The sequence below is a fragment of the Elaeis guineensis genome, chromosome 7, assembly GCF_000442705.2.
Source record: "Elaeis guineensis isolate ETL-2024a chromosome 7, EG11, whole genome shotgun sequence".
In the NCBI taxonomy this organism is placed as follows: Eukaryota; Viridiplantae; Streptophyta; class Magnoliopsida; order Arecales; family Arecaceae; genus Elaeis; species Elaeis guineensis.
In genome coordinates, this window is record NC_025999.2 from 82,410,659 (window position 1) to 82,471,213 (window position 60,555).

At 36.1% G+C, this 60,555-nt stretch overlaps 3 protein-coding genes and 1 pseudogene across 9 annotated transcripts; all 4 read left to right on the forward strand.

Moving 5' to 3' along the window:
- Positions 1-992: 992 nt before the first annotated feature.
- On the forward strand, positions 993-13,770 carry LOC105048812 (polypyrimidine tract-binding protein homolog 1). 6 transcript variants are annotated; one of them, XM_019851780.3, is made up of 11 exons: positions 993-1,404; positions 6,353-6,562; positions 6,776-6,836; positions 7,435-7,497; positions 7,593-7,666; positions 7,805-7,900; positions 11,516-11,573; positions 11,649-11,753; positions 11,837-11,918; positions 12,828-12,997; positions 13,222-13,770. In XM_019851780.3, the coding sequence occupies exons 2-11, from the start codon at positions 6,549-6,551 to the stop codon at positions 13,597-13,599; spliced, it is 1,101 nt and encodes a 366-aa protein (XP_019707339.1). In that variant the 5' UTR covers positions 993-1,404; positions 6,353-6,548; the 3' UTR covers positions 13,600-13,770. The 6 variants fall into 6 exon arrangements, with proteins under 6 accessions (XP_019707339.1, XP_010926567.1, XP_010926568.1 ...); XM_010928265.4 differs by having other exon boundaries at positions 6,779-6,836; XM_010928266.4 differs by lacking the exon at positions 6,776-6,836 and having other exon boundaries at positions 12,828-12,950; positions 13,222-13,364.
- A 2,006-nt stretch (positions 13,771-15,776) lies between these two features.
- On the forward strand, positions 15,777-24,462 carry LOC105048811 (uncharacterized). Of its 2 annotated transcripts, none has more exons than XM_010928261.4 (4): positions 15,777-16,147; positions 16,332-16,883; positions 23,107-23,147; positions 23,227-24,462. In XM_010928261.4, the coding sequence occupies exon 4, from the start codon at positions 23,350-23,352 to the stop codon at positions 24,172-24,174; it is 825 nt and encodes a 274-aa protein (XP_010926563.1). In that variant the 5' UTR covers positions 15,777-16,147; positions 16,332-16,883; positions 23,107-23,147; positions 23,227-23,349; the 3' UTR covers positions 24,175-24,462. The 2 variants fall into 2 exon arrangements, with proteins under 2 accessions (XP_010926563.1, XP_073117369.1); XM_073261268.1 differs by lacking the exon at positions 15,777-16,147 and adding an exon at positions 20,097-20,195 and having other exon boundaries at positions 16,746-16,883.
- A 5,590-nt stretch (positions 24,463-30,052) lies between these two features.
- On the forward strand, positions 30,053-33,231 carry LOC105048810 (expansin-A1-like). The gene is made up of 4 exons (XM_073261269.1): positions 30,053-30,184; positions 30,269-30,399; positions 30,506-30,818; positions 32,452-33,231. The coding sequence occupies exons 2-4, from the start codon at positions 30,273-30,275 to the stop codon at positions 32,756-32,758; spliced, it is 747 nt and encodes a 248-aa protein (XP_073117370.1). The 5' UTR covers positions 30,053-30,184; positions 30,269-30,272; the 3' UTR covers positions 32,759-33,231.
- A 3,864-nt stretch (positions 33,232-37,095) lies between these two features.
- LOC109506080 (soluble inorganic pyrophosphatase-like) lies at positions 37,096-50,215 on the forward strand (annotated as a pseudogene).
- Positions 50,216-60,555: the final 10,340 nt, after the last annotated feature.

Consider the following 60,555-nt stretch of genomic DNA (forward strand, 5'->3'; position numbering starts at 1 on the left):
CTTAACTTACTGACCCACTTTATCATCAAATAATAATAATAAAAATAAATAAAAAATAAAGAGCAAAGAGGATCTATACTCAAGAAGAAGAATTATTCAATGAAGCACTAGATCTCAAACCTTTCATTGGACACCTCTTCGCCAGCATAACAAAAATGGAATGGGAAGAGTCATATAATGGCCACACGGTCTTCTCTCTTCCAACCAAAAAAAACTAACCCTTCTTCTAATCAAGCAAAGAAGGGTACTTTTAGAATATAGCGTCTAAAGTTATATCACATGTTCACTAGGGTTGAGATTACATTGGATACGGATTGGATATTTGTAGATTCATGTCCATATTTATTTTATTTGATAATATGTATATGGATATAGATATCCATAGATATTAATCAGATATAAAAATTTAAATCTATATTTATTTAAATAAATAGGATATAAATCGGATATTGAAAGTATGGACATAAATATGAATATAAGTCAGATAATTCAATTTTATGTATGGAATAAAAGATATAATAAAGTGGATGTTAAGTAAAATTAATACATTATATATTTTCTTAAAAAATTTTTGAATGATACGTAACTTATAATAAGATTATAAATAAAATTAGATATTCAGATCTGGATCGACAATATATCGGATAGTTGTCTATTTATATCCATATTCATTTTTTTTGACGAATATGAATATGGATAGTTAGATGCTTAAATTTTTATTCATATCTGAAAATGTTCGAATACAAAAATAAATTTGAATGAATATTATTCGGTCTACTTTATGGAATTAAATGGAAATATACGATAGAGGTATATTGCGACCGAATCCTAGATCTAATAACAAAAAAGAAAAAAAATTTTTTTTGGATGTAGACGTAAATCATGAAAAATTGTAAGGCTATTATTGTAATTTAATCTATTTATTTATTTATTTTATTGAGCACGTGAAATTATCGTGCCTAGCGGCGAGAAATATAATGATCCAACCCTTCCCTCTCCATGCCAGCTCGCAACGCTCGCTTCTCTCCTTCGCTCCCCTGTCCGAAACTTAGGGCACCAGAATCCTGTTCCAAACCCTAACGCTAACCCTAGCCTCCGCATCGCAGCCTCCGCCATTCCTCCGGCGTCTGGAGTGATTGTGGCGGTAGATAGCCTACCTGGCTTCGGTTCCTCGCCGTCGGGGATCAGAGAAACCCTTGTCCTAACCCTAGGTCGGCGATGTCTTCTTCTTCGGGGCAGCCGCAGTTCCGGTACACGCAGACGCCATCGAAGGTACTGCACCTCCGGAACATGCCATGGGAGTGCACGGATGAGGAGCTGATCGAGCTCTGCAAGCCGTTCGGAAAGATCATCAACACCAAGTGCAACGTCGGAGCCAACCGCAACCAGGCCTTTGTCGAGTTTGTAAGAATTGGAGCCCGAATTTCTTCGTATTCTTGGATTTCTTGTGTTTTTAGAATGAAATTCTATGATAATCTTTAGATTGTTTAAGCAAAAGCTCAATTTGAATTTGCCGTACATGTTTATATTTATGGCAGCTGATGGTTTAAGGTAGGCTTATTTGTTAGTTTCTTCTCTATCCATAATGAAATCTGTAATATGATATCCGGATGGGGAAAGGCTGGTTTTGGGACATGGTTTTGAGTGGTAGGGGTTCAGTGAAGTTGTTCGTCCTCATGCTTTAGAGAGATCATGTGATTGGATCTCAGATTAAATATGCAATAATTTCTGAAGTTGTGCTGGTGTTCTGACAAAAAGTCAAAAAATTGAGGGATTCATCGGATGCAACACTGTAGAATTAGACACTCAAGAAGGTTATATGATTACATAATATTTTTATTTGGTGAACGATGTCTGAGGAGGGTTAACTATTTCAAAAGATCCAAAATGGATTGAAAAGTACCTTTTTTTTTTTTTTGGTGACTTTGTGCTCTTGTAAAGTGTGAGATTCATCCATGGTTGCGTTAATTTTCCTATGGTATTTGATGAATTTAGCATGATTTCAGAGGACGAATTTGATGTTAAGCAGGTGAGAGGCAGTCCTTGCACTTGCGTGGGACAAATTATTTGTCAATAATTTTTGCAGTGTCCATTTCACTTTTGACTGTTTTGGATATTGATGGAGAATTTGTTAGTGGTCTTTAAAGATTTACCACGAAGGATGTGTGGATGGGAGCATCTTGTTATGTTGATGCATAATAAGTTTCATATGGTTTAGTGAAAAAATAATTACATTTGTTTTGTCTAAAATTATGATAAGGTACTTTTTGAGGTTATTGCTAGTTGAGTCAGACTGCTCCTCTTTGTGCTGCTGCGATAGAAGACAATTCTTGATGGAGCACTCAGATTAAGTTTTTGAAGATGAGCAATGCAATAAATATTATTTCAAACATTTTTTAGGGAAGAGCATACCATGAAGTGGATTATCCTTACATTGATTCTTTGGTTTCTGAAAAAGTTTGGGAAGGCATTGGGGATTTTGGCGTATTTTCTTTGATGATGGCTGTGAAAAAGCTATTACTGTGCTTAAATGAAGGTAAACCGGTGCTTTTTTTTAATTTTTAATATACTCTTTGTCATTGGGTTTGTTTTGTGGATGTTGATTCAAGAATATTCATGTGCATATTAAGGTGTTTGATTTGACAAATATGAAAAAGGACAGGAAAACAAGAACTATATTATCACATTTTGTATTTATACTATCATGCTTAAATTATTGGACCTTGAGTTATATTTTCTTATGGACCAATAAGAGGAAAAACTAACAATGGTCCATGAAGTATTAAGACTTATTTCTCTGATATGCGAAAAAAGAAAAAAATTATAGTGGTATTGATGTGTTAAACATTTTCTTATCTCCCTCTTGTTCCATGAAGGGGAAAAAGGGACAATGGGCTGCTATATATTAAACCCCATTTATCTCTCATGCATTAAAAAGGGAAAAGAATCACAATGGATCCACAGTGTCAAACACAATCCTTCTTCTCCCTGCCTCAGCCAATCTTGGTGATTATTGCTTTCCTTACATGTTACCAATTAAGATGGGAAATGTTAATAGCATTTCTATGCAATTTTCCTTGCAACTAAACATAATCCAAGGGTAGCGTTCTCATTTAACACCAATTGCATATTTTGTTCCATTAGTTAAGTAATTCTAGTTAAATATGCTATTTGGAAAAATGCTTATGCCGGTCAAGTGCACAAGAAAAGTTCATTCAGCCCATTAGTGCTGGCTTGGCAGCTTAGTAATCAACCATGCCTCATGCAGTACACCAATTCCTGCAAGTTATGTCAGTCCGGGTCACACTGTGTGGCAAGAGAACAAATTATGTGAATGAAATAGGCATTCCCACCATTGCTTATACTATTTTAATCACCAAAAATCTTTCTAATTTTTCTTCAAGAATTTCCTAAAATGTCCCCATCCCAATAGCCAATCCTTATATATTGCATTTTTGTTCCTTTTTTCTTGTCTTTTTATGAGTGGTGAAGATTCATTTTAATGAAGCATAAATGGTGGATTTGAAGTTGTTAACGTTAGAAAATGGGACTGTCAGTAGTTTGTATTTGAGAAATATGGTTTGATCTAATAAACTTGGGTTGACCTCCAGTCAGATGTTGACATGACATTTACAATAATAGGGGCATCGCTCTTATGGAATGCCCAAGTTAAAGATAGATTAATCTCCTATTATTGTGAGAATTTTGAATTTTTGAACATATCCTATTTGTCACATTTCATCACTGGATTGCAATTTCCCTTTTTTTTAATGAAATAAACATCATAAGAGTACATGTTAAGCCATGGCAAGCAATTGCAAATACTTACAATATAATGACCTCTCTGGTAAGCATTGCACGTTCTCCTATGTTAGAGCATGTTTGTGCAGTTTGTATGGTGTTGCTTTTGCTTTATAAAAAGGCAAGGAGAAGAGCTAGGCTGTGCTTTCTGGCTTCTCCCAAAGGTGCTTTTCTGACTTTTTCTTCCCATGGAAGCATTTTTCTGATGTGGTTACCAGACACTTTTTTTTTTTTTTTGAAGTGCTCTTTTACTTTAAAAGTCAGAGAACCACCTTTTTAAGCAATGCCATACATGCCTGACATTCTTTAGTAAAGTACTTTTATATGGATTTTAAAGTAGAAAACAGCACTTCTTGAAAGAAAGGTCATGTTTGGTGATGCTTGACAACAGTGCTTCTCACATGATGGGAAGTTAAAAAGCCTTTTCTAGGAGGCTAGAAAAACATTTTTTTTTTTTTTCATTTTTTGTGAGTAAGCAGAGAAAAAAACTTTTGGCTTATGCTTATGGGGATCACCTACTTTGGATTCATAAATATAGTGAGCTTGGTCAGGTTATTAAAGAAACCAATGGATCAAGTAATCTTAAATTTATGGACTAGTGAGGTTCCAATCCAAACCTAAAACATGATTTTTTGGGCCATCTGGATGTCCTCGATTTAAACTGAAATTGCAACAAGGTTGAACCAAGTCTACAAAAGGTAGATCCCGAGCAATGAAATTAAATAAGCTTAATTGTTTTTCTGCATTACATGTTACCAAACACAAGATAAGTGCAAAAGTGCTTCTTTTGGATGTACTTTTATAGAAGTGCTTCACATAAGGCCTGTTTGAAAATGCAAAAGCAATGTGAACATGCCAATCACAAGTCATTAACCACTCAATTCATTTTTCTACAAATTGCCAAAATCATGCCAGTCTGCTCTGATGTCGTGCCAGCCATTAGGTGTGCATGTGTAATATCATGCCAACCATGATATTTCTGTGATGGAAAAACTGAAAGTTAAACTTCCTATTTGCGTCGACTTCATGGCTGCATTGGCATACATAACACATACTTTCTCTAATATGCAACCAGGAGATTCAGCTCACTTTCTAATCCTTTCCTACTTTTGAGATTTCAGTAATAGTCTGTGTGTGGAATTTACTTATCTCATTCAATAGATGAGGGGACAAAAGCAATTTATGGAATGCAAATCCATTTGGGTGCTGGGATGTGATAGTCTCTTTCTGGTTGTCTAGATTATTGCCAATCTAGAAGATAGCAGAAGAAGCATAGACTTACAACTTACAACTAAATGGTGGTCTTTTGCATTCAATTTTAAATTTTCCTGTTATGAGGGAAGAAGAAAAAAGAAGAGTTCATGTAACCATGGGGAGTTAAATTTGTTAAGCTGATCTTTTTGATATTTTTTGTTTGTAGTTTTTCAATTTTCTTTGCATTTTGTATGTACATTCTTTTTTCCTAGTCTTCTTTTAAAACAAATTTTTACCTTTGGTTAACAAAGATTGACAACAACAATTCAATCAAGTTTATGGCTGTATATTTTCTTCTTTGTTTCCTGTCCCATTTCATAGTTTTCACTTTTTACTTTGTCCTTTTTTAAATGAAAATTCTGTTTCAAATCTTTAAGAAGAAGATGAATTATGATGAAAAAACTTGTTTGGATTTTTCACAATCTAAACAAATATGTTAGTTATTACTTTTTAAAAGCATTTAAGACTTCTTTGTTCACATGCAGTGCATGTCCCATGATCATTTTTACATAAAAATAAATAGATACTTGGGGACTGTGACGCTTATGGGTTGTATCCGAGCTGTACATTATCCAAGATATACAGTATGTGGGCACAGTTGTGGTATGGTATTGGCATTTTACTGGTGGATTTGTATCATTAATGTTGTTCTAGAAGTGCAGGTTGCCTGCAAACTTAGACTATGATAACTGCAAATGATTTACGAGTTTGATTGTATATTTTTTGAAACAATCTGGGGAGTGAATCTACCTGAAAAGGGTGATTATTCCTTTGATTTATTGACGAGGAATGAAATGCTGTCTAATACTAGATTAATTTCTTGGCAAGATTGGGCATGAAAAACTTATCAAATTATCCAGGCAAATCTAGGCAAACTAGAATTTAATTCCATAGTTTTTCTGGGTAGTGGACCTTGTGGTCCCCCTCCTGTTTGTAAATTCCCTAACTATCCTACCTGTATGGTGATTAAATGAGTCTACATTCATATGTTTATGAAGGTCTGGTTTTATGTGCCTGTCATTTCCTTCTAGGAGGTTTGATCGAACTTCTTCAGATAAACTGTTATATTTGATACAGGTTTTTGTGGCTTATCCAGATATCAGAGCCTTTCTTTTCATTTTTGGTACTAATCTCAAATATTAGGAAGCTCTTATGGTTTTGTGTTTCATATCTTCTGCAATTTGGACTGTTCATGCCCCTCATGTTTCTTAGCAATATATTTAAAAAACATGTAAAATTTATTCTCTGAACCATATGCCTGACTATTGTCTTGTGCAACTAATCTTCTTCCTTCCAGGCAGACCTTAATCAGGCCATTTCGATGGTTTCATATTATGCCTCTTCATCTGAGCCTGCAAAAGTTCGTGGCAAAACTGTTTATATCCAATACTCGAATAGGCAAGAAATTGTTAACAATAAGAGCTCTGGAGATGTTTCTGGAAATGTCTTGCTGGTTACTTTAGAGGGTGTTGAGCCTGGTGATGTCAGCATAGATGTTATTCATTTGGTGAGTCCAGTATTTGTAATTGTATCTTTATTTTGAAACTGTTTAGAGGCATTTCATGTTATTGACTTTCCTGTTTAAGTACTGAAATATTTTAGTTGATATTTAGTAAAGCAGAAGAAATTGAAGGGAACTTTGGCTGATGTTAAGATTGTAGATTAAAGCTGATATTTGCTTAATCCTTTGACTTCTAGTAACATACTCTGCATGGGTCAGCAGGTCCATGCTAGCACGGAGAAAATCTCGTTATCAACATCTGCATGCGGAGAGATGCCATGTTTGTTTTGCTATCTCTTTCTCATGACTGTTCTATTCTGATTTTTTTGGATCTTAATTTTGAACTAAAGGTGCTTTCTAGTTATTCTTGACCATCATGCTTAAGTTGTAGGAGACATTTAGTTGGTTTATGAAAGTTGTTTTTGGAGGTGAAACCATCTTTCTGATTTTTGATTCATCTGCTGGATTTCTTTCTGATTTATATGTTTTCTTTTTTTGTGGTAATTTTTAGAATTTGGTTAGGTATTAAGGATACCTTTTGATTCGTAATTTGATTTGATGACCTTTTCTGTTTTTAAGGCAGTTATTTGTCTTTGCCCTCTATATTTTATTCTCATTTAATTTGCTTTTTTGGAGGCAGTGGGTAAATATGGTCCATGCATCATTGTCATCTTTTTAAGTATATATTGCACAATTTATGATACCACTGGAGTTTTGATGAATGCCATGCTCTAACATACAGGTGCCATTCTGCACTTTATATGAGATCAGTTCATTGATTTCAATGAAATCTAATGTTTTCTCATATTTATGTTTTCTTTATGTTTTTTTTTTCTTTTAAATTTTTTGTGTATGAATCTCATCGGATTGTCTACCAGGTATTCTCTGCCTTTGGATTTGTTCACAAAATTGCCACCTTTGAAAAGGCTGCTGGTTTTCAGGTTATTAATCGTTTGGTAATCTTATTCAGATTTTTTTTTCTTTAATTGTATTTTATAATTGAAACTTATTGAGGTCTTCAATTTCTTTTTAATAGGCACTGATCCAGTTCAGTGATGCGGCAACTGCCTTAGCAGCAAGAGATGCTTTGGATGGAAGAAGCATCCCAAGGTTGCATCCTTTGCTTAGTATTATCTTCTGCTTGGAAGAAACAATTTATTATTAATATTATTGTCATTATTACTAATATTATTATTTATAATTAGTCCTATAATTTTCAAAATTACTGATTGTATTCATGGTTTGTAGATACTTACTTCCAGAGCATGTTACCTCTTGCCACTTGCGAATTTCATTTTCTGCACATACGGATCTTAATATCAAGTTCCAGTCGCACCGGAGCAGGTATGCACACAAACATGCAGCCATACTATAAATATCAGATAACTTCATTAATATTATTTGCTTGAATTGCTTTTTTGATTCCTCAGAAACCTTAATGTACTGTGTTATGAACCTCATTAGCTACTTTTGTCTATTCTCATATAGGATCTAGAGAAGTCAACCACCAAGATAACAGATGTGTTTTATTTTATTTGTAATCTCTCATCTCATGATTGCAATATTTATGCAGCTATTGAATGTACCAAGAACACTACGAAAGACTACCATATGTCATGTTTGCAGTTATGCATTGCAGAACATGATTAAGATCCTGTTATGTATCATTTCTAGAATTAAACTGAAAAGAAGAGTGGTTGTTCCGTTTCTGATATAAACTGAATATCTGTATATCTTGAATTAGTTGTAGCCATTCTGCTCTTGGCATTTTTTTCCCTGGAATTTATTTGTTATAATTGATTTATCATCTTTTGTCTACCTGGATTCATGCCAAATGGGTGATGTTTACTGCTGATCTATAAGTGGGTTATATGGTTTGAGGTTATTACTTAGACAACATTATGATTCATGTTAGTTGTATGTCATGGATGAAATCTTATGGCATCTGCATGATCTTGGTGTTTGTGCAACCATGGCTAATGGATAGTTTTCCTTTTGAATTCTTCTTTTTTCAAATTATGCAAAACACATTGTTTTAAGGTTGCATGTATCTCATTGATACGATGATGTTTTATACAGTAAATGAAAAAAAATAGTTATGGATTAGGTAATTTAAAATTGACTTTTTTTTTTAAAACTTCGTAATTAGCAAATTATTTGTTTAGTGCTGACCTGTACTATGTAGACTAGGTTGGTTATTGCTAAATGCTGCTGAAATATTTTGTTGAAATCTATATCATAGAATTAGTCCTAGTGGCATCTGTAGTTTGCAGCCTTCCACCATCAATTTGAATAGCCTATTTTTGAATGGAGATATTAATAATGATTATCATACCCAAGGTTTAAAGTTTTGGATCAAATTGATCATCTGATCTCAGAAACTTGTTTTGTCAGTTTTGGTCAATTTTAGCTGAAGCTAACTTGGTCCAGTTTCAGTGGTTTTCAGTGGCCATTATTAGCTGGAATCTTCTACCTAGGGTAATGTACCCATTTTTTATCTTCCCAAATCTCTAACCTATGCCTGCTTCTTAAGCACTTTTTTGTTTGAAGTGATTCTAAAATATCCATCTCCCTGCATCCAAACCTTCACCTTCTCCTGTATTGCTCCCAATTCTGGCAGTAAGATATTGGCTGAAATTGACCATAACTAGCAATATATGCTTTTTTAAAGTCATGTTTTGGTGTTTACTATCATTTAATTTTTTAAATTTCTTTAAGTATGTAAAGTGTCAATTAGGTTGTCAAATGAGCGAGTTGTTCGTGAGCTGGCTTGTGTTGGGCTCAGAATTCAGCTTGAGCTTGGCTTGCTCATTCAGTGAATGAGTCGAGCTCGACCTGGTATGTCATTAATAAAAGATAAATAATTAATGTGGAATTATAATCCAATGGTTAAGTAGCTAACTTGTTTAGCCATTTGTTGGATTAAAATTGAACAGTCAGAGTATATTATGGTGATTAGGGGAGTCCTAAAACCCTCTCTTGCGCACCTAGCCACCATCCCATTTGCCATTCTCATTGGTCACTACTGCACCCAGTCTATAGCTCCTATCACTACCAACCTACCATTGTGTCTTCTCCACGTCCACCCACTAGCCACCTGCTGGCCACCCGATCTCACTAGCCACAAACCTGATCCCCTATGCCAAAACCCCTTCCCGATCAACCAACACCATAACCCAAAGATCTATAGGGGCCTGTTGCCAATCTCGTGCTGCTAGTCCCTTTGCTGCTGCCTACTCCCTTGGTGGCTATACCATACACCCCCTCCTCCTCCGTGCCCCACTACATGCATCGCCTCCCTTTGTTAACACCCCTTCCAGCTCCCGTCTACAGTGGCAGAGTCACCACCTGCTGATCCTTTCCACCACTATGGCCATGATGACAACTTCCTCACTCCGACATTGGCGACCACGTCGGCCTCGTGGATGTCGACTCAACCCTAATCAGGTCTTTGATAACTTCTTGAGCATCCTCCACTTCCTTTGCCATCTCAGCTTCCCTCATGACTTCTAGGACCACAGGAGGTTGACAACAGCGAAAATGGTGAGATTGAGTTTAGTAAGGCTGTGAGGGTGGATCTCCAGCCATGATGAGGGTGAGGTGAGTTGATTATAGTTTCTAACAGCATGCCGAGCTCGAGGTGGCTTGATTATGTATATGAGCTGAGCTCGACCTGGGTTTTCCTAGCTCAGCTTGAGCTTGAGCTGACCCTGTATCAATTCAAGCCGAGCTCGAACAGGGTCTAGCTTACTCCTGAGCTCATTTACACCACTGTATATAATATACTCCTTTTTCCTTGATTGTCCTTCCTTTTCTTGAGTTAAAAGAAGGATGGGCAATAGACATAACATTTGACAGGCTGAGGGTTCTGCAAGGGTCTTTATCACAGTATTTTATAAAGACCAGTTTAAACAATTATATGCAAGACAATGACCATGATTTTCAACATTGAACTCATTTTACTTTAATAAATGAATAAAATATTCTATTATGGTACGCATTTAATAAAATAACAACTTGACTTCAGAATATGATAAAGAAATCCTGAAGTTCAGTATATTTGTGAGTATTGCTGATAAATGATAGAAAAGATCTGAATATACTAGGCATCAAATGTTTCAAATTTGCTAAATGCAATAAATTTTCAAACAACTGAATTTCAATAAGTAAATAATACGCATTCACAATATAAAATCCCATATGAATTTCAATAGCATGCAATACCAACTTCAGCCCAAAACCATGGAAACTGCATGGATAAAGAACCACCAAAACATTAGCATAAGATGCTTCAGAAGATTGTGTAACAACTTTTCTTAGCTTGTTCTATTTTTTCTTCTTTCCAGTCTGTTTTTAGAATAGAGAACTCAACAAGCCCAAGCAAACTTGGAGTAGAACTGCCAAAACCATCAAAACAGCCGAATAGAGAACTCCACAAGTCCAAGCAAAATCAAAGCCGAAATCAAGTTTTCAAACCTTGATTATGGCTATGGGGCATAATTTTTAAATTTGTGCATCTTTTAGATTTCCTACTGTTTTTAAACAATTTGCATTTGGCCATATATTTTTCTTTTAATAAGCTGTGGACATTGATTATGTTTTTGCCTATTACTCAACAATTTCAACATTTGACCATATATATATTTTTTATTATAAGATATGGCCATTGATTATGTTTTTTTATTACTCAACAATTTTTATTTCTATTTTGCTCATCATTGTTTATCTCATGTCTAGTTGCCATTGTGTGAGATGTTTTCTTCAAAGAAATTGCTTCTGTTCTATGGCTTTCAGTCCTTTTTTCAGTGAAGTTCATATTTTAACCCCTTTTTTTAAAAAAATTTTGGGTTGCATGTTTGGAGTCCTTATTAGCATCAGGATATGAGCTGTATATGTTTACCTTTGTTTTCATCTTTTTCTGTCAGGGAACTTCTAAGTTGATTTGACTCCATATTGCAGGGATTACACAAATCCTTACCTTCCCGTGAACCCTTCTGCTATTGAGGGTACATTACAGGTTGGCTTCTATCACGCAGAAGATCCATTAATATCTATTGTTTAATTTTGACATCCACTGAACATCTATCTTCAGCCTGTCGTAGGTCCCGATGGAAAGAAAAAGGAGCCAGAGAGTAATGTGCTTCTTGCTTCCATTGAGAATATGCAATATGCTGTGACAGTTGATGCTCTTCACACGGTAAGATATTTCATTCTCGTTATTCTGTTCTTCTTTTCATGTATCAAATTATCACTACAGTTAATTTGGCACTGTCATCTCAGGTTTTCTCAACATTTGGTACTGTTCAGAAAATTGCAATATTTGAGAAGAATGGTGGAATGCAGGCTTTAATTCAATATCCTGGTAGGAAGAGCATATTGCTGATCATTTTTTTTCCTATTTTTTATTTCTATCCTGTGTTTTTATGCTGCATTGTAGGTTGAAAGCTTTCACAGATAGAGTTTATGTTTTTCCATGTTATCTGATATCTGGATGAGTTTTTCTTTTAATGATTAATTTATTCTTTTAACATCATGGAAGTGTGGTTAAGGATCCTTCATCTGGGGTCCAGATACCTTGCAATGGTATGCTAAACAGTTTCATGCTTGTGTCATTGTTTTATCATTAGCACTGGATGATGTAGGTTATTGAAAATTCTTTTGTGAAAAAATAGCCTCCACCCACCTGGCCTGTTTGGTTGTGGCACCACTCAACTCCACTTGGTGGTGGGTGGGGGTGGTTCAGTTCCCAAAAGGGAAATTGGGAGATATAATACAATTCTATAAGTAAATAATATTAGGCCAAATCTCTTAAGATACAGAGGGACAATCCAACTTGTTTATGACTAGAATCCTGCTTGGTCTTATCTGGAGTTTGTAAAAAAATTTTCTTTCTGGGAAGCAAGTATAAATTTTAATTTGTGCCTTTGTGTGAACTTGTCGGACTGCATATGTGCTGATTTATCTTGATCATAACACATCACTTTTTGGCCTTAGTGTTCACTCCCCTTCTGTAATAATGAGTTTGTCCTAACTTTACTTTACAAATTGCATGTATAATTTTTTTTTTTCCTTAGGTTTCTGAACATCAAATGGGAATTATTTCCCTTAAGACTCTTGTTGACCGGAAAATGTGTTTAAGTATTGACAAACTTCCTTGGCATAAAACATGCGAAATAAAGGCATCTCTCACATTATATCTATACATAGTGGAGCGTTTTGTTTGTTAGTTTTTTAGGACAATATAAGAATCTGATGTGGCTGTTATCTTCAGAGCAAAAACAAAAATCGGCTCAGAGGAAATTGTTGCTGTTATTTATTGTCTTTTCAGATGTAACTACTGCAGCAGTTGCTAAAGCAGCATTAGAGGGACACTGCATCTATGATGGTGGCTATTGTAAGCTTCATCTGTCATACTCTCATCATACTGATCTCAATGTAAAGGTATAAATGTGAATTTGAGTTATATACTGAAGCAATAAAAAATATAAGGGCATATCTTATAAATAGCTTTCAAGAAACATCTTACACCGTATGTCAGGAAAAGGGAATTTGGTTCTCTCTGCTATTCTATATATTGTGATAGTACATTAACTAATGCTTCTTGATGCTGTTATATTTCCTTTTCCATATTGCCCCCTTTGATGTGCACATTTGCTTATCTTCAGGCACACAGTGACAAGAGCAGGGATTACACGATTCCTGACACTGCAATGGCAATGCCACAAGTGGCCACGCTGCCTGCTGCCACTGGCTGGCAACAAGCAAGTGGAATGTTTGTTGGCAGTGCTGGTACACAAGCACCAGTTCCAAATGGGCAGATGCTTGGTTGGGATCCGAGTAGACCAACCTATGCATCAGTTCCAGGTGCATATCCTGGGCAGACATTCATACCTTCGTCTGTTCCCCAGTACCCTACTTCAGGATCCCTCCCCGCTGCTCCACCTGATTTGCTTCCAGGTTCACGGCAGATAATCCACCATGGTATTCAACCAAGACCTGCTGGTGGTTCACGTTCTTTTGGTCAGCCTCCTGTGTATTACTAGTAAACTGTGCCTTCTTTGACATCTTTTTACTCAATTGCTGCAGCCTTTTCCCAGTATACCTTGAGTCGTTCTCCACCCATTTGTTGTGGGTGTTATGATGTAACTGTTATTTCAACCTTGATTTGAAATGACTTCCATCTATGCGTACTTAAATTAGTGTGCCTTTCATAAGCTTACATGTGCACCGGTTTGTTCCATTGTGGATTTTATTTGTCAGCATAATAATACATTATATTTTGTGCTGGAGGGAAGGTTTAGAAGCTCTGCAGAAGGGCATGCACAATCTGTATTAAAAAAATTGTTGCTGTACAAGCCAGCAATCAGGTATATGTGCAGTTAAGCATTTTGCAAAGTAAAGGCCGGTGTGGGATATGTTTCTTGATTTCACTAGGGGAATGTGAAAGTGCAGAATTTATGATTAAGTTATCAGGAACTGCACCAAATTAGTTTCCTGCCCTGCAGGCATATGGCTCTAGAGGAGGGAGGCATGGGGCAATGTATGATCCGTCGAATATGCAAAACCTTGTTGACGTGCACTTAACATTTCCCTTAGGTTTGTGGAAACAATATGGTTGCTATACAAGCAGCTGATACCTAAGAAATATGGTTACCCATCGCCGGCTGACCTTACTGCAAGTGGCACCTGGTGAAGGTAAGATCTAAGCTCAATGATTCTGAAGTAGAAGTATCCGTTGAAATCTACCGAAGATGAAGTGATAATTACTGTCCAAATTTATTTATTTGTTTTATCTATTTATTTATTTAGAGTTCAGGAAGGATCTAAGTTCTGCCCCCCTTAGTGTTTGAATACTGGGCAAATTTGCCAAACCTCTGAGATAATTGTGTTCTTTGGAATTGACACCTGCAGTTATCAGCATCGACCCTTGCCAGCAATTCGGTAGTGAGGGTAGTTCTCAGGATCAGCCTATCCTTTAGTGCAGCTTTTGAGATTACAACCTAGTCCTTCGTTGCCCTCGTGTAGAATATGGTCCTAGTGAGCCCCCTTCAATCCATATCCATAGCCTTTTCGTCCTCAGTATCTGTAGCAAACTGAACGTTATGAACATCGCTCCGTGCTCCATAACCAAAAAAAAAAAATAAAACATAAAAAAAAGAAAAAAAGAAAAAAAAAAAGGAAAACATCGCTCCATGCTCCCTGGAGAGAACATGTTAAAAATTGGTGTCAGTAAGTGTTTATTAGCTTGAGTCGGTTGTGTGCGGCTGAGAATAAAGAAACCTAATCGGTGCAGGGACCTTGTAGATGGGTAACAATGATTTATCGCCTCATCGCGAAGCCGTGAATCCCTTGTAGCGATCCCTTGAACTAAACCATCCCTACCATGTCATTGTTCTACAATGAGTCTTCACAGGTGGTTTGGAATCCTTTGCATGCGGATGCTGAGTTTCCATCCTTGGTCTCTTGTCCCCAACAGGTCGTGAGCTCTATAAAATCCCACCTTTCAGTTAAAGATGTATTTAGACTGCATTTAGCATTGTTTGCATTTTCAGTATCCAGATTCATAAAAATTAAAACCATCTTCAATTTTTTTGAAACTATAAAAATTAAAATTTATTTGGTAGATCACTTGGGTTGCATTTTGAGGTGGCAGCGGTAGAGATGATGGTAGGCTGGTGGTGATAGTGATCAGCAATTATGGCAGGCGATGGTCCGAGCATGGCAGCAGATGATGGGTGAGGGGTAATATGGTGTTGATGGTGGATGCGAACAGAGACATCATTGTTGGGCGTGGATAATTTTACTTTCCTGCAACTTTCAAAATACGTTCTTTAGATTTTACAGTTTCTAGAAATTCAAAAATTTAGAAAAGTAAAGATAGTAAATACTGTCTCTATTCAATTTTTATAATTTTTAAAATATTTAATATTGAAACCTAGAAGCAATGCCAGAGAGCACTTTAACTGGTTAAACTTTGCTCAACAAGCAATTTACCAAAAAAAGAAAACGGGAAAAGAAGAAGGCACCATCTGGCGAGCATCCCCATCAAAGCCAGTCTGCCACACCGGCTCCAGCACAAATCCATGAGCCGTAGCGGGGTTTCCATTGGTACCGAAAGCAAGTTCAAGGGTAATATCGGGAGAATATTTCTTCCTTTCCACTACGAAAGGTACCTTTTCATCCTCCTTTGACCCTCTGAAGCACCCAGCCCACCTCCCTCCCCTCCCCCTCTCTCCCTCCCCACCTCCCCTCCCCTCCCCTCCCTTCACGAATTAAAAAAATTAGGGTTTGTATTCCTTCCCAGTTTGGGCCCTCGATTTCTTGCTCTTCGTTTCCTTCGCCCTCCATTCGACTGCGGGGCTCCCTCGCTTCCTGGTTGCTTTTTTCTACGGACACCTCCGCAGTCTCTCTCTCTTTCCCCCTCTTTCTTTCCTTTCTTTCTATTTTTGGTGGTTTCTCTCTTCGCATGCAGATACCTCGATTCTGGGGACATCGGCGGCGTTCTTTTCTTAGGAAATGAGCAAAAAATCCCCGCTTTTCTTGACTGCAGTGTCGAATACTTGGGGCCTCTGGCGATGCCTTTGTAGTGAGGTATTTGGTTTCGGTTCGTGCACTACACTTGAAAAAAAAAAAAAAAAATTCAATCTTTTCGCCTTTAGTTTTGCATAATTATCACTATATTTTTGTGTTGCTAGGGTTTCGATGATATTTTTGCTTCCTTATCTTTGCTTTCTAATTTTAGTTGCTTATCTATCATTCTATTTTCTACTCTTAGGGTTGAAGATTTTGACATTTTGTCGCCCAATTTGCTGGAGAAATTAAGCTCCTATTTAATGTGGTGTTCAAATACTTACTGTTGACAGAGGCCATTTTGGGGCAAGAGGTGGGCTCTAAAGTGGGGCAACAGCACTCCTTTGGTGTCTGTAAGTCGTAGCTAAAACGGGGTCTCTTTGTTGCGTGGCCGCAAGGCCACACGGATCTAGTACGGTGAGTAGGGAGTGGTCTGTGGGCCGGAATGAGCCCTTCTGGCGGACAAACTCGAGCTTCTCGCCGCCCCTGTCTAGGAGATGGGACTATTGGTTTCACTCCGAAGGATTGTCATATGGGTCTCAAGGAGGTAGTGGAGCTGCTGTGTATTATGGGTCATCTCTCTCTTCAAACAGTAAAGGAAGCCGGAGCTGGGAGAGGGGTGAGACTCTTCCTGATCACCACTATTCTACTTCTGATGGTGCCATTTCATATTTAAGCAGCCCTTCTGATAGCTTTCAAAACCAGCAGTTGACACCCCCACATCTGCAAGGGGTCAATATTGAAGAATATATTAGAGGTATTGTGAAATTATGCCCTCATTACTGAGTAGCTATTTTTGGAGTACATTTTGCGAAAAGGTTTCCACTTTTACCAGAAATTGTTTTCATCTCTTTTTTTGTTTGTTTGTTTGTTTGTTTATATATTTTTCCTTGGGGTTTAACGAGGCCATAATGTTGTAAGCCTGCTTTACTATTGGGTGACATTTTATGCTAATGGGTGATTGCAGTCGGGTTCGAGTTTGAATTTTAATGTTTGTTTAGCAAACCAAATAGTGGAAACGATTATTTTCCCAGGCTTAAGTTTCAAGAAATGAGCATAGATTGACCCTCTTGATAGCCATAATCTTTTCATGTTTATATGATTGGAAACTGCATAACCATTAAGGTAGGTTTTCCTTCTTCCATAGTGTCCCTTTCTTGCCTGCATTCTGACGATCAGCAATTCAATTATCATTTCACATGGGATTGATGAAAGGATGGGACTTGTTTGCAGAAGGTCTCACTTCGATGGATCATTTTTTGATCCATAAGGCCTCATAATATGTAGATGTGGCTATAGGTCTGGGTTAAGGTTAACCAATCAACATAAATTGTTTAAACTATGAACTGGTGCTTATTTCTGTTTTTGATTTATTTGTAGTAGTGTTGTAAGAAACAACCATTGGTGTTTAAAATGCCTATCTTATGCTTCTAGCCATCCTTTATGAAGTGTTGAGTGATTAAACACCTTTTTGAAGTGAAATTTTACCCTTAGTTTTTCCTAAAGTTTTTTAAAATGTTTAGAAAGCATTTTTACATGAGTGATTTATTAAGAATAGGACTCTATATTAGTTAGAATCTTGAGTTACATGCTAGTAGCTTTCGTCATGCAAATCAACTTAAAGATGAGCTGCAAGGAATAAAAAGGAAAATTATGTTCATTAGGATCACTAATAAGATGAAAACAATGGATACAAGAGGAAAAACATCATGCCATAAAAGAAAGAGGGAATTGACTCTTTAACCTAGTCTTCTATAACCCATTTAAGCTGGATGTTGACCCATTTAATTCATCTCCTTTTGATTAATATGGGTTGGGTTGACGAAACAGGAGTTTCTGAAAAATGCTTCTACTGTTGAATTGGATGATTCAGTCATTTGAACTGGTTGAATGATTCTTATTCATTGGTTTAGATGGATTGTTTATTATTTGCTGGAAAAGGGTAAAAAGAAACTTTAGGTTAAAAGAAAAATGTTTCATCTTATAAGCCCAACCCTTTTTTCTGAATCCCATGCTATGACACTTGGAGGTCTCTTCAGCTTCAGCTGTCTGACTGTCTCCAACAATAAGGATTGAAGGTGGTTGGATGGTGCTTTCCTCTTTGACTTGGACAAAGTTATGGGGCTAGGGAGGTTGATGTAGTTGGCTGAAGGAGGTGGGGTTAAGCCATCAGGAGTGGAGATGGGTTGAGGTGACAGTTGTTGTGAGGGATTGAAGTGGTGGGCCAGTGAGTAGTGGAGGTAGGTGGTGGGTCTATAGAGGGGCTGAGATGCAGCCAAAGGGTGTTGAGGTGAGATGGCGGGTTGAAGGGTCATTGAGGTGGCAATTCCAAAGTGCGGAAGGGGCAACAGGGTGGATTGGAGATTAGGCATAGGATTTAGAGATTTATCATCAGATTATGGGAGGTCTCTAATAATTAAAAGAGGAAGAGATGCATATATAGTGAGGAAGCCTGGGTGATGTTGATTCATGGTTTGATCAATGATTGAGCCTCGAAACAGTTTGTTCCAGGTCTGTGGTTAAAATCACTGCTTTAACCATTTGGATTGCCCATTTAGCTATTTAAACACCATTTACTGTTTAAGATGGTTAAATGTCAATAGGTGGCCTCACCATCTTGACCATGTTGGCCGTTAGCATAAGTGTATATGGATGCGGGCTTCACAGAAGGATGTTATTTCTTGAAGGCTAACATTTGATTAGTTAGGATATTGTATCAAAGGAAGAGAGTCATCTAGCAATTGCAGGGATAACTGCCCATTCAATGGAAGTAGTTCACAAGGCATCTATTTCTTTCACATTGCTTGCAGTAATAAATTGAACATTGAAGGTCCAATATGTTATTAGAATCGTATGTGTAGATGCACCATCACATTTGATGGCTATTGGGATGACCCATTCGTTTGTTCCCATTTGCTTTGGAGATACATGCCAAAAAGGTTTGGTTAAAAATGCATGCCACTGTGAATCTGATGTCCAATGTATGATATGCATGGCTAGTGGAAGCACATTTTTCCCCTGGACATGGCCTCAAGAGAAAACCCAATTATGAGTCAATATACCAATTTTTGCATGTAACGGTATATTTGTTTAATGGTTGTGATGTGTCATATAAAAAAGGATATAGAGCCACATTTTTTGTAGCAATGTGGGTACCAATACTTGGCCCTCATAGTTGACTAAATGACACCCTGCATCTTTTGTTACAATGAAATCATTTGGAAGACTTAGGAACCCGTAAAAGATATTGATTAATCTGATTGCTAATATTAGTGGTAATTTAGGACTTTAAGCCCAAAATTGAGAAAAAGGATAGAAGGAAAGTAAAGTGAGGATTTCTGAGTCTTATTTTGTTCCCTAACTCTTATACGAAGTGGCCAATGGATAATAATTGTTCTAGAATTATGCGTTTAAGATATTAATTTAGCTCAAGAAGGGAACATTTGGTTGCATATAGGTGCATCATTTCACAATCAACATCGAACTTTCAAATTAAATAACTTTTATAACTCGTTAACTAAAACAACTTAAGACCATGATTCAATGAGAGTTAATAACATCAGCTTATCAATAAAATAACATGGTACTTGAGTCATTCTTATGACTATTTTATATTATTCATCAATATAAAAGGACATGTCTACCGAATATACAGACATGCCTAACATGTCTTCAACCCTTGGAATAAACTAGTACTTGGAGATCATATTGATGATTCTATTGTTTAGTATCAATTCTAATCTCTAGTTAAGATTTTCTTTGTCGCTTCATGATGGCCAGCTTGTATCTAGTTGAGGTGGTGTTGGCATGGGGAACTTATGTATGTCAGGCTACCTTGTTTATTAAAGAGTATTGAATTATATTGCATCGTATTGAACTGTGCCTGTTTAATACAATTTAGCTCGGCTTCATACCAGTCTAAAAGATTCAAAGAACTTGATTTTTTGTTTACATTAGTTTATTGTTTTAGGCTGCATTTGGAAGTGCAATAAGATGGAGTAAAAAAGTCAGTTATTGAGTTACAGCCAAACACTCATTGGAGCACCTGGGTTGACCACTTCTCAGAATGGTAAAATGGGTATTTTCAAAAAGTTGGTACACTACTTTTTGTCTTCTAAACCTATTTGCCACTTAACTTAGGAATAAACTACTCCACCATGTTGGGTGGAGTAATTTATTGTTGAGTCAAGACGAGTAGGAGTAAGTTAACCCATTTACACTGGGTTAACCTATTCTGCTTTCAAATGCATGATGGGAATTTTTTGTTGGCTATGAACAGCCTATGTCTCATTAGCTGGAGAATTAAAAAGAAGCAAACGTTATTTACATGAATATCATTTAAGTAAATGTTCCATTCACATAAAATATGACATGTGAACAAGCCACTTGAGTTCAATAGAATAGAATTTAAACTCCATCACAATAAAGTCAATGTTCCAGCTCAGAAACAGGTTCTAGATTTTTGGGGTTTGGCAAAATACTCAAAATAGTGTATGCTTCAATGCTTTTCTCAAATTCTTCAAAGCTCATAAACTTTATCATTCAAGCATTGTCAAGAACTGCAGATTCGATATGAAAAGACACATTTTTTCCACAAAAAAATATCACCTCATATGATTCACAATTAGCAAACGGTGTTTGAATACATACACACACCTTATTCTTTTCAATTCTTAGTCTCCTAGAAAAATGCTTATATAATTTTATGAACTATTAGTGTCTAGTTTTGTCAGGGATTATCGTTGACACATCATCGTAAAGGACTTGTACGCACCCAAACAAGCATTGCATGTTTTTATATATGTGCCAAATTTTATGAAAGTCACATGTGAGCCCACCTAATCATTAAGCATGTTATATCTATTGATCAACCAATCATATATTTGTCTTTGAGTGCTAATGAAAGATCTCTTCTAGCAATATCTTGGTAGGACTATAACATTGTGTGCTAACTTGTGTTACTTGGGCAACTTGATTTTCATGATTGTTAAGGTGCTGAATCTTAAAGACACTTTGGACATAACATGAAATGGCATAGAACCAAGCATCAGTTGTGCCAAGCGAGGTCTAAACCTAGCATCAAGTTGACACTTGTTGATTTGAGTCTAGCTTTTGCTCAATCTGGGGTCTGATATCCGAAATGCAAGCTTGGACAAAAACCAAATTTTGCAAGGAGCCAAACTAGATCTAATATAGCCATCATAACCAGATTAGGCCTGATCAATGCCTAGGTGGAGAGAAAGAGGGAGTGAAGGATGGGGATAGGGTGCTCATCTTCTAGCCTCTTGTGGGGGCTGGAGAAGCAGAGTAGCATAAAGATTGTATGGTCTTGGCCAATCTGATAAAGGTTTCGATAAAGGTAGAGAGTGGGGCCTAGGAATGGTGTTAGCCACTGGGTACCTACTGAGGTAAGGGACTGGAGAGAGAGAGAGAGAGAGAGAGAGAGAGAGAGGGGTGGGGTTGAGAGAGGGCATCTCAACACACTAGGTTCTTACCATTGTAGGGTCTGGAGAGAGTCAGATGTACATGGCCTTACTCTCATGTGCGGAGAGGCTATTTTTATATTTCGAGTCTGTAACATCTATGCCACAACGGAGCAACCTTACTATTGCCCCAAGGCTTATCCCTTGAGGATGGTAGAGAATAGAGTATGAAAACTTCTCCTCTGTATTGTGAGGATGAGGCTAACCAGGATTAGACAAGATGCTGGTTATTGTTGACGGAGCAGAAGCAATGCTAGGTGGAGAGAGGAAAGGAGGGTTGCTGAATAGCTCTAGGGTTGCCACTAGTCTATTCCTTTTTCTCTTTAGGGCTTATAGTTTTGAATTAAGTATGATATATTATATATTTCGAAGTTTTCAGACAAGCTTGAACTGTGACTTATCAAACATTGGCTTGACCCATGTTCTAGTTGGGTGTTGAAAATTGAAACTGGCCTAGCCCCGTCAGCTCTGGAAGGACTACCCAATCTAGCCAAATACCATTTGGTGTGGGTTGGGCCTGAAATGTGTTGGAAGAGTTCCGATCAGTCAGTGGAATTCTTGACATTTGGCACAATTTGTGGAGTGGTAGTCCATTGATTTACGTAGTAGATTTAATTTGGAAAAGCCCTGCCTTTTTTTTTTTTAATCTGTCATTGGATAAATGATACGGTATAATAAGATAAACCAGGTACTATATTCATTTTGTTCAAATTGTATTAATGATTGGGATGTCTTTCCACAATCAAGGCATTAAATGCTCATGAATATAAGCATTTTGTGTAAAAGAATTATGCCCAGGCCTGTGTCGTTGGAAGAGCATGTGCTATAGACTTTTTTCAGTATTGTAGACATAGAAGAGTCAATGACATTCTTTCTGGTCGGCTGGTCGATACCATAGGACCCTAGAACTGGTCCATGTCAAATTTCTTGGTTCTTGGCAATTCAAATTTGTTCCAAAATACTCTGTTGATAAATGAAGGTCGGAGCCCAGTTATGTATCCTCAAAGCATCTGTTTCCATTCAAAACAAATATATTTCTGGCCTGGGGAATAGAGAAGATTGATCAAGGAATGTCAAGAAGGACGGTAATGCCTGCAGATATGTATCTTTTCCTTAAAAAATGGAAAGTGACATAGTTATTGACTATTTGTGGAATGCAATTTGAGAACCTTTTAGATGGTTTGTGGTGACATTAGCTTTTAGTGTATATTTAATTGACCCATTATCCCTCTTTTACAATGATATCACCTTGTGGACACCTTTCATGAATATCTGTTGGTAAAAAGTTATTTGGTCCACATCCCAAGTTTCAACAAAAATATGTTGTGAGACTTTATGTTTATAATTTTAAAGTGTACGAATTATCCCATAACTTGCTATGTTTTCTGTACATCTGAACATGCAAATTTGAATATTCCTGCATTTTACAGTTATGATATAATAGACCTGTTTCTCTTTATGTTGTATTGACTGGAAGTTGTTTTGCTATTCTACCAGAACCAGCACTCGAACATCTGGCATTCTCACGGCTTGTAGTGGTACCTGACTGCACTCTAGATGTTAGGAAAATTTCACCACCAGATGCCTCAATGTGTGACATTTGCTTTGCTTGTGCAGGGAACTTCAGGACTGCCATATAGTGCTGGTTCTACTTCCTCTCGTTCAGATGGCAGTGAATATGAGTCTTCATCTAGAAGTCATGCTTCTGCGCACCGCAACTTCTCAAGCTGCCGTTCTTTCATGTCAAAGCCCATTCACCCTCTCTCTTTCCCAGACAATACACTTAGTTGTGAAGAAGGTCATGATTCAGCTTCTACCACACACTCCAACAACAGTCATCATTCTGATCTTAGGTCCATACGGGCACTTCCAGAGCTTCAGTCTTCTGGTTTCTTCGAAAATGTGTGCAACCCTCAAAAAGAATCAGTGCAATGGAGTAGTGCTGGCAGCTTGGACTTTGCTGATGTTTCTGAACCAATGGAACCTGATACTTTGGGTCCTTCATGCAACAATACATATGAAGGTGCCAAATGTGGACTCTGTGAGAAGTTACTGTCACAGAGGTCACCATGGGGTTCCTGCCGTATTGTTCGTAGTGGAGATATGCCAATAGCTGGTGTTCTGTCATGTTGGCATGTCTATCATGCTGAATGCCTAGAGCGTGCCACCCCTAAGATGCAGAAACATGATCCACCTTGTCCGCTATGTGAGAAGTCAGAGGAGAACGCTTCAGAGCAGTGGGTACTCTGCAGGTTAAAAAATGGACTCCCAAGGTTAATGTCCCTTGGGGAGGAAGGACCTTCTTCAAGAGCTTGGAGCTGTGTGAAGGCAGGAGATTGTGTAGAAGGGGCTCTACATGCACCAAAACGGGGTAGCATGATGTTATTGAGCCGTAGCCGCCTCAAACGGAATCTGTCATTGAAGGGAAATTTGGGCAATGAGCGGGCTGAAAACTCAAAGAAGGGTGTGTTCTGTACGCCACAGATGCTTCATGGACATGGATTTGGGGATCAAGGTGCAGTTGGGTGCTCGACAATGGCATCTGGTCCAGCATTAAAAAGGTGATGAGGCCTCTCCAGGCAAGAACTCAAATGTGATTTTACTAGAGTCCCAATGTAATGTTGGTTCTGGTTGTTTTCCTACTGGCAGCTGGTAGTTGATGAAATGGTGTTGTACGAGGTAAATTATTGTTGTCATGGTGGATGGTGTCAATTAGGGAATCCATGCTTGCTTCCACACTGAATTTGTTGCTAATGCTGTGAAACTTGCAATCCATTTCTTGAGACTGTTCCCACGAGTATGTGGTCTGCTTACAAGGATTTATACATGCATTTATGTCTTTTAATTTCAGAATATTGCTACTTGAGTGTTTTTATGTTTTTATTTGTTTTATTTTATTTTATTTTATATTTTTTTTCATTCCTTTAGTTGTCATTTGGTTGTTTATATTGAATATTGGATCAAAGCTTAATGCATTGCTAACATGAATTACCGAGATGATCTGGCCGCTATGCTTGCTTAACTTTCAGCAGTGGTGGTCTTTTATAGGGCACCTGTATGTTTTGTAATTCACTAGAAAGTGACTCCCGTTGTTGCCTTATTATTTAAGATGGCAACGGAGGCTAGGAGGGGTTTATGCAGGCTTCACAGCTGTTGCCTCTGTAATCAGGGCTCACATAATATGCTAGCTTTAAGAAATCGAAGCAATGCCATCTAAACCACCATCATATTAGCTTCACCTGGGTCCCTGTAGATCTATCTCGCTTCTGTGTTCTTCTCGAGTGACTGGGGCAACTGCATTTTCTGCATTCCACACATACCACATCTAAGACCTCAATATTTCTGCATTCAACTTTGAGCAACTGGGGCTATTCTGAATCCACAGTGATACCATACAATAAAACATGAATTCTAAGACTAGTTAATGTCAGGTGTAGATCGCTTGATGTTAAATTTCTACTCTCTTGTAAAGGGCTTCATGCATGCATACGTACATATATGTATGAAAAGGATAGCAAGGTTGTGTTTCAATGTCGAAAGGCGAGGTTTGCTTCAGCATTTTATGATCAGGCCATGTGATTTCCCATGTGAAGATGGGGCTCCACCTATCCAGACAAATCTATTTTCATGTGCCCTACCCGGTTACATTCCATCTGGAGCTGCCCCATAGCTCACAGGAAACAACACAGCACCATATATATGTCCATTACTTGGCTACCACTAGCAAAAAGTTTTCAAGGTATTTAGGTCTTTAAAATGCGATCTCATGCTACTGGAAGTTGGTCTCAGCTGCCTTATGCACTGCTTATTGTGGATCAATGCCTTAACCTCATTGTTGACACAAAAATAACACCATGCACATGACTGCGATGCTTTTGGAACCTGGCTGATTTCGATAGTTTGTTTTCATATGGACGTGGCCCCTGTTAAAATTTGTCGACAATGTAGTAATTGAGAGACTGTTTAGATGTCAACCAAAATCACTTTCAGTTGCCTAATTTTCTGTCATTGGACTGTGTTTCATTCCCTAAATAATATCTTATATACCTAGATATAATTAATTAGAAGGGGATATCCACTACTAACAGCTGCTTATCTTATGCCTTTATGGTGTGTTGATCTTAAATTGGCATTTCATGATCTGACATGCTAAGCTTCTATTATGTGGTTTGTCAGCTTAATTCTTGCATTTTCTGATGTTCTCATTGGGTATCAGTGACTGCTTTCCAGACTAACATGAAAATTGTCACATTTGACCATTATTAGTTTCAAAAGCAGTGTGTTGAGCAAAATGATAGTAATATCTTGTAAAGCATTTCATTTTTAGGTGATTGACAACAGACACGCCCTGTATTTCTTAGTTCTTTGAATGCTAGTAACTCTCCATTCTTTCGCTCATCATCTGTTGCACTTGTTGATCAATGCATGTGAGAAACAGAATAATATCGTGTGAATTCAGTCAATACCATGCACATGCAGCACCATATTCGATAGATGTGCGCAAGAAATTCTGAGCACATAGTTAATAAAATAACATGGGAGTCGAAGGTTAGGCCTCAGGTTTCATAAATTTTGACTAGAATTCCAATAAACTTTGGAGGAATGTTACAAATAAATCAACAATTTATTTGCATTTGATAGTTCATCAAACGGCAGCTCAGTTTTCAGTTTTGAAAAGGGGCAGGGAGGGAAGTAGCACATTTGGCCAAACTCTTCTTGCAGGTAGTTAACATGAGGAACCTAGGGTAGTAGGAGACACATTATTCCCTTTGTCTCCTCATCACATGGAACCAAAGGACATTTCTAGTGATACCTTGTGAAACTTTTGATGAGGCTGAATTCAAATGTAACCCAATTCAATTTCGGCTAACCAAATGGTTACTTAGAAGTTCAAATTCATAAGGTGGAATTTAGAAAGTTTATGCAAAGAAGGCCTGACAAATCTATTCAGAAGATGCACCTGTGTGTGTGGGTGTGTGTGTGTGTGTGGCGAATGCAGCACCAGTCACTGTCTAAAAACCAAACTTTTGTGAAAGATTGACCCCACTGTCGTCCCTTGAAGGAATCAAGTCTTGATTCTTCCTGTCGAGGTTGTGTGAAGAGACACCAATCAAAATTTAACCTAAACAACATTTATTAGTTTCGCTTAATGCTTCTTCACTAATCTAATCTCATATAATCCCATTACTTGTGAGAAATCATTCAAGTGCATCCTTTAAAACACCAAGCTTTAGTTGATTAAACTCCACTAATCATGCCACTAGAAGGCAGAATGCCTCTAGGTGAAGTCCTTTTCAAGCATGAAGCAAGATGCCTCATAGCACTGAAGGACAAAATTTTGCTGGGCTCCAGGGGGCTGTTGTGGTGTTTCTTAATTTAAAACAATGTTGCAGCAAGCTTACACATTCATATAGACCTTTGTTTTTCACATCTGGGTTTCTGACCTTTTCTTATTTCGCAGTTGTTGAATGGTATTTGACCTTCAATTGCCTCATGAGCATAATAAGATTCCTCAGCCACACCCACAGTGGACTTAACCATGCAAAGTCAGGCAATGATGACGGTCTTAAACGGATACAAATGTTATATAGGAACGTACATTTCTTTTGAAAAAAAACTTCCCGTATAATTGGAACAAAACCGTAGAGAAGCTCTAGTTGCTAAATTCTCCTATTGTGAGCTGCATGTCCTTAACCAGGATTTAGAACTTAACATGTCCTTAAGACTTGCGATGAATGATAATGAGCCACAATGTCCATGTAGATAGGCTAGAGAATGACAAATTGCAGCTTGTTTTGTTTAAGATAAAAAGGATACTCATGAATCTTCCTTTTTGACCAAATCCATTTAAAGAGGAATGATCAAACGAAAGGAAAAGTTTACATAATGCTTGAGGAGTTGAAATGGGACTAATCTAGGACTGGGCCCAGAGCACTGAGAGGACAGACACAAAAGCTATGCTTGGTTATAGCTGTCCACTAATGGGATATTATTTCTCAAATTGACCTTTCAGACAAGAAATAGGAATATAAAATCCTCACAACAGTAAAAGGAGATTGAGGAAGGGACCCAAAAATCTGCTTCACAAATCAAGCTGAGATCATCTGAACACTAAGTAACTGCCCACAATAAATCATTAAGCAAAAAGGATAACAAATAAGAAATGGTAAAAGAAAAAAAAGGGAAGTGGTTAGGAGCAGGCATCAACAGGCTTAAGTATCAAGTTGGTTGTTGACAGTTGAAGAATTATCTATTAATTCTGTAAGGCATAAAGTTGTATTAATTCATATCAGATACTAAATAGATATGACTTTTGAATGATCAAATGTTTCACCATGCCCCCAAAATCTTCCAGCTTTTGGCTGACCAATTGCATGACCATAATCCCATTTAAGGCAGAAAGAGAAAAGTTGTTAAAAGGAATCCTTTCATCCATTGAGCATCTGGTACTGATGGCCTAAGCCTGTGGAAAATTGTAATATACTACATTGTGGTTTTCCATCCTATCAGAAATAATTAAACTATTGATGCTCCTACAGATTTGGGAATTGATCAATCTAGCAGCATGTGATTCTTGGAATGCCACGTCAATAAGAATGCTTACTGCAAACAAAATTCACCTTCTTAATCTTAGATCGTGATCTATCTAAAGCATCATTTCATTCTTATGTTTATAGGCAGTATTCCAGTGTGATGAGAGGCAATGTGAACTGCCGTCTAGTTTTTTGGATTTTCTAGTATATAATACTCTGGAAAAAATGTTACCCATGTTATTTTTGATAAGCGAACAATGAAATCTCTTCGAATCACTTCGATGATGTAAAATGCAGATCCATGATGTGATCTGAAGATGATTGTTTACTTCTTGAATGTCTTTATTATGCTATTCTGGTCATCAGCAGTCACTCTTTATGAAAGCACAACAATAAAAACTTTAAACACAAATATCTGTATTATATAAATTTGCTATGAGATACAGGGTATCATGAAAAGATATCAGGTGACCAAGAAGAACTACAGAGTGAAATAAGTTGCAAATGAATAATTGGTCCTACCTTTTTTAGGTTGAATTTTTAATTTACAAAAACTTATTGCCTAAATGAATCATTGTGTTCATTATTATATGCCGTCTACCTCCACCTTTTTGGTAGATACACCTAAAAGATCTACTGGTCTTTTTCTTCCATCACATTAAACACAACAATTTAGCTGAAGCAAGACAATCAACAATAAGATACTGGTAGCTTGCAGCACAGCAGTTGGAAAAGATCTGGTTATGGGGAGAGGAGTAATCACACATGGGCCTTGTTTATTTAATTTCAAATGCAATCCAGCTACCACTCCACAGGACAAGACTTTAGCTCCTCTCCACTGTATCCACATTGAACTAAATGACTTTATTTCAATTAATTGGGTCCAGTGGAACTAAAATGCTTCAATAAAGAAGTTCACTGTTTTCACAAGCGGAAGACTGCCTGCAAGCTAACCACCCATGTGGAGAGTGAGAGAGAAGCAGGTATGCAAGGAGAGATCCTGCATTCAGTGACAAGTTTCGAAGATGTGAAGAGGATAATACATTTTCAAAAAAGAAAAAAAAAAAAATGAGGCTCAAATGTTTCGGTTCATATGTTTCACACCACAAGTTATATAGCATGGTCGGGCCTTCATTGGATAGAGAACCTTCTGTCATAATGGGTAGACGCTGATGATGTAATGTCTTTATTTCTGCATTGATTGTGCACTTGGGATATTTAGGTAGCTATACAGGGCCAAGGAACTAAAATGATATCTTTTACTTAGCATTTTCGGATGAGATCTGGAGTTCTTACAAATGATATATTCAATCTATGGTCCATATAAATTAAGAAATACTGTAACACGGGTTTTGAGGATTGCCATAGACTAATTGTGTTATTTGTGATTGAATATTATTGAATTTGGATCCTTAGCTTGGCAAGAATGCCATGACTAAAACAAAAAAGGTATGTTAGAACCCACATGAGCGTATATTTAATCCCATATTAATTATACATTAGATAGATATCATGTACATATACAGGGCCAAGAAAGATGTGTTGGGTCGTTATAACGGGAGTGAAAGGTTGCCTATCAATTAATCTGAAAAGACAAACAAAGGATAATGATGACTATGGAAGAAGCTAAAGCAATAGTAGAATGAAGGGCTTGAATTTGGTTCACAGGATGCAGGGTCCATGCATGTGGCTTCCTTAGCTTCCCCCACCCAGTCCTACTGGGTTTTGATGGACTTTGAGTGGTTTTGTCTCTCAAGGATATCTCCAAAACCACACGGTTTCAATCACAAAACCACCTTTCTCACCATCAAGGCTGGTTTTTCTCTTACCATGCCACTTTAACTCTCCTGCTGGTCTATCAGAAGTCCCAAGTGTCACCTAGTTGGAACTTGGAAAAGTGGGGTGAAAACATACAACCTGCCCTTTCAAACATCTATTTAAGGACCCCCATCTCCCTTTATCTCACCAAAGAAATCAACACTTCTCTCTTTTTCCCCAGTGTTCTTGTCCTTCTCTTTATCTTCTCACACTCATCTTCCCAAGTAATCATTTTGCTCCTATCCTATGCTCATCATTCACCAATAGCTTTAGCCAAAATTTCTAAAAGATCCCTTCCTTTTGTGCAGGAGAATGGCTTTGGTTGGGTTTGTCCTGCTTGGTTTTCTCCCACTATTCCCTGCTGCACATGGCTATGGAGGGGGATGGTCCAGTGCCCATGCTACCTTTTATGGGGGGAGTGATGCTTCTGGGACGATGGGTATGCTTGCAATGTTATTGTAAGGCAGGGATGGCATTATAGTAAGAGAAATTCCATTGAGATACCATGCAATTGTAATGACCATTGTTATCTATTTCCTTGGTAGGTGGGGCTTGTGGCTATGGTAACTTGTATAGCCAAGGATATGGGACTAACACTGCGGCTTTGAGTACTGCACTCTTTAACAATGGACAAAGCTGCGGGGCTTGTTACGAGATAAGGTGTGCAAATGACCCTAAATGGTGCCTGCCAGGTTCCATTGTGGTCACTGCCACCAATTTCTGCCCACCCAACAATGCCCTGCCCAATGATGCTGGGGGCTGGTGCAACCCACCCCTTCAGCATTTTGATCTCTCTCAGCCTGCGTTCCAGCACATTGCTCAGTACAGGGCTGGTATTGTGCCCGTTGCTTATAGAAGGTGGACAAATTTGATTTTGTATTACATGCTTATTTTTTTCTAGGAGCTTTGCCGTGTCCTTGATTCTATAATATTGAGCATGGATCTTATACAGTGCACATGCAATGCTGTATATTACCGTGCAGTTGTGGGTGGCTGCCATTGAGAGATGGACGGTCATCAAGACAGTCGAAAAATGCATGCCATGTCATATGCAGTGTGTATTATTTGATAGCTGTCCATCTTCCGATGATATCTTTATAAAGATGCATAGCATTCTGTGTTATGGCTAAAGATGCATAGCATTCTGTGTTATATGAGTTGCACTTTAAAGGATCCTAGTTGTTCTATAATTGCAATTATGTATTTTTGTGTTGTTCATGGTCAACTAGGCTCGGTTCAGCTGTTGGTATCCTTCTCCGCAAGCTGGTACCTATCCTGGTGGCGTCGCCACTTATTTTTCTCAAAACCAAGTATTTGCTTGGTCCCTTCTCTCAGTGAGTTAGATGGTATCTTCCCAAGCCTTATCATATTATCCTGCTGCTGCTGCCAAACCTTCTTTTATTTGTCTATATAAAATTCTTCACGAGAGATCTGATGGACATAAAAAACAGCTTCTGCTCTCTCTCTCTCTCTGGGATTTGTTAAGCTTTCTTTTGCTCTAGTAATTACTCTTTGTTTTCCGCATGGTTAGCATCAACCCTACTTTAGTGTCTCACATATTTTAAGAGGAGATCTAAGCATATACTACCGTCACTCCTGGAGCTTGTCATATTTCCTTGGAAAACGAGTGGTCTTTGTGGTGGGTCAGCTTCATAATTATATCATTGGTTATTCACCCTTCCGTTTTGTCTATTGCCCCATAAAAACATGAGATACGGACTAACCAATTGTCACATATTATAAGAACATCGGTAACATCTTGCGGGCCAGCCCTGCTCCTTTTTCTTGTCCCTGGTTATGCCAAGTACCTTTCTACTTCTCTCACCCCACGTATGATGGCTCCTGTTTACCTTTGTCCAATTCCTATTATCCTTCGCCTTGGATGGGATGGAAAAAAAAAATAATTTTTTTAATTAAAAGTTTTTTATAAAAAAATAATAAAAAAATATATTTTTTTTAAATTTATATATTTTTTTTAAATCAAATAAAATTAGATAGAAAAAAATTGAGAACTAATAAATCTTTTATATTTTTTATCTTATTTTTTTATAATAAAAATTAAAAAATTAATATTATATTTCAATCCTAAAATTTATTTTAAACTTTTTATCTGAGTCTCCCATCCAATTCAACTCCCGTGGATAGAAAAAAATTGATAAAAAAAATTAAAAGATAATTTTTTTAATTTTTTTTAATTTATTAGATATTTTTAAAAGATATAATAATAAAAAAAGTTGTAATATTTTTTTCTTTCTTTTTTTTTCAATTAAAATTTTTTTTTTCTTCCTTTAAACTGTCAATTAAGAGAATATATATATATATATATATATATATATATATATATATATTTTTTTTTTTTTTTTTTTTTTTTTTTTTTTTTTTTTTCCCTCCCTTTACTAATATTTTTTTCCCTTTTCTTCCCCAAACTTCCAACCAAGGGGTAAGGCTACTGAGGTATTATTCTCTCTGCTGGCTTGGTTTTGGACTGCAGGGTCCCATGCAGGAGGCGAAGGGGCATCAGGTTCACCATCAATGGTCACACCTACTTCAACATGGTGCTCATCACCAATGTTGGAGGTTCTGGAGATGTGCATGCAGTGTTCATCAAAGGATCCAGGACTGGGTGGCAGCCAATGTCCAGGAACTGGGGCCAGAATTGGCAGATCAACACCTACCTCAATGGCCAGCCCCTCTCCTTCAAGGTCACCACCGGTGACGGACACACCATAGTCTCTTCCAATGTGGCTCCTGCTGGCTGGTCCTTCGGTCAAACCTTCAGTGGGGGGCAATTCCATTAAACTGCTTAGAACCCCATCTCTATCTATCTTCCAAACTCTTATAATAGGCAGTTTATTCGTGGTATATATTGACAGTTATATGTGTCATTAGGACTAGAAGAGTGAGGGGTGAATATTAGAAGGGCTTATTTTACTGTTTCTCTTCACAGCATCTGGTTGTGTGTTTATCTAGGCCTTCTTTCCACGGCCTTAAGATTGCTCTTGAATGAAAAGAAGAGGATGGTGTTCTGCTTCTATCTCTGGGCAAACATTGGCAGTGGTGGACTCTCAACCACCCACCAACTAGCTTATAGGGAGATATAAGTGCTCTGGCTTCCTTTTTCTGTATGTGTTCCTCTGTGTTCCTTAGCTGTGGTGAGCTTCTTACTTCAGAGTCTATGCACTCAGTTGGATTCTGAAAGGCTCTGTTATCTTAAGCCATTTACGTGGAAATTAAAATCTATGGTTACCAAGTAATGACAGGTAATCTTATAATTGGGTGCTAATACCAAGAATTTCCTTCTCATTTTGCCATATTGCAGTGATTTAAGTTGCTTAAAAGTGTGTTAATTATGTTAAACATGTTGTGTGAACACTTGCTACGTTTACTTTGGAGACCTGCAAGAAGTGTCAGAAGTACAGTAAACTTTAAAATTTAGCACTATAAGTATGAGAAAGAATTGTTTCAAATGATTCAAATATCCATGATGTAGATTAACTGGAGATTTGGCGATCAAAGCAGTAGAGTGTTGGGTGTAGAAGGTGCGTTTCTAGTTACAATGACCTGGGGCATGATAATGACTAATGATGAAAGAGACTGCACGAAGTCAACATTATGTTACATATGCTAATAATTATGTATTATTCTAGATGCCTTTTACTTTACAACTATCTTTATGATGTGCCATAAGGTTGACGCAAAAGGCTAAAGCTATAAAATTACCAAACTTTGGACGTGACAGGTTGAGAGTTGGACACTCATTATTGCCATTGGGATGGACCCTCTTCTCATCAAACAACATAACACTGAAGCAAATGAACTAACTAATACTCTTGTGGTTTGTTTATTTTCTTCTAAATTCTCCTACAGAATGTGCTTGGACGTGCGTCAATTACTTGCCTAAAACTGGGAGATCCATTCTGCAAGATTAACCTTAATTTGGATATCCTTAAAAATTTCGACAGTCCCTCAGGTAGATTGGAGCCAATTTGCTGTACTCGAACTTGGTGATTTGGGTTACAAGTCAGATGTTTTGGCCTCTAGCCTTTGCTCAACAAACTATCCAGCATTTTGGCTTGGTCCAAACTTTAAAATTCTGAAATTCAATTGGCTAAATCCAAGCTGATGTCATAGTGCATAACAGAAACAGATTGAAACTGTGGATTGATAACTGATGCAGTTTAGTTCTGTCCTGACCACCGTGGCCATCCGAACAATTGGTTTCCATCTGAGTAGACTCTGAACCATTTTGGACAGATGAAATCACACTTGTCATGTCAAGCAGTTCTTTCTTAAAAAATTTGATCACAATCAAGCTACATAAATAGTACTTTATGAGAAATTATAGACTAGTGCCGATGGTTCTTCTAGTTTAAATGGCTATAATCAGCAATCACCTCATTATATTTGTGCTAGTGACTCCGTGTTCTCTAGCATGGTGCATGATAGTCATACTACACGTAGGCATTGCTGTAAACTACAATTTTGATATATTAGAAGTTTTATATTTGAATAATCTGATGATGCAAACTAGCATATCTATTGCTCGCATTTGCGAACATACCAGGCTAGATAAGTTCTCCACTTCCTAGTAACAGTTTAGGGATTCTCAGGTTTTCAATATAGTGTAAATTGTGCCCACCACCAGTTGTAATGCTTTGTGATGCAGCTGAGCAAGATGGTAGGTGACGTGGTAGCTATGGATGCTTTATAGCAGCGGTGATGATGAACTTTGCTTTCCCTTCACTTTTTCAGATAAACAATTGGATATGTTGTTGAAAAGCCATGGAGAAAGCAATTTTTTCAGTGCAATACTTCTCTGCTTGCAAACAAAGCATGTATATTGAATGCATATGCTTATCTTATGGCTGAGTTAAGAGAATGAGAAATGCATGCCTTATGATGTTCTTTTATCTAAGCCAGATCAAAACCATACTCCTCCCCAACCAACCTCAAACGCTTCTGCAGTAGCTACAATGACTTAACAGAGAGTGATATGGTTGAGAGAGAGAGAGAAAGGCTATATTCACAACAAAAATGCAACTGTTTTATTGGAGGCCTGTTGGAATTTCCTAGCCTTGGCAAGCATTTTGAACAAATTATACCACAACATCAAATGTAACAGATTTTTTTCTTGCCGATCCTTGTGGCAGTAAATGTGATGTGTGTGCATGTTAATAGAGGTGATGATGCCCTTTCAAAAAATTTCTATGTTTTTAGGTTGACTTCTCAGGGATTTTGGAATTCAATCCAGAACATGTGTTACCGAGGGGATTCCTTGCTGCACTCCCACATTTTTGCCAACCTATTGATCTGCATTGAAAGATCAGGAGAGCTTTGACACATCTGACTCCAATTGAATCGGTTTGGTTCTATTTGTTGCTTATACCATATAACATCCACCAAAATATACATTCCTCTCAAATATAAAATTATTCCAGTCTCCTAAAGAGACCTTTAAGAACTAAATTGTAGTTATTACTCCAGGACCTTGTAATTTTTAAAATTTATGATTGACTTCTTGATGTTCCACACTAAAGATTTCATACCTTATTTTCACATCATGTTTTGTCAATTGTCATCTTTTGCACACCTATGGCCAGTCATATATTATGGAACATCATATCCTTTTTCATGAAATCAAACAGGATATTTCTACCTCTGCTCAAAGGACAAAGTTCCCTATGTAGAAGATTGCTTACCAGTGTAAATCTCAATCAGAGACCATTCCAAAATGTGTAGATATTGGAACTTTTCCTTCTTCCTGACAGATTTTACACCAATTAATACTCTCATTGTTTGATATCACACATCCTCCTTCTCAACACAAAAATGACTGGACCCTTTCCTCATATGATAGGGTTTGTATCTTTTGAAGAATTCAGCTTTCTTTATGCGAATCTACCATTGGATCACCTGCTGCACAGATCTCAAAAACTCCGTTCATTCATTCGCTTGCATAGAACACCAACCTCCTTTGGATATTTAACCACAAGATCAAAGATTCAAATGTTTCAAATGGCAATTATCATTTTTTTTAAAATATTTTTTGTTAAAAATTTAAAACCATATTCTAGTATAATACAACTTTGACGAAAATATATCCAAACATGTAAAACGGATGCTACCATGACCAAAAGACTGGATCATGATATGGGTGCTATTTGCTTGACTCAAGGAGAAGCCGGGACGGGCGGAGCCTGTGAAACGAGGAAAGGTTCTCCTGCCATCTGCACGGGAAACGGGTCCGGGAAACTATATATTTGCTAGGGCCCAAAAAGATAGCCGCTTGCGCCCGTTACAGCCTACCGAGAAATCAGGACCTCGCCTAGGGTCTTATTCGTCTTCCAGTAGGTCGTCCGGTTCTGTAGGATTCTTTGATTTCTTCTGAGTCTTCTCATATGATAAAATTTGGTACTGACTCCCCTGCAATTCCTGGAGCTCAGGAGTTTTTAATCTATCAAAATCAATGCGGTGGGAGCTTTGAATTTGACCACGCAATTTTCATAACAAATTGAAATGCGCAAAGGTATTTCAAATAGGTTGAATTTGATTGATGAGATAATAGCAAATTTCATCTCTTGTTCAATGCTTGCGATATGTTCGTCGAATTGATTTAGCTTCGTGATGCATGACACAATTGATCTTATATAAAGCTTGTTGCTTGAACTCGTCCCCTGTGTCATTGCCTGGTGCCTTATGTGTCTGATTCCTTTTTCTGTAAGGAAAGAGCTAAAGTTGAAACCTTTTCACGAATGTCATCTAATATTTATTTCTTGGTGGCTTCTTTCTGATAAACTATGCGTTGTGGTGCTTTACTGATCAAAACGTTGTTGTATTTGGCACTATATGTTACAGGAGAGAGGGATTCCCGACTGTTATCCATCTACAGCTTTCCAGTTAAAGAAATGCAGTACTGCTGATGCATTTTGCTTTTGTATTTAATCGCAGATGGTATCCTGTAGCTGTCAAATCCATTTTTGTTTAGTCCTAAATGAACCCTTCTCTGAAAAAATTCGTTAATATGCATTGTCCAAGGATGAGGGGGTGGGGGATATTTGATTTATCCTTCTTCCTTACGAAGTTTTAAGCTGTCCGAGTTGAAATAATTCTCAACGATGGTCATTCATAAGTAGCTATGATTTGTTAAGCCCAACTGTATCTCGTGTTTATCTGGCAAGTCATTTTTTAATAACCAGTCTCTGCAATCGAGTGTATTGAATTTCTTGCCTTTTCTGCAGTCTTTCCCTTTCCATACAGAGATATAAGTGAAGAAATTGAAACAGCTTCTTCTAAAAAATGCCCTGTTCCATGGCTAAATGAAAGGATTCTCTCATCCTTGTCAAGGAGTTTGACAGCTGCACATCCTTGGCATGAACTTGAAATAGGTGTGCACCCTAACAATCCAAGTAGCACATTACATAAGTGTGTTAAAATAATGTACAGTAGCTGACTATCCAAAAAAAAGTGCATTGTGGGTCCTAGAGCTTTATAGTATTTGGTCTTATTCTTTGTTAGAAATATGCCTGGCTGATTTTTTGGGATCAGATCTAAATTCTAGCTGGCATTTTAGTTTAGCCTGTAGTTTGGCAAGAACAAGGTTGGAAGAATTGGAATCGACAAGCATGCTGAGTAGCGACTAGTGCAGTATGGTACTGAATCAAACTGAATTGAACCGTGGCATACCGGAGCCATGGAGAGCAAGAGGGAAAGGGCCAGAGAGGGAGGGAGACGGAGAGGTGGGAGAGGGAGGGGGAGAGAGAGGGGGGCCTCACCTAGGCTAGAGGGGGTCAAATCTGGAGGAGGCTTTTAAGGATTTGATGAGGGAGAGATACCGCATGACGGTAAGGTCAAGGATCTAATCTGGAATTGGATGACGATGAGAGAGAGAGGCCGTGATGATGACAATTAGTCTGGTCTCTGACCTCCATGATGAACGCCTTCATCCCTATAAGAGAGAGAGAGAGAGAGAGAGAGAGAGAGCAGCCGTGGAGGTAGGCCGATGGTGAGCAGGACATGGTGAAGGAGGGATCCAGGCAGAGAGAGCTTTGAGTTAGGATTTCGAAATGAGGGAGGGGCAAAGCAAAGCGAATCAATAAGAACAAGGAGATACTTATATTTTGTAAACCAAAACCTTGAATCTTGCTGCTAACTGATCGGTCCAATTTCGTATGCCCCAAATCGGCCAGTTTGGCTAACGTTGGGTGAGAATGTTGATTGTTTCAACTTAGATCTAAGTTTAATAGGTTATTAGCAAGACCTTTTAGAATCTCTGTTAGCTAAAGAAACTACAACCATAACCTATATATGTTGTTGATTTTTTGAATCCTTGTACTCCGATCATTTATTCATTCTGATTGAGGGTTACCTATGGTCATATTTTGAGTTTTTCAAATTCTTTCTTATATATTTTTTCCGTCTTAGCTGCTTAGTAATTAGGTCTTTTCATGTTATTTCTAAATCCTTCAACAAAGGTTTGAGTACCTACCTTATTGAAGCCTTCTAATATTTCTGATATAGATGCCCATACCATCTTAACTAGTCATCCATCACTACCCTCAACCACTTCGACTGTTCTTTCTGTTTTGACATACTCATTCCCTGATTTATCCTTTTTATGTTTTAGCACCTTCTGTGATAACCTGATCAGGACAAAAAAAGGGAGCCACACGAATCTCAAATTAGTAAAGAGAATCACAAAAAAAAAACAAAAAAGAAAAGAAAAATGATGAAGAAACTCCCAACAGGAGTCTTCTTCCATCAATTTCGACGGAGAGGGAGTCGAATTCGGAGAGGATTTGGTCTCCCCTCTGCTCTATAAAATCCTTTGCCCCCTCTAAAGGATTTCACGACGAGCACCGGCCATCACCGTTTTCTTGCTTCTTGATTTCTCTGATTGAGGCAGCAACCTCCGTTGCTTATGCTCATCGAAAATCGAAGTCAAGATGCCGTCAGAGCTTGAGGTAAGCTCCGACTCTTCTTCCTCTCCCTCTTCCCTTTCTCTCCTGGCCCAAGGCCTCGCCGCCGGCCACTGGCTTTGTCGGAAATTAGTTGCAAAAGGAAATCTCCTATTTTTTGAATTTTCTCTTGATTTTGCGGTTGTCCTCCCCCTCGCCGCTGGTCGTCCGCTGCCGGCCACTGTCGACCGCACCCCATCATCCATCACTGGATCTCCGACTATGCCGCCGCACCTTGCTGGAGTACTCGCCCCCCCACCTCCACCCACGTCCCTCCTTTGTTTGGCGTAGAAGAAAAGAAAAGAAAAGAAGAAAAGAAAGAAAAAGAAGAAAAAGTGAGAAAAAAGATTTTCTCTCTTATCTTCACTCTTCTGGGATTTCTCTCTCCTCTCTTTTTCTCTCTCTCTAATCCTTGGAACCCACTATGAACCTAGGAGGCATTTGGTGCATTACATAGATAATATTGCTATGGTAATGTGATTGCAGAGGAAATGTGATTACCTGATAAAATAATAGAAAATCCTATATTGTTGTGTTTGGTATGTGCAGTAATGTTATTGTAAAATAACAGAAAATCCTACATCATAATGTTTGGTATACAATTTAGATTATATGGAATATAAGCTAATTTTTTCAAAGTACCACCATCCTTGCTTGTTGATTATTGTCTATTTTTTAAAAGGATAACTTAATTTCGGGACCAACCATTTTCGGTGGCATTACTGGTCGGAACCTCCTATTATGTTTTCTATTTTATTTTCACCAACTGGGACTACTCATAATTTATTTAATATAGATTTTAGTTTATTTTGATGAGGGTATTTTGGTCCTAAAGTTATTTTGTTGCAAGATTATAGGATTGCAAGATTATATGTAATCACATAGCCACCTCTCCTTAGGCAATCAGATTACCTCTTTTTGAGGTAATGCTGCATTACATGTAATGCAGCATTACCTGTAAAAGTGACAAAACAAATAGTGTAATCTGATTTCTGTTGTAAAATTACGTATAATCCTGTCAGGATTACATGCTACCAAACGTCCTCCTAAGATGATCTTTTCAAAAAAATCCAGACTCGCTTTGATATCCGTATAGTTTATCGATCTTAGTCAGGCCCTTACCATATACTTATAAATTTGATCACCATTAACTCCCATTGAGCACCCTAACATGACCTCTAATGATCTTGATCATAGATTTCTTTTTTGAAAAATACGAAGATTCTCTCTCCACTTTCTTTCTCTACTTTATCTCTCTTCACTCACTTTCTCTCTTTAAAAAGACCTATGGATCTTATATTGAGTCATGTCTTCCTTTTCCATGGGCCCATGTACGAATCTAAGATGATGTTCCTAAAAGAAGTCCGAAATCGCTTCAATATCCATGCAAGATGTCGGATCCCATCCGGTCATGTCGAATATTCTTGAAAATCATTATTGATGAATTCTATTGCTCGATATTGATCTTGATTCAATTTATGCTTCACGATTTCTTGAACGAGTCACTTAGATTTGACACTCGATTAGGAGACTAAGTTATCCCAACATCCAGGCTGTCTGTCGAACCGACCACCCAACCTATAATTTTTTTTTCTTATGATTGAATTTATCAAATGAGAATTAATTATACTTTTAATATGTTAAATAGGTTCGATAAATTCGTTTAACAAAGTTTGAAGGGATAGGATGAAAGAGGTAAATAACCTCAACACTTCTTATTTATTTTTGAAATTATCGACTTTTTTATCATGAAAAAAATTATTTTATGTTTTCATAAAATAAGGATCAAGCATATGCATTGTGAAATTCATGATTTATGATAAAATAATGATTTATGAATATTTTAATATGAATAATTTTTTATGAAATATGAACTTCATAATTATGAAATGTATATCTTGTTATGAAAAGAATGATTTCATGATTGTTTTACTGTTAAAAATTATTTATGGATTATGAATTTTATGACATTATCTAATATTTTATTTATATATGATTTAAAAAAATATGATTTAAGAATGCTTATTTTGAAGAATATGAAAAAAAGCTCTCAGATAGCTATGAATGATCCTATCAATGGATAATAGTAATTGGTATATGATCTTATCAATGGATAATAGTAATTGACATACGACCTTACCAACGAATAATAGTAGTTGGTATACGACATTACTAATGGATAATAGTAGTTAGTATACGATCCTACCAATGGATAATAGTAGTTAGTACATGATCATCGTCCTGTCACAGGTATAATAGTGACCTTAGCATTTAGTCTGAGAGAACTATTAAGAATCATGATATGACAAAATGACAGATGATTTATGATTTTATATACGAAGTTAATATGATTAATAAATTTATTTATGCTATGCATTCAAAATTATGTTTATGAAAATTGCATGATTTATGCTTGTGCAAGAGAATCATTGATTTATGATATACTATTATTATGAAATTTTTATATTTCAAGTAAAATCATCTTCTCTAAATTATTTATTGATGCATGTATAAACTTATGCTTGATCCGGATAAGATAGTGTAAGGTTTACTTATTGAGCTGGTGTAGCTCATATCTTTTTTTTTTCTGTCTAGACGGATGAGGCTAGGAATGAAGGATGATCCAGGCTTGGGGGTTTTTGCTAGCGAGCTTGAAAATTATTTGATGATCATAGACTTGTAGCTATCTATTGATGAATTTTGAGATATAAATTTGTTATTTGATATTAGATTTAGATGCTCTGAATTAATATTGGTTTAATTACTTGATGAATGGTGGAATTGAATCTTTGATTATATGTTATTTATGATGGATTTTAGTTGATTATGATCGATAGACTTCGTGTTATCGAGGGCAATATCTCTCGATAGCATAGCCGTGTTATATCCCAGATTTGGAGCGTGATATTTTATGGTATCAGAGCAATAGGATTAATCATGGTAGAACTTAAAGTCTAGCAATAGGTAGTTAGGTCCCGTTTAGCTAAATCACGTTTAATTGAATAAGAATAGACAAATTTTCTTAGTGTTCTTGTTGCTCATTTAAAGAAGCTAATAAATGCTAGTATTTTTGATAGGTGACAATAAGCAACGGAAGGGATGAAGTCTGAACCCGACACTTTAGTTGCGAAGATCTGGATTCAGAAAATGAAAAAGATGTTTGATGCACTTTTGTATCCCGAGGATGTGAAGGTTAGTTTAGCCATTCTCATGCTAAAAGAAAATATCGAGTTTTGGTAGATTACAATAAAGGTTGCATATGGAAATAATGATAATCGGTTGATATGGAAGGAGTTCAAAAAGATATTTTATGATCAATATTTTCAAGAGTCAGTTAAATTAGTAAAAGAAAATGAATTTTTGGTCTTAAGGCAAAAAGATGATATGACAGTATGGAAATATGTCAACAACTTCAATGAGTTAAATCGATTTTGCCCCCAGCTCATAGAATTTGAAAGAAGCAAAGCAAATAGATTTGAGCATGGCTTAAGATATAAAATTTGATCTCGCTTGTCCTCTCATCTTTTTAACAACTACAAGGATGTACTGGAACGAGCTTTGAAAGTTGAATCAGATATTAAAAGATCAACATAAGAAAGGAAGAATAGGAAGAGGTTTAGACCAATAGAAACTCAGAGTGACCAGCATGACAACTTAGAGAATAACTCTAATAAGAAGAAAGGAGTAGAGACTTGTGAGTATTATGGTAGAAATTATAGTGAGCCTTACTATAAGAAATTTGGAATGTGCTTTGAATGCGGCAAGAAAGGACATTTGACGTGGGATTGTCTTAACAAAAAGAATGACTTTAAGTCTGCCAAACTCATTGATCAGAACCAAAAAGAGAATGCACAAGTATTTACTTTGACTGAGCAGGATGCCAAGGCAAGTGATCAAGTTGTTACAGATACGATTCTAGTCAACCCATAGATGCTTATATGTTAATTGATTACGAATTTTTCTCATTCCTTTGTATCTTCCAACTTTAACTATATACTTAAAGAATTGAATAAGCCACTATATATTATCTCATCCCTTAAGTAAAGTATTCTCATCGATGCATTATTTAAGAATTGCGTCATAAGAAAACTAGGGTTGACGGAAATTGGTATAAAGTATGATAAAGATGATATGAAGATAAAGTATTATTACTTATTTAGAAATGAAGATATGTCAAGTTTCGAAGATGAATCTTTTTTTTAAGGAGGGTAAAATGTGATAATCTAATAAAAAAAAAGAGGGCCACATGAATCTCAAAGCAGTAAAGAGAATCACCAAAAAAAATAAAAAAGAAAAGAAAAATGATGAGGAAGATTCCCAATCGATTCTGTTGGAGAGGGAGTCGAATCTGTGGAAGATTCGGCCTCCCCTCCACTCTTAAAATCCTCCGCCCCCTCCAAAGGATTTCACGACGAGCACCGGCCATCTCTTTTTTCTTGCTTCTTGATTTCTTCGATTGAGGTCACAACCTCCCTTGCTTGTGCTTGCCGGAAATCGAAGTCAAGACGCCATCGGAGCTTGAGATAAGTTCCAACTCTTCTTCCTCTCCCTTTTCTCTTTCTCATCTGGCCCAAGGCCTCGCTGCCAACCACCGGCTTTGTTGGAAATCAGTTGCAAAAGAAATCCCTTGTTTTCTGAATTTTATCTGATTTTGACGGCCGTCCTCCCCCTTGCCGTTGGTCGTCCGCTGTTGGCCACCGTTGACTGCACCCCACTGCCCATCGCTAGATCTCCGACCGTGCCGTCGTATCTCGTCGGAGTATCAGCCCCCCCCACTCGCATCCCTCCTTTGTTCGGCCAAGAAGAAAAGAAAAGAAAAAAAGAAAAAAAAGAAAAGAAGAAAAAGAGAGAATTTTTTCTCTCTTATCTTCACTCTTCTAGGATGTCTCTCTCCTATCTTTTTCTCTTTCTATCTAATCCTTGGAACCCACTATGAACTTAAGATGATCTTTTCAAAGAGATCCAAACTCGCTTTGATATTCGTGCAGTTTGTCGATCCCAGTCCGGCTCTTACCATATACTTATAGATCTGATCACCATTTAACTTCCATTGAGCACCCTAATATGACCTCTAATGATCTTGATCATGGATTCTTCTTTTGAGAAATACAAAGATTCTCTCTCCACTTTCTCTCTTTACTTTATCTCTTTTCACCTACTTTCTCTCTCTAAGAATACCTATAGATTCTGTATTGAGTTGTCTTCCTTTTCCATGGGCCCATGAATAAACCTAAGATGATGTTCTCAAAAAAGGTATGAAATCGCTTCGATATCTGTGCAAAATGTCGGACCCCACCCGATCATATTGAATATCCTTGAAAATCATTATTGATGAATCCTATTGATCGATATTGATTTTGATTCAATCTATGCTTCACGATTTCTTGAACGAGTCACTTAGATTTGACACTCGATTAGGAGACAAGTTATCCCAGCATTCAGATTGCCTGTCGAATCGACCACCCAATTTATAATTTTCTTTCTTTATGATTGAATTTATCAAATGAGAATTAATTATGCTTTTAATATGTTAAATAGGTTCGATAACTTCGTCTATCAAAGTTTGAAGGGGTAGGACGAAAGAGGTAAATAACTCCGACACTTCTTATTTTTGAAATTATCAACTTTTTTATCATGAAAAAAATTATTCTATATTTTTACAAAATAAGGATCAAGCATATGCATTGTGAAATTCATGATTTGTGATAAAATAGTGATTTATGAATATTTAATATGAATGATTTTTTATGAAATATGAACTCCATATTTATGAAATGCATGCCTTGTTATGAAAAGAATGATTTCATGATTGTTTTACTATTAAAAATTATTTATGGATTATGAATTTTATGAAATTATTTAGTATCTTATTTATGTATGATTTAAGAAAATATGATTTAAGAATGTTTATTTTGAGGAACATGATAAAAGGCTTTCAAATAGTTATGAATGATCCTGCCAATGGGTAATAGTAATTGACATATGATTCTGTCAGTGAATAATAGTAATAGGCATACGATCCTACCAACGGGTCATAATAGTTGGTATACGATCCTACCAACGGATAATAATAGTTGGTACATGATTATGGTCCTGTCACGGATATAATAGTGACCTTAACATTTAGTCTGAGAGAACTATTAAGAATTATAATATGACAAAATGACAGATGATTTATGACTTTATAGACGAAGTTAACATGATTAACGAATTTATTTATGCTATGCATTGAAAACTATGTTTATGAAAATTGTATGATTTATGTTGGTGCAGGCGAATCATTGATTTATGATATACTGTTATTTGAAATTTTTATGTTTCAAGTCAAATTATTTTCTCTAAATGATTTATTGATGCATGTATAAACTTATGCTTGATCCGAATAAGATAGTATAAGGTTTACTTACTGAGCTGGTATAGTTCATATATATTTTTTTTTCTTTTTCTGTCTAGATGAATAAAGTTAGGAACGAAGGATGATCCAGGCTTGAGGGTCTTCGCTAGCGAGCTTGGAAATTATTTGATGATCATAGACTTATAGCTATTTATTGATGAATTTTGAGATATTAATTTGGTATTTGATGTTAGATTTAGATGCTCTGAATCAATATTGGTTTAATTACTTGATGAATGATGGAATTGAATCTTTAATTATATTTTATTTTTGATAGATTTTAGTTGATTATGATCGATAGGCTTCGTATTATCGAGGGCAATATCCCTCGATAGCATGGCTGTGTTATGTCCCGAATTTGGGGCTTCACACATTCTTTTAACATTTTTATGTTGGTAAACTTGTAACGTTATTACCATTCCTTTTTATTGCCCAATATTTTGAGCCATACAATATTGCAATTCATTTTTAGAATTTTCTCTTTAGTTCCGAAGATACATATTCATCACATAACACTCTAGCAGCACCTTTCTGCTTTAACCATCCTGCTTTATTTCAATTATACAGGTCTTCATCTCTATCTCTACCCACTTTTATGTCAAGAACTGAAATAAAAAGAAACTGGGCACTCCATTATATCTCTTGTTCATCAATCTTGATAATGCCCATGTGTTTCCTCAATTACATAAGAAGATTGGTTCAGTTATTGAGCTCTTTTCGAGATTTCCATCATTTTCCTAAATTTGTATTCCATCACCCATAGCCATAATTTTCTAGAACTGTTCACTGGTTTAATTTGATGTAGAGCAGTTTTGTGTAACTCCTTTATTCTCAAAAATTGATGCCAAAATATTCGTCCAATCATTCAAAACTCTTGGTTTTTAGGACCTCACTAATAATCTAGTAAGCCAAGCTGACCAATAACTTTCATGATTTTTCTACCTCGTTGTGTTTCATCTGCCTTAGGTTTTTGTATGCTTTTCAAAGTTATATCTACTTAAGTTTTTTCAATTGAATGAAGAAAACTATGGTGACTCCTTTGTTTAACCTCTTCTATATGTTTTTTGGCAAAATCTTCATTCAAAATTTTATTTTATTTTATTTTTTGATAGACCACTCTTTGGTGTCCATATGTTTCACCAAATACTTGTGAATCTCAGTATTACTATTCGTTACTCGGTCGGCACATCTAGATTTTGCATTTATTTCAAAAAATTCCATTTTCACTTTCCTTGGAATCTAACCTACTACAAACTATCATATGCAATGCATTTTTTTCTTTTCATATCTTTCAATTTTTTTCCATTCTTGATATCATTTTTTTCTCAAGTTATAGAGAGCAAGCTCTCTTTACCTTAACTTCCTCTCCATGCTTCTTTAAGTATACAACATTTGTCTTCAGATTCTCTAATAACTTTTTTTAGTCGCTCTCTTGAAACAATAAAGTCCAACTAGTTTCACATTTGTCAAATTTCAATTCTTTAGTTAAAATTTTCTTCCTTTAATATTTTTTTTTGTTGAGATATATTGCATATTCATTGCTTTAAATTTCACCATCTTGTCATTTGGCATTTAGAACTTCAATTTTCTCTTCTTACGCCTAGCATAAACGTCTAGGACTACTAATGCTGTGTGGTTAGGGTTTCTCCTGGTATCACATTAAAATTTCTTGCATGTTGATATCACTTTTCTTTTAGGAAACAATGATCTATCTATGATAAATTTAATCTACTCTTAGAACTAAACATTTATCTCTCTTCTTGTAATACATATTTGCATTTTTCTAGGTCCAAAAACACAACAAGGTCAAGAATTCAATCTCCCATGGAAATTATTTTGTGAAATCCCATGTCCACCATGTTCTCTCACATGACCTATGAAACTCCTTCCTGTATACCAATTTAAGTTGACACCTTTTTCTTCCCATGAAATATCCTGCGTTGATCTCTTATCTCCTTCCAAAATCTCTCTCTCTCGCTCTTGCTCTTTCTATCTCTCCACATATATATATATATGTGTGTGTGTGTGTGTGTGTGTTTGTGTGTGCGCGCGCACGTGCGTGTGTGTGCGTGCCAGTCTCCTTTCTTCCAAATCTACTTGTGGACCTATGAGGCTGACATTTTGGGAAGTTATGACTTTGACTGGTTTTCAGCATGGTTCTACTATCTGCTTGGTTTTCTTGATAAATCTAGATGTGGGTGTTTTTGGAGGTTCGGTGGGGAGGGGGTGTGGGGTGTAGTATCTATAGGAACTACTCACTAGTTAACCTATTATCTCATGAAATTGTTTTTAAGTCTTTGTCAAGAACATAGAGTTGCTATCCCTTTCTATTCTTTATAATTTACTATTACTCTTGGCATACCTGTTGAGGGATAAGAAATAAAATGAAAATAAAATAAAATAATGCATGAATATAAACAGGAGTTTGAACTTCTTCCTTCATTTAATTTTAATTCATTGTTTCTAATGCATCCATCCACTTTATTTTCAATTTTCATGTGGTTTAGGTTGTGTGGAGTTATTGAAAGGAAGGATAGTGAAATATGAACTTGACAAGAAAATAGGACTGATTAAGTTCTGGATATTAGTTCTGCTCTAGCCTCATCCGATGTTGTCTGAGATGGTTGTGTTATATTAGCATTGATGTCTATTTTAAGAACAAGAAATATTCCTTTGGAGTTACAATCTCAACAATTGCCTAGATTTCTAGCATCCCTTGACAAGGAGATAGTAAAGCCTCAGGCTGTTGGCATGCCTTTCATTTTCTTGTTCAAATTAGTAAGCCCTTAATTCAGTTTTTTTTCATTAATGAAGATGATGATGATGTGATGTCAGGTTGATCATGTCTATTCATTGGTTAGTCTATCCTCATAATTATGGTTTCGTACAATGCACACTTTGCAAAGATGGTGACCTTATGGATGTTTTGGTTCTGTTGCAGGGGACTTGAAAATTTATACCACTCATCAGCAACTCAGTTTAGTTTACTTAGTTATATTTTTCATATATGTATATTTGTTTTTTAGCTGGCAAAACTATTTGCTATTATAGTCCAAAATTCCAACGAGGCCTCCCAGGTTTCTTAGTCTCAATTCTTCTTTCAGGAAAATTGAACCTTGGTTCTTAACTACTCTATTCCAGATTTTTTTTACTTTCTTTTTATAGTTATTATCAAGTATTAAGTTTGTGTCTGTGGTAGTGTTATTATCATAGAAACATTGTTCTATGAATTACTGAGAAATTCTCAAATACTCTCAAGTTTTCTCCCTGACCGAAAGATTCTTCAATTTATTCCCAGGTAGCTAAATGATAAATATTTTTCAATTGTTCACAAATTTGTAATTTATTCATAAATTATTCACAACTAATCTAATTACAAATTAATGATGCTCTGTCATTGGTGATGATGGTACTTCTTGCTACTCATTCTTGTTCTTCTCCATCCAATGCTTGTATTTACATTAACAATTATATAAAAATGCCATTTATATTACATTTTATATTTTGTTAAACTTTTGTTTCTTGCATATTTAAATCCAGATTCCTTCTGAACTTTTGGCGAGACCTCTGCATTTTTTGTAACTCCAGATCTTTCCCAAACTTGTTTTGAACACTGAACTCGTGAATTTGGTTATTAGAAACAGTTGAACATAATATTTATTTGATTAACCAATACTGGAGCAGGAACCAGGCCTTCTTGGTTGCTTTCTTTGGGCAAGGGCCATTCGGCTTATGCCTGTGATTGATCAGGTTGTATATTTTGTAGCATGTGCATGGCACAGTTATTGTGATTTCTTTTCTTTCTCTTTTCTTGTTTACTTTAATTTGGGCTCCATGCCTGCTTGTTCTGATAACAGGGTGAGAAAGATGATAAAATTATTGCAATTTGTGCTGATGATCCTGAATACTATCACTACAAGTATTTGACTACCCTCTTGAAAACACTAGAATCCTTGACAATGATATAGACAAAAAGAATGAGAATAAAGAAGTTTTAGTCAATGAACTTTTGCCCACAATTACTACCCAGGAAGCCATCCAGCACTCCATGTAAGTTGGTGTCAGCTACCACAAGCTCATAAGAGAAAGAATGACTTATCCCTCTTTACTTCAATGCCACACATCTCAAATTTCCATTCATATTAGTCTATAAGCTAGTTATTGATCCTTTTTCCAGAATGTGAATTGCATGACCTCTTTGATAGCTATTTTCTCTTCTTGACAAAATGCATGCTTGTTCTTATGTTCCTCGTCTGAAAATATCTTTCTGGTGGATGCCACTACAGGGATCTTTATGGTGAATACATCTTGCAGAACTTGACGTGTTAGAATGGTGCTGCTTTTTTTATTCAATAATACATTCCTCCATCAGCATAGTGGCAAGATAGGAAAAACTCATCCTCTATTAAGTTTAACTCTTTAATATAGTCTTGATTTTTGCTTGTATCGGTACTTCAAGAATACTATCCTATATCAGATCACATGGATGCCTGGTAGTTTTTCATTGTTGGGTTTTGCCTGCTTGTAGCCATTCATTGTTTCATCTTTGTCGTGTAATTTCATGAAGCTATAAAGAGAGCAATTTGAGTAGAACCTCTAAGTGGCACTTGGTGGTCCATTTTCTCCTTAAAAGAAGAAGTAGAAGAAGAAGAAAGATGACATTTGGTTGATTTCAGCAGACTAGCAATGTTGAAGGGTGCCATGTGCATTATTGGAGAATATTTTGAAGCATGGTATAACCCTTTCTAACATGCAAGAAGCAATTCAGATTTTTTCTATTCATTGATGCGCAAGTGATTGTTAAAAACAAATGGAGAGTTCTTGACTTTGTTTTGTATCATGGTTATGAATTTTGTCGGTTTAAGTTCTGTGGTGGGTTATATGAAGTATTCTGATTTTTAGCAATGCTTAAGCAATTGAGACAAGCCTCGCACTAGAACATTTTCACTCTACAATGGTATCTTTGACACTGTTTCTGCTTATCCTCATAATGGCAGTTTCATTTAATAATATTCTCTTGGCGTGGTCTTTCCACTATTGTCCTCTGGAAACTCATTGGAAAAAAAATACTCAGAATTTGGGTATTGTATTTCCTGTAGTTGACCCATCTCTGGGTTGTCTTCCATGCAATTCACTTCATGTTTCTACTTGGAAACAGTTGGACTAGTATTGCCATCTATTACCTTACCTTCGTCAAATTCTCTGTTCTTATAATCTAATGGTTGATGACCCACCTAAAAATCCATCAAAATCTTTTCTTAACCTTTAAAGTTTTGAAAATGAAGATTTCTCAATGCTGACACAGACATATTGCTCCACTTGCTCACCCTAAAATTAGATGGTGTAAAAGCGAGTGGAATCGGGAGTTGGTTTAAGAGGGAAAATAGATATCTTCTTAAAGGAAATCTTCTAGTTAATATTTTTCTGGTGATAAGATGACATGTCTCTAAGTAATTTTATATGTTTTCCAGCAATGGTTCCTGAGAGTAATGGTCATCTTTTGGTTGGAACAGGTGGTTCATTAGTGAAAATTTACTTGTACGTATTTGCCTCAAGTTGTGTGACTTTTACCATAAGGGAGGTAGCCTTTCCAAAATAAATTACAAGTAGGTTTTGTCCTTGACCATTTGATGGAGATGAGGTGTCTCTAATGCTTGCATAAATTAGGTCTGAGATGAAGATGGCTTATTGGATCAGCTTAAATATCTATTGTTCAAGGCATGCAGGGTGCTTGATACACCGTTCGAAGTCCTCTAGACTGGTTAAAGCTGTCTATAGATGGCCAACATACTTGTTCTTTTGAAGATAAAAAATTTATTTAGAAATCTATATTTTTTTGATTAAATATTTTTTAAAAAATATTTAGATAGAAAAATAATTTTTTCATATTTTTTTATGCATTGAAAAGTGATTTGAGAATATGTTATCCATGTTCTTTTACATTATTACTTTCTTAAATAGTTAAGATCTATCCATATTTTTCATAATACTTTTTATTATATAAATATAATTATATATAATAATATAATATAATATAATATATTTTATATGTTATAATATATAATATTATATAATATATATTCATAAATATAGATAATACATATAATATAGTATAATATAATAAATTATATTATATATAATAAAAATATATTATAATATAGTATATAATATTAATATATATTATAATAATATATTATATTAAAATAATAAAATATTATTATTCGATAATAATTAATATAATATTATATATAAGATAATATTATATATTATTATCATAGGGTTAAGAATATATTATGAATGAAATAAAAATATTATTTTTTCGATTGATGGAAAAATGACTTACCCATCTCAGATTTTCCTCCATTTCATGGATAAATGTTGTCTATGAAAAAATAATTTATCTATCTAGAGAAGCATGAGAACTGGATAAATTGATCAATAGAATAGTTGACTAAGTTTCTCATGATGTTTATATAAAAAATTTAATCTTGAATGCGGAAATAATTATACCTTCAGCCATTATTATTCAAGCCTAAACGAGTCAATGATCTAAAGTCTGCAATGATCTGCAACTTGTAACCATCTGCAACTGTAAGAAAATCAATTTTGGATGCTCTTCGTTGTCATCGAACAGTATCTTGATTTCTCAATCCTTTATCCGAGTATATTCGATAGGAAGAATCTCACAAGCATTCGAATCAGGTTGGAGATCAAGTCCGTAGAAGTCCTTTTATAACATGGCTAATCCATCAGAGGTAGTATCTGAATTAGTCATAACGACTGAAAGATGATTTTATCCATAATGATTGTATAGAGTTCAATTTTATCAAACCATCTAATATATCCCTATTACTTAATTAGAGATTTATCTTTAGTCAAAGTTCAAATCAATTAAAATATGTAAAACAAATCTCGATGCGTATTAGTGTGGGCCACATTCGGATAGATATAATCAAAGAAATTATAATATTCTCCCACTTGACCCAACCTAACACAAGCATCTTCGTTTTAATTATTCAAAATATTTTAAATTTTTTTAATAAAATTTTATCTGGATCTGATAATTGAAAAATTGATGTGGTCATATTTAAAAAACTTAAATTTTTCATAGGATATATATTATATGTTTGATTATAAAATAATCATCAGTGTGAATCATGATGGTAAATGTGTTATTAATCAACACATGACCTTCCATGTATCACAATACTAATGACATCTTATAACTAAGTTCTTTATGTGAAATTTTAATTTATGAATAGACTAAACCTTATGTCTATTCCTTTGTTATCTTTTTATCACACTGTAAATAGCTTATCAGCATAAAATAAAATAAATTTTATCATAAAATCTAATATGATGACTTTATACATAGTGTCTAATATATAAAATAAGCTATATCCTATATGATCCAGTTGATCATCAAAATCTCCAAAATGAGTTTTTAGTTCGCGGATCTATAATTATCAATTTTTTTTAATATATTTCACAGACATTATATCCTTTATTTTCTCACGAAGAGTAAAGTATTTCATCTTAATATGCTTGCAAGCGTCTGTATTTTCTTTATATTGTTGGATAATCTTACTGCAAAATTATCACGATATATTTTTATCGATCTACTAATAGAGTCCACAAATCTAAGTCTTGTGATAAAATTTTATAACTTTATAGCTTGTGAGGAAGTCTCATATAGGCTAGATACTTTACTTCCTTATTGGATATAGTGAACAAGATTTTATTTTACACATATCCATGATATAGCATCTCCTGTAAGTAGAAAGATATTTCAATAATAGACCTTCTACTATTGGTGCATCAGCAAAAAGTGAATCCTAATAGCCTATCACTTTATAATAATCAGACCGTTTGTATGTAACTATGTAAACTTTTATACCTTACAGATAATGTATTACTTTCTTTACAGTTTTTGTATGCTCCATTCCTGGATCATGTTAATAATGTCGAAACATTGATGCAACATAAGTAAGATTGGACTGATATAAATGTGTGTATAGGCTTTCAACATCAGATGTATAGGTTAATAATCTTATTTCCTTTATTTTTATCTTACTTCTGGAATATTAAGTTTTATTAAATTATCACCCTTTACAATATGAATAGATCTAAAGGAATTTTTTTCATCCAAAATTTTATATAATAGAGATATAAGTTCTTTAAGATAGTCCAAGTAGTCCAAGTTCTTTAAGGATCTATCTTTATAAATTTCAATATCGATAACATAAGCAGCTTCATTTATATCTTATATTTCAAATTTTTCATCGTCAATTTCTACTCTATAAATATAATAAGATTAAATCATAAGGAAAGAGGATTGTTGTCCGGAAGTGTCGGTCCATCCAGATACCAGGGCGATTTAGGATCTTTGATCTGAGAGTCAGATTCAAGTGACTTGATCAAGAAATCGTGAGGCACAGATCGAATTAAAGTCAAGATCAATCAATAGGGTTCTTTAATAATAAATTTGAAAGATCTTTGATACGATCAGATGAGATTGACATACAGCACGAATATCAAAGCAACTTCAGATCATCTTGATAGAGTCAATATAAGCTTCTAAAAGATGAAGGCATGACTCGATACAGGATTCATAGATCTTTTTTTAGAGAGAGAAAGTCAGTCATGAGAGAGAAAGTAGAGAGAGAAAATGGAGAGAGAATCTTCGTATCCTTTAAAAGTGGCAATCATGATTGAGATCGTCAGAGGTTATATCAGGATGACTTAATATGGATTTATCATGATCGATATTATCAATTTCGAAAAAGAATCGGATCGGGATCTGATCTACTGCACGAATTTCGGAGCAGTCCCAGATCATCATATTTTCATCTCAAGTTTATCCTAGGGTCTGTAATGTAATCAGAGAGAGAGAATGACCCTAGAGAGATGAAATTCATAATGAGAGAGAAAGGTCTAGAGAGAGAAAATAGGAAGAAAATTTAGAGAGAGAAAATATAGAGAGAAGATAGAGAGAGAAAGTCTAATTCTAGAGAGAGAAAGACTTAAGAGAGAGATGAGAAAAACTTTCTCTCATATATATATATTTTTATTATATATATATATATATTTTTCTTTTTCTTTTTCTTTTTCTTTTTAGAGAGAGACAATAGAGAGAGAGAAAGAGAGAGAAAGAGAGAAAAAGAGGGGAGAGAGGAAAATTTTCTCTTTTCTTATTATTTATTTATTTATTTTATTTTTTTATTTTTGCATTTTCTTTTCTTTTCTTTTTCTTTTTCTTTTTTTCTTTTCTTTTTCTTTTTCTTTTTCTTTCTTTTCTTTTCTTTTCTTTTCTTCTTCTTCTTCCCGGGCTTTCATTGGGCCGAAACAGAGGAGGGACACGAGGCGGGGGAAAACTTGGTGGCTCGTGCTCCGGCGAGGTACTGCGGTATGGCTGGAGGTCCAACAGTGGCAGCCGACGACGGGGGCAAGAGATCGCCGACAGTGAGGCTCGGCCGGCAGGAGTTTTATAAAAAAAATCGAAAAACAGGGAACTCGATCCCTTTTTTTGAATTTCTCTGGTCATTGACCGATCACCGATGGCCATAACCCTCGGAGAAGGAAGGTAGGGAGGTGGGGGTCATGCTACAAGGGTGTGGCACCACGGGCGGTGGTGCCGGTGGCCCGAAAAGAGGAGGAAATGGCTCGACCGAACAAGGCAGAACAGGGTCTCGCTTTTTCATCAATTTTTCCAACGATCCCAACGGCCGCCGAGGGTGCACGAAGCCATGGGGAGGAGGGGAAGGAAGAGAGGAAGGAGGGCCGGGGCTTACCTTCGACTTCGATGAGGTTTCCGACGAGAAATCGCGGCAAGCACAGGTCGAGGGGCCGCGGCTTCAAACGGAAAAATCGGAGAAAAACTCCGGCGATCATCGGTGACCGAAGGATCTACACTTAGAGGAGAAGAGGGGGTTCTTATAGAGCTCGTCCTAGGGTCTTTTAATGGCCCTAGGACTCCGATTTTTGATCGGAGACGGGGAAGAGGAAGACTCCCGATCGGAGTCTTCCTCCCTGCTCTGTTTTTTTTTTTTGGTGGGCTTTGTGAGCTGGTTTTGAGCCCAATTGGGCCGGATTATCACAAAAGTTCTGTCTACTATTAGAATGCTTATCAACCCTCTAGGTGAGCCAGTATTTCTATTACACTCATGATTATGTTACTTATTACTACCATACTATTTAAACAATATGACTTTATGTCCTCACTTAGAATACTTGATACCACCTATGATATCTTTTATGTTATATTGATTTTCTAATTTATAAATTATTTAACATTAGATACATATGAGATTATGAGATTAACTTTCATGTTATGTTGGCTTTCTAGCATCCCGTGCATGGCACGGGGGTTATAAGCTAGTTTTGAATAAAAATTGAACTCAATTGATTATAATATTAATGGAGAGCTTAATATTTTTGGATTGTTAAAGAAAAATTTACTTTGTTAGTTTTATTGATTACCTTCTTTTTAGTTATTTTTTTTTATGCTGTCAAAAAAAGGGAAAGTTATTGTTGAGTATATATTTGAGTTTAATTAGAATGAAGTATATTTTTATTATTTAATAATTTTATACTTTATAAATATATAATTTTTTAGAAACTCACTATATATTATTTTGCGTATACTTAAAAGTTTTATCATCATCAAAAAGGAAAAGATTGTTGATCCAAAGATTGATTTTGATGATTACAAAGAGTTTTGAATATAAATTATAAAGTCTAACTATGTTTATAAGGATGTGTAGATTTATTAGTCTTAGTGTTCACTTAAGATAGAAGATTCAAAATTTTTCAAGGTTTAGATAAAAGAACCACCACTCAAGATCTCAATGAAGAAACTCTAAACTAGACACATCTTGTAAAGAACATCTTGTAAAGAATTTTAATGAGGATTAAATCAAGTTAAGAAGGCAAGTCTAGCTTAGAAATCAAATTAAAAAAGAAAGGCTATCTAAGAAGTCATGGCATGCTTAGCACGCTAGCTGAGTCGACCTAGTGGAAATCTGAGCCGATCTAGTCTGAGTGACAGAAAGTCATGTTTTGAAAAATAAGAGACTTAGTCGATCCAGAACTCAGGTGAGTTAACCAAGATAGGATCTTCGTCGATTCAGTCAGAAAATTAGTCGATTCAGTCTCAGAAGATAGCAAAAGTCAAAAAGACTGAAGTTTCAAGCAATGTTCAACGAGCCGACTCAGTTCAAATTGAGCCGACCTAGACAGAAAGTGAGTCAATGCAGAGGATCAGTAAGCCGACTCAGTCTCAGAAGACAGACAAGACAGAAACATAAAATTTTAGATCAGATCTGCTGAGCCGATCAAGTGGTCACTGAGTTGATCCAGAGATCAATTGAGCCGATCCAGACAGGGACTAAGCTAACCAAGTCGTAGTGAAGCAGTCAAGACAGAAAGTTAGTTTTTCAACCACCTGATACTGAGTCGACCTAGAAGAATTTTGAGTCGATCCAGTGAAGGGTGAGTCGACTCAGAAAAAATTGAGTCGATCCAGTAACTATAACGGCTAGTTTTTCAGAACTTCAGTTTTTTGCCTACAATGACTCCCAATAACTATTTTCTTTATTCTAATGGCTAGAACTTTAAATGCAGCCATACCAGGTGACTTAAAGTGGTGGAAAACTTCAAAGATATAAAAAAAATCTTTGGAAAAGAATTAAGAGAGCTTTTGGAGAGTTTATTGAGTATCCATTGAGAAAGCCAAAGGAGTGAGCTGAAAAGATAAGAGGAGTTATTTTTAAAGTTATCTTTTGTCCTTCCATTACAAATCATCCTCAAGTAAGTGAGAGTGAGAGTGAATTGAAGTGAGGAAGTGATCAAGTCAAGAATCAAGAAGCCTCACCATCACTTAAGCATTCAAGAAGAAGTTAAGCGACATCATTCAGACTTCTTTCGATTCTTGAAAGAGTTTTATTTTTCTTAACTTAATTTTTTGTATTCATTTTTGAGCTTATTGTATTTCAAGTTTCTTTGAGAAGAAATTTGGATTGGTCCAAGCCTTGAGTTGGACAAAAAGATTTTGGTTGGTGATCCAAAAAGAACCAACTAGGTTGATTGTAAGTTCGAAAAATAATCTTGTATGGTTTTGATTGGTGAGTCAGAGAAAACCAACTGAATTTGATTGTGAGTCAAAAAAATCATCAGACTGTAATTCTAGTTATAAATTATAGTTAAATTTTCAAGTGATTTATTTGGAGAGTGGACGTAGGTGCTGAGTTTAGCACCGAACTAGTATAAATTTTATGTATTTGTACTTGTGCTTACTGTTGTTATTCTTTACATCTTTTATCTTTCCATACTCTTTACATTCAAGATTATATTATTCATTGTATGCACATTACTTAGTTAAAATCATTCAAATCTGTATATTAGTCATTTAATTTTTGAAATACCCAATTCTCCTCCCCTCTTGGGTAGCCATCCTTGGGCAATACTATTCTTGAATATAATAAACCTACTAACTTTATATGGTATTGAACAAATCATCAAGAATATGATAATAGATCTGTAATTCTTTATTTATATAAAATAAATCAAAAAATATATAAATTAACCATATAATGTGCAAATTTATTCTGTTGCATAATAAAACCATATAATAGAGACCATATCACAATTATAGAGGATCTTCATTTAATAAAATTTATTACTGTAACTTAACAATAATATAAGGGTCTTTATATAATAAACCTTATTTCAAGGGTTTAATTAAAAGAGATTTATATGTAACAAAATCCATTATAGGGGCTAAAGTGCAATTTATCGGAGGACCTTTATAGAATTAATTACTTTGTCAGGGATTAAATTGCAAAAGTTTCCTAAACCAAATTTCCACTGCTCGTTTAATTTGGTTGAACCATGATGGGGTGATTGGTTAATCATTATTGGGTCGAATCTAAACTGCTTAATGGATATCCAAAAATCCGAAACCCAAATTTAAGACCCACCCCATCTTCCTCCTTCCTCCCTTCTTTCTCTTGTTTTTTATTTTCTTTATTTCATGTGGTTGCTGGCGACTTTGGATGGCTGTCGGATGCAGGCCGGAGATCCGGCCATCCTCATCAAATAAGGACCCTGACGTAAAGCCCGGAGACCGTGATGGAAGGAGGGCACATGGTCGGGTCTACTCCTTCCTCTTTTTTCTGTTTCCAATTATTTACTTATTTATCTATTCAAAAATAAATCTTGCCCAAAAATAAATAAACAAAAATATAAATCTTTGTGGAGTCTAGTAACGAATCCAAATCTCAATGACTTCTATCACAACGAATTGGCTAGGTGGTCAGATCAGATCTTATGACTGATCCTGACGACTATCGAAAGAAGAAATGGAGGCCCATTTTTTTCATCCTATTGATAAATAATATGCCAAAATAAATAAAAATATGGCATATAAAATTTTTTTCTAGATCATAGGCTGAATAAAATAACATAGAGACGGCTTTGATACCATTTAATGCAGAAAATTTAATCTTGAATGCAGAAATAATCGTACCTCTAGCCATTGTCGTTCCAGCTCAATTGAAATAATGATTTAAAGTTTGCAACGATTTGCAGCCTGCAATCTTAAGAAAACCAATCGTCTTGATTTTTTAATCCCTAAGTATCTGAGTATATTCGATGGGGAGGATCTTATAAGCTCTCAGATCAGATTAGGATCAAATCCGTAAAAGTTCTTTTATAACATACCTTATCCATCAAAGATAGTATCTGAATCAGTCACAACGATCGAAAGATGAACTAATCCATAATGATTGTATAGAACTCAACTTTATTAAACCATCTAATATATCCTCATCACTTAATCGAAAATTTATCTTTAGTTAGAGTGCTAATCAATTAAAACATATAAAATAAATTTTGATGAGTGTTGGTGTGGATCGTATCCGGATGGGTATAACCAAAGAAATCACAACAATTTACTCACCAAAGAACATACCCATTTATTAAGGAAATATCATATTAAAAGGTGTGGAAGGGCCAGGATCCTCATGTGGTACGTGCTTTGCACTGTAGAGAGGTTTTGCATACTTGGATGGGTGATACGTCGGAAAGACGTGGAAGAGTTGGGATCCTTGTGATATGTGTTTTGCATGTCTGGACAGGTAATACATTGTCCGTTTGGAAAATGAATGGTTGTTGCCGGTCTCTCAACGCACCATATTTGGCCCGTCAACTCTATGCTCTCTATTTCTAAGGTGCATGATAGCAGTCCGTTTTTGAGATGAGCAAGTGCCCATCCAAATATGCATAATCCTTAAAACATGAACCAGGAAGTGGCACTTTTGATAGACTTTTATATACATTAAAATGTGATCTTAATGGTACCTGGCATTAGCTTAATGATCTGGAAATTTCCCTGAATTATGAAAATCCTGAAGATATCGGACTGCCACACGCCTAGTGGGGTCCCATAATCTAAGAAAATATAAAAGATCCTGGTTTTATGGGTTCATGTTTGCAATGTTCTTTTTAGAAGATAATGATTTAAGGCATTAAAAGCTGGATACCTATATATATTATCAATACATTTGCACAAACCCAAGTTGGTAAACATGTCCTGAAATGTTTTGGGGTTTCACAGAGTACAATTTTGGGATTGATAATATTGTACATGAGCATGGCTGGGGAGACCGGGGCTGCTCACGCTGTTCAAGTAGTTGGCCTGCAAGATATCCCGATATGCAGTTCTGTCAGGTCTTCCAAATGCCTTATCCAAATTGAAGAAAATTCTCATAGCCTTAAACTATAGAGGAATAGCTGCCCTTCTAGGTGGGGAGGTTCCCAGCCTTGTCAAAGGCTACAGGGACTAGAGGAGCACCTCTCTTACCTTTTCTTTTCAATAGCTAGAGGTAGGTTGAGGTTAAATTCTTGACATAGGTCCATTTTGCCTTTTGGACCAGGCTAAGCAATATTTGGTGCAGTCAGGCCTGTTTTGAACCAAATAATTAGCACATGGTTGTTTTATAGTCTTGCTGATCTAGACCCCTTGCCAACAAATTATGCTACATAATTGGTAACAGCGGAGGCAATCAGATCGGATCGGACTAAATATGGGTCAAGTCGGATATATGATAGATTAAAAATTGATCAATTCGAATCAAATCTGTTTATTAAACTGATAAAAAATCCATGCCAAATTTTGCTAAATAAATAATCTAACCTGATTTGTAATAGGTTATCTTGTGGTGTAGAAAGAAGGATATTATTAGTCCCA

Coding starts and splice junctions, on each gene's coding strand:
- LOC105048812 (XM_010928263.4), top strand. CDS start 1,219: ATGTCTTCTTCTTCGGGGCAGCCGCAGTTCCGGTACACGCAGACGCCA. Junction 6,563..7,434: donor GCATAGATGTTATTCATTTG/GTGAGTCCAGTA, acceptor ATTGTCTACCAG/GTATTCTCTGCCTTTGGATT. Junction 11,919..12,827: donor GGCTTTAATTCAATATCCTG/GTAGGAAGAGCA, acceptor TGTTATCTTCAG/AGCAAAAACAAAAATCGGCT.
- LOC105048811 (XM_010928261.4), top strand. CDS start 23,350: ATGTCAAAGCCCATTCACCCTCTCTCTTTCCCAGACAATACACTTAGT.
- LOC105048810 (XM_073261269.1), top strand. CDS start 30,273: ATGGCTTTGGTTGGGTTTGTCCTGCTTGGTTTTCTCCCACTATTCCCT. Junction 30,400..30,505: donor TGATGCTTCTGGGACGATGG/GTATGCTTGCAA, acceptor TTTCCTTGGTAG/GTGGGGCTTGTGGCTATGGT. Junction 30,819..32,451: donor GTGCCCGTTGCTTATAGAAG/GTGGACAAATTT, acceptor TTTGGACTGCAG/GGTCCCATGCAGGAGGCGAA.